At 34.4% G+C, this 72,089-nt stretch overlaps 1 long non-coding RNA gene across 2 annotated transcripts; it reads right to left on the bottom strand.

Moving 5' to 3' along the window:
* Window positions 1-36,942: 36,942 nt before the first annotated feature.
* LOC135289141 (uncharacterized) lies at window positions 36,943-56,079 on the bottom strand. 2 transcript variants are annotated; one of them, XR_010351940.1, is made up of 3 exons: window positions 55,910-56,079; window positions 38,473-38,582; window positions 36,943-37,814 (listed from the first exon to the last, which is right to left on the bottom strand). It is a non-coding gene; the product is annotated as an uncharacterized LOC135289141 (long non-coding RNA). The 2 variants fall into 2 exon arrangements; XR_010351941.1 differs by lacking the exon at window positions 55,910-56,079 and adding an exon at window positions 53,746-53,911.
* Window positions 56,080-72,089: the final 16,010 nt, after the last annotated feature.

Raw genomic sequence — 72,089 nt, 5'->3', positions numbered from 1 at the left:
GAATCTCTAATGATTTTGTTATTTAGAAGGAAAATATACTGCTTTTCTCCACCAACATTTCAGCATATGTCAAGGCAGATGCATTACTGTGGCACAAAGAGGCATAAGGATCTTAATAACAATATTCTTCAAGACTGGTCTTCCAAAACAATTAAATACATCAACTTTCAGAAAGGAGAATATAACTTCTTAGTGCCCTAAAATCTACAGCTTGAGTAAGATACTTTACTGCCTAAGGAAAGTTTTAGATTATGAAAAAAATTGAGGAAATCTTCTTGCATTCATTCTATAAAATGCCATGCCATTCTATTTAACAGTTAAACTTACAGACCTTAACTCAACTTCTGATTTTTTTTTTTTTTAACTTGCCTTCAGCATGCAAATCACAGTTCTGTGCTTGAAGTTCTCAGAAGACATCAGTTTTTCATAATATCTCCCACAGACTGCATATTGGGTGCTTCAAACTCTGCTTAAATAATTGCAAAAGTCTCTGGATTGAGATTTGGAGAACAGTAGCTTCCCCTACTGTGGTTGTCATGAGGATTTCCATCCATTAGCAAACATACAGGAGGGATAAGAAGAGAACTAACAAAATGCCAACTTGCTTCCTGTGATATTTAATGTCATATTCAAAGGGCAGCAGATTTCTTGTCTGCACACGAACTGCAGTAAAGCTGCTAAAAAAGCAGATATTAAGATTCAAATTTCATAGTGATCTAGACACCTGTCAGTCACTCTGTAATTCTGATTTTTTTGCTGTGATTTTGCTAGGTCTGCTCATGTTAACCCTTAAGACTAATAATAAATTTTAAAAATCCATGACTAATAATAAATTTAAAAAAAAACATTTTCCACTAGACTATGTGTATTAATATGTTCTTCCCAAAAAATAATATTTTAATAATTTGAAAATTTTCTGAAAGACCTGAAGATGTAATCACTGTAAAATATTAATTCCTACCTAAAGATTTCATGCAGTAATTTTTGTCCCTAATCTCTGTTTTGGGGGATTTTTGTCTAATGTAAGTTTATTTTTTATTAGATTATCTTGTTTCTTATCAATTCAAATGAAGGAATCAGTGATAAACCATTGCAGCTCTATGCAATATGTGTTAGACTGCTTTGGAATTTCACTGCTTCCTACGTTTAACCTTCCTGTCTTTGTAACACAAATTTGACAGCAGACACATCATTTCAGGAAGTGATACAGGGCTGCCATGATGAGAATTCCACAAGAACCTGTCTTGCTACAAGCTGAAAAAAAATTAAATGCTGATGTACAGTAAACTTTTGCAGAGTTCCCTAGTGAAGCTGAAATCAGCATGATTCTGAGGCTGTAAACCCTTTGCACGGAAAATGTAAAACTCAGAATGTTCAGAGAGAGAAACTACAATGTATTGTGCTGTGTTCTGATTTTCCCACAGAACACATTTTATTTCATTTTGTTTTGTTATAAGCATTTCCCCTTCCTTTTGTCATTTGTCTTGTTTAATGTCAGTGCATTTGCAACTTCACTAACCCTAGTTATCAGTCACCACTCAGAGCAGTAGAAGACAGAGACGTATCAAGCAAGCTAGCTTGGTCCCCAGTTATTGCTGTTGTCTATAAATAATGCTGTCAGACTGCCTAGACACCCCAGTCATTTTTATGGATTCCACAGAACTGCCTAAAAGTACTCCAAAAAAAGATCATAAACCAAAAGTGTAGTGCAATAAATTTTCTTCACTTTTTTTCCCTGATTTTATTATAAGTTATAGAAAATAAGGCTATGCACATCATTAAAGATATGTGCACTGTTTGAAAATAAGGTTTCTGACCTCAATGCTCAAATTCTTAATGTATAGTTTATCTTGCAAAAATAGTGTTCCATTTACTCTAATTTTATTTTCTTGAAGTTCACAAGTGTTATCACTTTGTTTATCTACACCCCCCCACACCAGTTACATGTGTCAGAAGTCACTAAAGTGTAATAGTCTCACAGTTGGTTTTCTATCTTCTAGTGTTAATATTTTTCCGTATTTCCAGAAATATTTCCACACAACTTTATTTTTTTCCTCCACTTATCACATATTCCATTGTTTCTTCCTTTCTCTCAGTTTCTTGAACTTCAGGTCTTTGCTTATTAAATGACAAATGCCTCATTTTTCTGGCATTGTTCACACATTGGTTCAAAACTTAAGGGTCAACAACTAAGCAGAGAAGAAAATAAATTTGTTTTCAGTTCTGGATTACCTTATTTTCTGGTCATTCTGACAGCAAATGAGGCTGACATCACTTACAGTAAAAGAACTTATGATTCTGATTTTCTGTACAAGTAATTTTGGTTACATAGGCAGATAGAATCTGAGTCTGGAAATTAAAGGCTTCAAAGAAAGAATTTGTTATGATTTTTAGAATCATTTGTCTAATTGTATATTTTCCATTTATGTTACTAAAAAATTCTAAAACCTTCTCAAGTAGAAAAAATGCTTTAAAATATATATTTTTTTAAACATAGGTCTTGCTGACTCTCTTTGTGAAAGATGAACAGGTTAATTTCTTCAATTGCTTTATTTTTCTGTTATTAGGAGAAAGAAGTGGAGTATATGTGTATTTTCTGTGCTGCAAAGCAGTTTTTGTGGCCTCCTGTTGATTTCCCTGCATGGAAAAATAGGCTGGATTTTGATTTTTGTTATTATTATTCCTGAGTCCATTCTTCTTTTCTAGTGTTGCTATTTTTCATCTGCAGTTCTGAAGCAGTGGCAGATTGCTTTTCTGTATTAGATAATATAATCAAATAGATGAGTGTCTTAAAGAATACTATCATCTCAAAAATCACTTCAGTTTGAAAACATTGTGCTTGTTCTTGTTATAATTTACAAGAAACATACCATATTTCTATAAAAAAAGGTGATGGAGGATAATCTAATTTCTTTCAGTATGTTTACTGTGTGCATTTCACAGCACTTTACAGTCAGTTTCAGTTTCTTGCCTGCTAGACAGACTCCTGTTTCTATGGTATAGGCAGGAATATTATTTTAGGTGGAAATCATCACTCTAAAATCACAAGAGGTGAAGGGGAGATTAACTACCATATACAATACTTGAAAATATATTCATATACATTTTTTAGAAATAGCTATATTTCAGATTGATGATACCATGCCAAGCAAGCTAATATTTTCAGACTATTGTAAGCTAATATTTTCAGGCTATCTAGTGAGAATATGTTCTTCCCTGTTTTCTCTGTGTTAGCATATCTTGTATTTTGCTTTAATTGTTTAAATTACCTAAGATTTCTTCTTCCATTGAACAACTTCAGTATAAATACTTTTTCCTCACAATCTTGAGATCAAAGTCCTGTAGAGATATACATTTTAATATGCAATGTTCATATTTTCATTTGCTTAATGTGTAGTTCAAAATCAGGGGATACTTAAACACATAAAATTCTATTACTAAATCCTCTCTGTTACTCCTTCACAGTCAATCTAAATCCAAATAATTTTAATTACAAATTCTAAATTATTGTGTCACAATCCTTCCTTCCCTTCATCTTTTTGGATCAAAAATATTTCCAGTTCTCTATTTTTCTAATTACCTGCTGTTGAAATGCAAATTTTTTTTTTTTTGTATATAGAGATGAAACAGACTTTTCCGTAAATTCTACCATAACAAATTCATCTTTAACTTCATATAGCCTTCTAGTGGGTGGTTTACAACATATCAGAGAATTGTAAACTTATCAAGAGTTCAGTATGGTGTACAGAGTCCTTGTTGAGTGAGTTAGAACAATGAAATGAAATGGAGGGAAAAATAGCAGAAATAGGGAAGTGGTCTTACAAAGGCCTCACTGATAGATAGAAAACAGTATATCACAAACTAAAGGAAAGAGATAAAGAGCTGATTTGACTAGAAAAGAGAAGGAATGTAACACTTACTGTGGATTAGAAGCCAGTAGCTCTGCAGAAAGGCAGGGAACAGAGCTGAAAAGGATTTATCCAGAATTAGACCAAGTCTAGTTCTTTTGGGTCAACTGATAAAATCTGAACTAGGATGGCCCATGATTATGTATGAGTTATTTTTAAAATTAGTTTCTGGGTTTATGTAAGAATTGAAGACATCATGGTTAAGACATACTTCAGCTGGGATGGTACTTTAGAACACAAGAGTGCTGGAAAATATATGCTGAAAATTGAGTGCAACAAACCCACCTAATATTGCTTCTATCAGGACATCCATAGTTTTTGATTCAAACTCTCACTGTTGTCTATATGGAATTGAAAATTTTATATGAAGGAGTTTGACAGTATTAAACAAAATCTTTGGATTTAGATATCCAAGTTCAAAAAAAAAGTGTGTTTAGTTCATAATTCTTGTACAATCAGTGAAAAACTAAAACACTAGAGAAACTGTGAGAACTATGAGAACTATGAAACATTATTCACTTTAAATTAATTGTTCATAAAACATAGGGTACACTTTAATTCTCAAGCCTGATACAATTTAGCATAACAGATGTCATTGACGCCCATGAGAATACACAGCACAAAAGCCAACATCTAGCTTTGCTTGCCTTATATATTTATAAGGAAAACCAATAAGTTCTGACATGAAGGCCATGACAAAAAGATTGTTCAATGAGCAGTACAAGCACAAGGCACTATTGACATTTTGGGAAACCGTGATTTGCCAGCTCATATTTCTAATTATATACAAAGAGAAATAAACTTGGAGGGATACCAGTGCTTTATGCATTTGATCTTCAATTAATAAAAGATATTTTAAAGGAGATATTTTGGTATTTCATCTGAAAAAAAAAAAGGAATCAGTGAAAATGAAAATATTCTTGTTTCTCTTCCCTCTGCTGCATTGTCTCAGATGTGGCAAATTTTCCTTAGATTTCACACATCCTGATTTTCTAGTAACTCTACAGAAAAAAAAAACCAAACAAACAAAACAAAGTCAAATAAAAAAAAAAGAAAACACACCCTATTCTCAAAAAAACCCCAACAAACAAACAAAAAACCCTCATTTATAAATACATATATAAATCATAAATTAATGGAAGATTTTTTTTTTGCATTGATGGAAAGGGTAACTTCTTGCAGTCTATGAATACAAGTATTTTAGTATGTGCAAGTACAAGTATGGAAACACTAGACCTTCAATACCTGGTTATATATAAGCTACCTCCTTACCTGCTCTGTGTTAGAAATATGGGTTATATTTAAGTGGTATTTTGAGAAACTGAGAATTTTGAGACATATTTAAGCAAGTTCAGACAGAAATAATGACCCTGTTTAAAGTTATCTCCTCCTGTATTGTACTTAAACACAAACAAACTTTCATTTCTGGGCAGCATTCAAAAAAAAATCCTTCTGTCTTCCTTTGTTACAAACATTTTACACATGATTTTATTCAGACTAATCATTTTTTCATTCATGACAGGAATTTATAAAAGCAATGAAATACATTTGTACTCATCAATTTCCAAACTCAAAACTTATATAGAATGAATGGTGCTTTGTTTTATCAGTTTTATCTTTAATCTTGTTGATTAAAAATTACAGTTCACTGCTGTAATTACAACAGAATAAATTTCCTGGGGCCTTCCATTGTTTTTAATTTAGTATAAAACACAACTGATTTTCCACTCAACCTCTATGAAACTTGAGAAGTTCAGTAAGGGTAGGAGAATCTGCAGAGCCGCAAAGATGGGATGATTTCTGTATGCTTTACAGCAGAATTAGAAACCTTGTTGAAGAGAGTTACCTAACTACAGATAAAACTGCAACACCTGATCAATGAATTCTGCATATTTTGAAGGATAAAAACTACCAACAATCACAGAGCAAGGTGAACCACGTATGAACCCCACATGCTCTAAATTGGTAGTTTTCTGATGTTTGAGGTTTTCAGCTATTTAAAAGTACTAGCACTACCTATGATTTTTTCCTTTAAATACAGAAAACAAAAAGGTCAAATTTAATGCAAAAGTATTTATTTTGAATGAAGTTCAGAATGTGTGAACTTATGCTTACAAATACAGCCCCAGGCCTTTCTTATTTTTGTGAATTTTACTCCTGACTCTCATAGTATACAGCTAATGGGAGTGGAGCTCTCAAAACATTTTTAGCAATCGGAACTTTTGTTTGTAGATTTTCCTGAAAAATCCATTCACTTACTGCTGCTAGAAAACAGCCTTACATCTAATCAACATTTCTGCTTGTCTGAACAACTCAACTATCTAAACATTCAGAATGATCACACCCAGCTGTCTCTCAGAAGTCAAAGCATTTTCCCCCTGGATCTTTAATTCAACCATACAGAATCTTGTAATGCTTTTGTGTCAAAGGGAAGCCAGAATGCAACCAGAAACTTATATTTCAGTTCTTACTAAGATATAATAAGAAGACAAAGGTATTTCAAAATAAGATTATTTATTTCATAACAATGATATCATAAAATGATAAAAAAGTATAGAAACAATCAAACAAGGAAATACAGAGCACTGGAAAAAGTAGCATTGGAACCAAACTTTTATCTCTCTCACTTTTTTTTCTTTTTTTTCTCATTTTTTTCCTTTCCAAATTGCAGCAACAAAATATAGATTTTATAAATGACCTTAATGTTTTAAAATAATTGTCTAGGTACTTAGATTTGTATTAGTTTTGTTTATAATCTAGCCTAAAGGAAAGCAGATCTGTGATTTATGTATGCCTGAACTGTAGTGCTATTCTTTGAAGTTTGAAAGGAATGGTATGTCTTATTAAACTAATTTATAATGGTGAGGAAAAAAGTCAGTCAAGTGTTCAGACCCTTAGGATTTCTTTTTCAGACATAAGGATTACAGAATAGAGTGTCCTGGTAAGTGCCCAGCACTTCCACCAACGCTGTGACAGGACATTTGTGGGTCATAGTATGGAACAACAAACAAAGGACCCAGCATTGCCAGGGACATGCTTTTTAAAAGAATAAGACCTCTCAGTGTAGTAGAGACACCAATTCCTCTGTGTTGTTTTATGAGGAAACAATTTTCTTCCCTTCATCACACGGGCCTATTTATACCTTGGTCTTATAGTTTATCTATTCTGGAACAAAATTACAGTCTCATAAAATAGAGCAGAGGTATTCTAACTACACAATTACACTTCAGTGTGCAATATAGTAGACTGTTATTAAGAAGTGATTGTTTTGTTTAATTGCTGATTATAAATAATATTAAACGCATGCATTGGTGTAACATTTATAGGCAAAATATTGTAAAGATATGTGCAAATAATATACATTTAATAGTTATACAGCATCTTTACAGGTTTTTTTTTAATTTCATAAGTCCTGATAAAAGTTTGGTAATCTTTTTCTGAGTATATCATAGCCTCTATTAGCTCCACTAAGATAACTTGTTTCTCTAAATACTGGAGGTAACTGTACTCTTTGTATCCCCCCTTAAAAAATACCCTGCTGCAATTTTTATGCAAGATCATCCTCATGCATAATGTAAAGAATTATTTGATTAAGGCTGGATGAATCTCACAATATGGAGACTGAGTTAATAGAGATTGAGTAACTTCCCAAAATATTAACAGTTACCTGCACTTAACAGAGAATACTATAGCAGTGAACATAGTGACTAAAGACCATACTTCATGATATTTTTTAGCCCTAGTTAGGAACCTGATTACAAATCTTTATTTCTTTGTTCATCCAGAAAATACAAATATTGAGAGAAAATCAAAATAAAAACTACATCAGAAACTTGCTTTCAATTTTCACAGAGATTGGGTCTGCATCCTAATCACGCTATATTGCTCTCCTCCCATTTCATAAATGCTATAATTTAGAATTTAAAATAATATGTTCGCCTTTCATATCAAAACATGAAAATTTTAGGATGCCTAAACTAACAGTTAAACAGAAAGTCTGATAATAGATGATTTTCTTTTCAATACACTGTGAGTTGCTATTAAATTAAATTTGGTTATACAGGATCCTATCAATAATCTTGTTGAATTTTAGCTTGTGTCCCATATTCATGAACCATATTAAATGCAGATATGGCAGCTGCTCATTTGGCTAACATAATAGGAATTGAGTCATTGATAACTCAACTAAAAGCAAAAGCTATTACATTTCTAGCAAAATCATCAACATGTTGTTACCAGGGGCTATAAGAAGTTATATCCTTTGCAAAATGGCTCTGAAGGGTGCTTACAGTGTAGTCTCACTAATAAAATCCCTATTTCCATTGTACAAACCAAGTCCAAAATATTGGAAAATAGATCTACAACAACTTTAATAGGAGCTTAGATGCCCAGTATGCATGTGGGAACTTATGCATAGACACATAAACTTATGAATTTAAATTTGATGTTGAATTTCAAGCAGATTTTGTAACTCTTAATTCTCTAGGGCAGAAAAGAACTGTTGGCTTGACTGAGTCTTCAGTGGCCCCTGTAAAGCTCTCTGAAACCATGAGATATTCCCTTCCCCAGCTGATAACATAAGAAGAGATCTCTGTTAGTCAAACTGATGTTTTCTGTTATATCTCCAAGGGGCTTTCAGAGCCAGCTCAATGAAATTCTGCTGTCAGTAGGTAATCTGCTGCAACAGAAACTAGATAGCAGTTGTACAAGGAAGGTGAGGTCTTAATTTAAGGGAAAAGAAAAATATCCTTGTCTAGAAATCCAAACAAGGATCTAAGAAGACAGGAATGTCTGATTTAATGAAACATGGGATATGGAAACAAAGTTTATGATACCGTGCTATATATCCTTGAGTTAGAAAAGACTGTCTCAAACCATTTCCTCTATTTTCAAAAAGTACCTCAACCTTTCCAAAGAGCCCCATCACTACAGATTTTTTAAAAGAGTGGTAGGAAATTTACTTTCTTTCTACAGAGCAGTAGACTTCTAAGAGATATTCAGGTGATAAAATGCGATTTTGGTAGACTGAGAATAAGCTGTATATCTCAAGCAAACATGAAAATTGTTTCCTTCTCTTTGCTGTCTTTGTGCAATGGGGTACTGCTATTTTCTTCAATTCAAGTGAATTCATCTTTTCGAGAGGGTCCTCTGGGGTTTTTTTCACTGTGTTTTTACTATTTCAATAACCTGATTTTAGATAAAAATAGGACCTATGCAGTAAGATAGTACACATAGGCTGCCTGCCCCCTCCCATACTGACACCTCAGTAATATTTGAACTCATTGATTAATGATGCCTAGTTTAAGGACAAGTAGAGATCTTAATGTTCTTTTGCTTGTTGTTGGCTAAGTATCGGTGGCTGCATTCCTGCTTATTTGCTGAAAGGCACCACCAGCTGTGAGCCCTTGAACATCCAAGCTAGTGCATCTATTTTCTTTCTCTGCAGTTAGGAATTTCCATAAATGCTTCTGGGATATTTTACTAACCTTTTCTTATTCTTTTTTTCATTTTCTTTGTTATCTCATAGTGTCAGGTTTAGGAAGTAAGAAAAAAATCTATTAAAGATGGGTACATAAGTATACAAGTACCTTTAATTAAAAATAGTTCTCTTTGAACTAGTATAAATTAGAAATTTTAATTTTAAATCCATAAATATGAGCAGAACAACTAAATTTTGAAAATAGGTGTAAAACTGTTAACATTTTATTACTAGTGAGTACTACTGAGTAGAGAGGAACTGTAGCTCAACCCAAAGAGCTGAAGTGGAGCAGGTAGGAAGCAAACAGTTTAAGCAGATTTTTGTCTGTAGTTTGATAATGTTTGATATTAAAGTTGCTGTGAAAGGCAGTAAAAATAGGATCCCTTTAAGTCATTTGTGAGTCCTAAAAAACAGCAGTAGGATACATGTCCTATGGGCAATACCATTTATAAACGACTTCTGTGGGAACTATTCATAAATAAAATGAGTAGAGTTCAGAATAAAATGATGAAACTGATGCTTTTCTCACTGAACTTGCCAGCTGGAAGGAGGGATCAGCTAGTGGGCCATGTCTAATACAGAGGTAACTGTTAATGAGAATAAATGTATTGGGAGCTTTTTGGAGGTTTTAAGTGCTAATAGATAATCTGCAGTTCTCCTTAACTGCAAGGAAAAAAGGATTCAAGTCGATGGGGAAAATGGACTCTAAATTGTTGTACTCTGTTCGTTGATTTAAATTCTCAGATGACCATGCTAGAAAAGGAGACTTGGCACAATAGAAAATAAAAACTGCAACCTTAAGAGGGCAAGCATTTATCCTTAACAATAACCACAAAGAATGGACAAGAAATTTTCAACAATAAAATTAAATATAGAGCTATTGAAAAATCAAATAAGGCCTAAGGGTTTACAACAGTGACCCTATTTCTTTTATAATAACGTTTGAAAGCTACTCTGGGCCTAAGTATGATAAATGATTCTTTGTAAGTTACAAGATTTCGGAGTCCACATGCAAAAGCCCAGAGGGACAATAGTAGAGAAAGAGCTACAGCTTTTATACTATGTGCAGATCTCATGCAAAATGTAAAGTAAGGATTTAAATCCTTCTAATATAAAGCTTTCAAAAGACAAGGGTTTCTTTCTACTCTATCACACATTATGGAAAGGCAGAACTTTGAAGAATTAAATCAGCATAGAGCAAAAACTGAGCAATATAATCAACTGATTTCAAAATCAACTTTGAGATTTTTCCTATTATATAAAAATAAAAACAATCTGTGTGAAAATATATGGAAGCTTAAAGGAAAGTAATAAATACAGCTGTAGGTTTGAAGACCCTTATTGTCATAGAGGGAGGAAATAATTGTCAAAAGTTATTTTACAATGTAATTTTCAAAATATGTTTATTTCCAGAGTTATTGGTCCATCTCTGTTGACTTGTTTTCAGAAATGTTTTCCCCTTGAAGAAAGGGAAGAGAAATTGCATTAATTATATATATATATATATATATATATATTTATATATATACATGTATATATATATGGATGGATGTGTGCTATACATGTGTGCACACTCATATCTGAACAAATGTGTTAAAAATGTTGCATTATATTGCAATAATTTAGAATTTACACATACGACATTTGACTATTGGCCACTATCTCTATGCTTCTATTGAATTTGTCATGTTAATACGTTCTTAAAAGACTGAGTTTTGTTCTATCCTCCAATATACAGTATGAGATTTTCATGGTACATCAGCATGGGGGGGAGTTTATATTTCATTGTAAATTCCATGCAACCAGTAAAAGGTCATCTTTACTGTTACCAAAATAAAACTATACTCCCTATGTCACATTCAATAGGATGTAATGTACACCAAATGCCATTTTAAGTTTAATACCACCATTTCCCACTCCCTACCCCGAATTAAAAAAAAAAAAAGGAAAAGGAAAACAACAAAAAAAGTCAAGAGAATAAAAGAGGAAACAAGACAAAAGAAAAAAGGAAATTACATTAAATAACAAAAAGAAAGAAAAAATCCACAGTCCTGAGCCTCAACCAGGAATAACTTGTTTTCAACTGGCTTAAATTTCAACTGTCTCAAAAAAACTGGCAGAGGTTTTCTGGGGAGAAGGGAGCTGTCTTATTTTTTTTTTCTTTTTTTTTTTTTTTTTTTAGGTACATTTGTTTAACTAATAAAGCAGTTCTGAAAATTTTTCCTTGCTTTCAAAACTCAGCATCTCTACATTTGGTTTGTAAATACATGTAAGTATTTTCAAGTGGCTAGATATTACTACTAATCCTCCTGTGGCTATGGAAAAGAATACTTTTTTACTTATTAACAAAATCTATATACAATGCTATTAGTTGGTCTTTAATTGTCCTATGGTGGGTAATACAGTAATGATCTTTTCACTTATATTATTGAGGATATTGATCAGTTGTAATGGCTTTGCTGTATTACAGAATATGTTCAAATACAAGTCATTACAGTTGTATATTCTTTGGACATTAACTGCTGTGCTAACTAATTCACATTTTGTATTGTGGTCAGGCCACGTACAAGGCAACGAGCAAAGAATTCACCTTGAAATAAGTAAAGCTTAGTGGATTTCTACCTTTCTGTTCCTGGTCACCCATTAATATCTTGGACCACTGAAACAAACATCATTCACAAAAATGATTCCAGAATCGAGAGAATCTGAAAATAAAGACACATTTACAAAATCTGGAACAAATAATGACCACATGTATTTTGTGAAAACTTATGACATAGGTTAAAATTATAAGCCAAGACACTGTCACTTATAAAATTAGGTCTTCCCACTTTGCAGACACAGGAGAACAAAAATTATGATGACTTCAGACCAATTTAACCAGAGGTTATTCCAGCCAAAGTCATCTCTGCAAAGCCCTACAACTTCATGCCAGAGTCAGAAATCTGACCACAGTACAGACCTGAGGGTATATGAGCAGAGACTTGTGCTCTTTGAAATCAAATGCAGTCCTCCAGCTACAGATGTCTTCTCTCACTCTTGGCAGGCTGCATCACCTGGAAACTGGGAGGAAACAACCATGGCAGCCAAATAAAGCTCCAGGGCATGGCACAAGTCAGGGTGAGTGGTCCAGCTGCCATCAGGTGTCAGTGGTGCAATATTTCTGTGAGTCACAGACAGTTCACGCAACACAATCAGACATGCTGAAACACTGACAGTCAGATTCTTAAAAGATTAAAATAATTACTGTTTTAATACTGTGGCTGTTATTGCTATTATTTCTTCTGAAGAAGGGAGCTAGAGAAAAGTGCCATTAAGAAGTTCTTGTCAGAATCTTGAAATTTACTGCTATGCTACCCATATGCATCCCTGATATTATGCAGTTGTCTGCTGGATTTGGTTTGGATCCAGTGCTGTTCATTGGAATTCCATTTTTGCTTTTAGTCCGTGGCACCACTTGGAAACCACTTTAATGGGTAACAGATTTCAGAAACCAGAAAGCTGGCATTAAGACTGTGGGGCTTTTTTAACCAAAAATCAAACTTTTTAGTTTTTTCATCACGTCAAAAACTGCTAGTAGCTCTTCTTCCTTTTCTGTATTCTCTCTTTCCATATTTACTTCCCTATGTGGTCTGCTGAACAAGAGAACATACTGCAACAAATCTCAACTGTAAAAATGTCTTTTCTCGGAGTTTGTTGGGATATTTTTGCTACTGACACAACAATTGTATCTTTCTTTCCCTGTTCTCTTCCTCTTTAATTTAAATAATATGAAAAATGAATATAAATAAAAACGTAAGTTTCCTATTATACCTTTTTATGTGGTTAGCAGTGACAAATATCTATTTCATCAGAGCAGATATCAGGCTTCCTTTTTAGCATCTTGCCTGGATTTTCTGAAATAGGATGGTTTCCTTTACTCTCATGGGAACTTTAGAATTTTGTATCCTGTTACACCTGTTTAATTGACTTCTTTTCTATTTTGTTGCTTAAATAGTGCATATATATACACACACATACATATATATACCTATAGATATTTCTAGAAATGCTACATTAATAGCATTTACAGAGATATCAGGTATTATACCTTATTTGCAAGTAGCTTACTGTAATGCCTTGTGTCAAATCAAGTTTTAGTACCTTTTCTGCTGAGCAGGAACTGAATGAGGCTAAGATTGGTCAGATTCCTGAGCTCTGAGTTATTCCCATATAAGCCACCATACAGCGTATGTTCTCCTGCTATGTGCTCACTGCATGGGAAAAGCAACCAAGCATCCATCCTCAGTGAATAAAAGAGGTACTAGTTACACAGCAAGAAATTTTCAGGCATGAAAAGCTCTGGCAAAGAAAAAATACTGTTTATGGTGGAACAAAATAGCCAAGCACATAAAAAAGAAAAAGGCTCATTTGTCACATGTCTCCATTATTGACATCTTGTGTCAAGTCAAAAACCAGGAGAACTTCTTGCATTGACAAGTGAGTAATGACAGTGTACAGCAATCCTGATGCCAGGGGGGAGGAAAAAAAAAAAAAACAATCAAAAAACCAAACCCATGAAAAAACCCCCAATACAACAGCTAAAGGCATGCAAGGACCTGAAACCTTTAAAATTTCTCTTGGAAGTTTTAGGCTTTTTATTATGCTATCTGAGCTACAAATTAGACTGTAGCTAGACTACTTATCCTCCTCTGAGCCTTAAATGTCACCTGTAGGTAGAATTTGTTTGCAAATTAAACAGGAAAAAAACCTGAAAAATCTAAGAATCTGTATCCCTCTTTCTTTTCTAACTATCAAGCATAAAACTAATTCTGTAGGTTAAGTGCAAACAGTAGGTAATTTTGAAATCAGCATGCTTTTATCTCCGCATCCCATGCTGAGCTCAAAGTCATCAATTTTATGTCTGCATCTTTATTTGAAGAAATTTCAAACTTTCTCCCTATTTTATATAGACAGCGTTGATGACAACAATTTTGAATCATGTTGAGAAATCAAAAACTGAATGCATAAGGTATATGCCAAACTCTAGACAAAATTCTTCTCTTATCTGGAACATATGTGAGTAAACCTTGAAAACTGGCCAGTTTTCACCTCCATGTTTTGATTTTGCTTATTATGTGATAAACAAATTTAAACTGTAAAGCTTTAAATTAGTGTTTTCATATATATATAGGAAAATGAAAACTAAACAATTTCAAAATTAAAATAGTCTACCTGTCTTGGTCATAACTCTTCTCATTTTCAGTCAATTTCAGCTGAATAACTAAATGTAAAAGACATGAACTCTTTTCTCACAATGTTGGTCCCCCTGTTTTTGCAACACTATCAACAGAAATCTTGTTATGTCTATAAAACAAACTAGTAGAGAAACATTTATATACTGCTTGAGTCCTTAACAAAAAAATTCTGCTTTTAAATTGTATCCTTCTTCTACAATGTCTATGCTATATGGAGATATTGGTATGATTTATATTTATTCTGAGCATGTGTATCCACTTGAAAGAGTGCCTGTGAGGGATGCTTAAACTGTGTGGAAGGCCCAGATTAAATCACATCAGTACTGCTGAGTTCAAAAGCAAGGTTCTTCATGTGTTTTTTTCTGCTGTCTAGTCTCAGGCTGGTTGAGAAATATTTTCATAATTTTACAATCTCTTCTGCTCTCATGTTACTCTCATGGATTTTTCAGGACAGATTACTGATTAAGAAAAGTCAGTCTTAGAATATAGGATACTGACATATAAATTGTTTCATTCAAATTATTTTTTGTAGGGATTAAAAAAATCTCTTGCAAATTACATAATATGCAAAGCATTATAATGAAGTACTTTAAGTGGTAGATGGATCTGCAACTTTCCCCCCTTTATTAAAAAAATTAATGAAACTTAGAGTAGATTATTATTCAAAATTCTGAGAATACCAATTATGCTAAATTATTCTATTTACTTCTACCATGTAATTGTCATTCTTTTAATTATGGAATGAAAAAAAAAATCTATGAAAAGTCAACCTTGACACTTTTCATAGTTATCTTCTTATTGACACTTCTTTATATTTCAATTTCTTCACATATTCATTGATTGTTATCCTATTTATAATGATTATAAATAGACTTCTATCTGTACCTTCAAATGAAAGTGCATTATTTTGTCACCTTCAAAGAAAAATCTTTTCTTTTCTTTTCTTTTCTTTTCTTTTCTTTTCTTTTCTTTTCTTTTCTTTTCTTTTCTTTTCTTTTCTTTTCTTTTCTTTTCTTTTCTTTTCTTTTCTTTTCTTGGTGTTTTTGTTTTGTTTTTTCACTTTTTAAAATTTGGTTTTAATATTTCTGAATCTTGTGTGTTATTCAATCATGCTGGACCATCTAAGGGCTGTCATACTCCTTACAACTCTCTGAATAAGGTTACTGTAGTTTTACAAAACACTCTGCAAAACAGCTCTGCAATTTCAATATGTGCTATATTTCTCATCTTAAGAATTTTATTACAAAGGTCAGTACTGACTAAATAGCTTGTGGAAATAGGTGTTAATAGAAATGCACATGACTGCAGTAGCTCAGCCAAATCTAAGACTATGGAAAATCTGAAGGACAGCAATGATAGTTTGAAGGACAGACAAGGGAGTTATTTTCAGTGTTATATTTGTAAGTCTGAAATAATAATTTTTTTTCACATCTCACTGTCTAACCTATGCTCATAAGTTAGATATTTTATAATGAAAAATCTAAATATTAAGAGAAAATTAGATTTGAAAAATAGATGGATACTGTCATATGCAAACACTGCAAATTGCTAAATACATGGTCTCAGAGAGCAAAGATAAGTACCTTCTGAATTTTGGATTTAGAAAAGGTGAAGGTTTCTGTTTCCCAGCTAAAAACTTGGGAGTTCACAGCCAGTTTTGATGATTTGTGGATGGTCCAGACACTGAGTAGTGAAGCAAAATATTTGCCACTTTCTAAACTTCATTCTTTGTTATCATTACTTTGTGGTATTTTTGCTTATTATGACTTATTATGCTTATTATTATGATATATGAAAGATAAATAAGCAATTAATAGTTTTAACTGTCATGAGAAAAAATTATTTCTATGGCTAAAAATCCCAAGTGAAGAATCGGGGATCTTTGGTGACCTCAACGTAAAATAGAATGCAAAAGCATGTGTTCCCCACTGAAATAAAGTTTATATTTATATTAAAAAAATAAAAAATAAGCACACTGATTGTGTGAAATTAAAATTTAAATTTCAGGTATATAATCTGTATTTCCACACATCTATATATAAGTAAATAATAAATGGACAGAAATTTTCTGGTTTTGGATGATGTATTAGATTTAAAAAAAAAGTTGTCTTTCATACAAGATACTAGATAGGTTTAAAAGCTAGATTGGAAATAGACAATATTTTTCACACAAAATACATTCTAAAAACAATAAAGCTGAATGAGCACTGTAAACAGCAGACACCATGGCCTGAACTGCAATTGAATACTTAGTCAGTATTATATAAATTTTACCCTTAGTCAGTTATTATATCAGCTTCCATCTATAAATACCTGTTCTTAACTCTATATAAATACCATTTAGCTCAAAGAATTCCCAAATACAGACAAGCACAAGCTGTATGCCTGGCCCCATTTTAGCTGCTGTGAAATAGGGACTTCTGTAGAGTAATTGCATCAGCTGCCTTGTGTCATACAACACTTTTAGGAGGAGAAGTAAAGTACAGTAGCGAACATAACTGCAGTGGCTAAGTGACATTTTTCAGAGTTGATGGAAAAGCTCACCAGCTTGATGCCAGGACCTCTCCACACAAACAATGCTCATTCAGTAATTACAGATTTCTGATCCATTTTTATAACAGTGACTGCAAGATGACTCATGTTTTTGAATAGCCACTTGGCAAGGTGTTTTGCAAAGAAAGCCAGTCCTCATAATGAAGAAATCTGAATGGCAGGTCACTTGTTCAATGACTAGAAAGACCTCTTTTATGACTGGAAACAACATTCTAGCAGCTGAAGAGTGCTGGAGAGGGATTTTTACAAGGGCATGTAATGATAGGACAAAGGGAAATGGCTTCAAACTGGAAGAGAGCAGGTTTAGGTTGGATATTATGTTGACTGCAAGGGTGATGAGTCACCGGAACTGGTTTTCCAGAGAAGCTGTGGAAGCCCCATCCATAGAAGAGTTCGAGGTCAGGCTGGATGGGGGTCAGAGTGACCTGGTCTGGTGGAAGGTGTCCTTGACCCTGGTAGGGGAGTTGGAACAAGATCATCTTTAAGGTCCCTTCCAACCCAAACCATTCTGGGATTCTCAAAATACTCCATATTGAAATGTTGCGGTACATTAAAATGAAGGAGTTTAAATATATGATTAAGAGAAAGTGAGGGAAGAAAACCTCACTGTAACTGAATAATAACCAGATACACTTTGTTCTGTCTGAGGAGTTACTCTGAAATATTAGCAGGAACCACTTAAACATGGAAATTTTGTAAGTATATATTTTACAGGAAAATTATGAAAAAAAACCTTTCAAATCAAAACCTTTCAGAATATCTACTAATTTATTCTGTTTACATAGTAAAGTTCTAGAAAATGTGTATGCAAATGCATATCTCAGAGGTACCTTGTATACTTGTGGAGAAAATATATTGTACATAATATTTACAAGAGAACGCCTTAAATCACAGCCACTCCATCCAGTTCACAGATAGATCATTGTATTACCTAGAATACTGATGTAGTATCAAGACATCATTCTTGTGTGTTATTTGAGTGGGATATCATGCTGTTCACACTCTACTTGTAATTGATGATGACAGTCATGAGACAGTGCTATATTTGATTTATACTATTTATTGAACTCAAAGATTTAGCTTGAATCTCCTGTCCAGTTTTTTATAATTTTCTTTTAAGTGTAAAGCTCCTGAACCCCTTATAATTATGACAACCGTGTGACTCTAAAAACCTTGAAGATTAATATGTTAGATGAGTAAAAGAAGGAATGTCACGGACTCAAATTTCAAAGAGGAGGAATACAAAAATTAGTATGTTAGTTTAGCTTTGGGCAGGGGTCAAAACAGAGTTTTTTCAGCCTTTGGTGTAATTAATGAATTTTTGTTCTCATTTTTTTAGAAATAAGTAAATGATTCATAGGGGATTTATATTAGTCTTTGAATAATGTCATTACAGAAGTCCTCTCTTTCAGAGGATCAGGTAGAGCACCTGACAGAACAGCAAATCTCTAAATGACAGCCATATATTTCAATCACCTATTTTAGAAACAGTTTCTTATAATGCAGTCAGTAATTGTCATAGTTTGAAAAAAAAGATGCAAGTCCTTTGAAAATATGAGTCATTGGTAACTTGTTGGTTCATGTTAAAATATATCAAACACATATAGGACACATAGCTTGGTATCAGTCTCACACAAATATCTCTTTATTGTTGAAGTAGTTATGCAGATGAGAAAGACTGGAATTATTCAAAATCTAACAAGTTAGTCATAAAAACATTGGTTTTCAAAGTCTTTCAAAGGTTCCTTCTGAAAAGTCTTCAAGAATTTATTATATCAATTAACAGGAAAGATACTTATGAATTAATAAATGTCTGCAAGCAAGAAACAAAGACCAGAAAAAAACTTCAGAGTATTTAGTCAGTGCTTATGTATAAAATGCGTCACCAAAAGAGTATCAAAATTCTGTACAAAAACTGAGATTTATAATAAATGTCTGTGTGATCCAGAAAAAGTTGTGAATGCTGATGTCTAAATATTTTCTAATAATGAAAAAATATTTTTAATAATGCAATTTTTAATATTTTTTTAAACCCTGCATACACAAGAATGTTATTAAAGCTACCTCATGATACTACTGATACTTAAAAATCAACACCAGCTAATGAAAAGAAAAACACATGAAAAATCTTTAAAAATTTTGGCTGTGGGCACAGAGACATAACATAGGACAAATTCAATTACTGAGGTCCAAAAAACATGTTTTGGAGTTATTCTCCATAGATTTTTTTTATTTATTTAAGGTACTGCTGAGAGCACAACAATATGAAGAATGCTAGGAATGTTTTTGAAGGAACTTGTAATGCCACAGTATCACTTACAAATTTATATCGTGGTCATATCTGAAAGCCATTTTTATGCAGGCTGATCACCTACAAAAGACAATGCAGTAGAACCAACAGGGAACAGAGAAAGGCAAGACAGATTATTAATAGTGTAGTAAAGCTTTCACAAGAGAAGTTTTTTTAGCCTGGAACATGATGAGGATTTCTGAAAGATATGTAAAACTGTGCTAATCAGGAGAAGGTGAATAAAGAATTATTATTTTCTGTTTCTCATAACAGAGAAGCTAGGGGGGAAAAAAGATCATTTTATCAGTGGTTTAGAAACAAACAAAAGGCTTTTTTCTTTTTTTTTACATAAAAAATATAGTAATTAATGGGGAATACTTCCAGGAAAAGAAATATTATTGTCCAGACAGAATGACAAGGTTCCTAAATGATCAGTCAAGAAAAGTCAGATGAGTGATGTCTCTAGAGTTCCTCTCAGCTTTGTTTTTTTCCTCTGAGTTTCTTATTATGAGTCATTATGGGAGATAAGGTCTTAGACTAAATGGTTTGTCTCTGTGTGTCTCTGTGTATTCTTAGAGACATAACCTTGAATACTATTTTTCTGGATTGATAGTGATTATATTGGGGGTAATCATGAATCTTCTTCCAACACTTTTTAAACTCTTTCTCCTATCTCAATCTGACTGGTAACATTTTTTACTTAGGAATACTAATGTTGCACATGGTTACAGAGAATTCTGCTTTGTTAAAAACTGGAAATCAGATAAAAAAGGAAATACTAAGCGTCCACCATTCCTAAGTGTGCACCCTTCAGCTCATTTCTAGATCTGGACAACAGCAAAGTCAGGTCTCACTGAAAGTTATTAGTCCTGGGGTATAACACAGATCCATACAAACTGTATAGAGTTGGAAGGGGGCACTGAGACCATCTAGTTCATCTCCCTGCTGAAGCAGGGATTGTATTTAAGAGCTTTATGCCTACAATAAGAAATTTGCATCTACAAGGTTTGCACAATCAGAGAATCTAAACTTCCTATTCCCCAGGATTCATAATGCTTTTATGATAACTGTGTATGAAGTACAATACAACCTTGCACGTTCATGTCGTATTAAATTGTCACAAGCACATTTGTTTCCAAAATGTTATATCATTTTCTACTAGCTAATGAATAAATTTCATAGGCTTTTATGTAACAAATTAAATTTAAATTAATGAACTGAGTCAAGAAGAGCTGGCATTCAGAGTGGTACCTTGTTCTATCTGTATAAGTTGCATCATACAAAGGATTTCTGTGAAAGCTAAACCAAATAAAAAGGTAAGGAAATTGCTCTGTTACCACAATAGTGAGTATATAAAATTGGAGTTTTTTTAAAACTCATCTCCCATTACAAAGGTAAGGTGGTCTTTTCATGATAAAAGCAGAGCTCAATAAGCTTTGTATCACAGCTTTGCAAAATTTGTGGCAAATTACATTAAATTATCTAAATTTTGATCGGATGGCATTACCACATACAGAAGACAATAATATTAATGTCTTTTTCATAGTCCATCTCTAGACACAATAAAAGGTGGGATAATAGCGAGAATTAGCTGTGGACATATTGAAAAATCATCATTATTATCTCACATTTTTCATGCACAGGAAGCATTTTTCTGTGCTCTGCCTTACCCCCTTTATTTCTTCTAGCAGACATATATCCTCAAAGCCACCAGCTGCACATTAATTCATTACCATTTTCACCAGTGGCATTTTTTTGCTCATCAATTCTTAAATTTCAACAAATCCTGACCAAATATAAAGTGATAACATTTGGCACCAAAAAGTACAAAGATCCATTAAAAAATGAGCATCCTCTCCTCATAAACATTGGAAGATCACAGTGACCTGAAGACTAATAAAGCTCAAAACACTTGGACTTAAAAAAGGAAACAAAAAATATGAAAATTTGCATCAAATATTTCTTTAATGTAGAATAATCTTTTGCTATTCCACCACTTAACCTGGGCACTACATTACTTTTATAATAAATGGAGAGAGTCAGAGGCAGTGGACACATCATAGGACAGTATATGTTGCAAAATTACTTTCTGCATAGAGAAAACAGTTACATTTGATGTAATACACCTTCTTTTATAAAACAGAACTGTTCCCATGACTATGAAGGAGATTAAAATTATTATGAAACTGAATCAGGTTATTTCTGTTTTAACGACATTAAAGCTTTAAAGTTTGTAAACTACTGGAAATAGTATTTGTATTTAATTTTACATTTCCCCACAAATATGGGAATAACAATATTGGGAATAATATTTCCCTAAATCTTAACTTTTCTTAAAATATTAGCACAAAGTAGTGGTAAAGTAAAAATAACTCTCTTCAATAGAACAAAACCTGGACATGGAATATGAAACAGATGAGCTTTTGGAAAATAAAATCCCTGCACAACACTGAGACCAAAATCAGAAGGCTTTTGGTGTATTTAAAAATAATATTAAGGTGAAACTTGCATGTTAAGGTGAAATCAGTATGTTAGAATAACACAGTTGATGAAGTGAAGAGAAAATAGACAAGCAAAAATGGGCCATTCTGCTCTTTTCCTCCTTTAGGAGATGCATGGAGCTGCTGAACTGCTGATGACTGCTCATAAATATCTGCAATACAGTTGGTCCCAGGACCGAGTATGACAGCTTTCAATAAAACATTCATTGTGATGCTTTGAAATCTTCAGAGGTACATAAAATAGTTCCCAAACTGCACATTACATGCAGTTTTCCATTATACGCTGCACAAAATGTCCTTGACATTCAAGGGTTTGCCATACATATTTTAACATGCATCACTCCAGGGTGTATTTGAAAATACCCTCCACTTGCCTTTAATAATAATGACTTGTCAAGTAGAATCCAGATCTTGGTTAATCTAACATAATACGGACTTGATGGTTTTTATTAACTGTCAAATGGAGCCCAATAGCCGTCAGAAACATTTTCCCCTTCTGTCATGCATTTGTTCCCAGTGTGCTTCATTTTTGACCACTAATGTAAAAGGTTAATAAAGTGCAGCATTAAATGTCATTAATATTCAATATGCATGGCAAGTGAATAGTTTTGCAGATCTTTTATTTTACAGATGTTGGGATGTTAATGTGGCTATTCTGCAGCCTTGGAGAAGTGTGCGTACCATGCTGCATACATTTGCAATTTGTCTGTGAAGACGTTCTACTACATTAGAGTCTGAACTTCTGTTAAAATTCACGTGACTGCTTCATAAATCTGAAGGGTTTATCTTGCTTCCAGGTCTATCACTTTCCCTCATTTTTTCTCCTTGCTCTCACAAATTATGATTAATCTAATATTCTTTCATAAATGTTTTATCCTATGTCAATCATAAAATAACTAGAGAAAGCAAAGAGAAGGTCAGATTTTCAAATATCTACCTACTGTCACTATTAAGCTGGCTATCAATGCTTGTTTTTGTCCCCAGTGTTATGATTCTCAAATAAAGAAATTAAGCCCAGCCACCTTATTACTATAAACAAATTGCCTGAGCAGCAGCCAAACTTATTAAAATTTTTAAAAGTTAGAAGACCAGAGATACAGATGATGTAACTACCATAGATTGGCTGTGCAATGGACCTAAAATATTCTACTGGAAACTGTTCTGCCTTTATGTTAGTGACACTGTCAAATGAATTTGATAAAAAAAATCTTAGAATGAGCTATGAAGTAGTATAGTAGGCTGATCTAGAGGTTGTTAACCTGTTCTTCAAACATACTTATAATAAATTATTTTTTCATAGTTTTTTCCTATAACTTTTAACTTTCTAGAGCCTCTAATTCTTCCACTAACCAAGATAAAGGCAATGTTACTATGTTTAACACATTTAGATATTACTTATGTGTCTGCTTATATACCTTCTTTAAGAAACACATATAGATTTTAGCTCAAACCAAAATATTTTTGCTTACCCTTTAAAATAAACCACTTTATTTGCAATTGTAAATTAACACAGAATGTTTTATCAGTCCAATCAGTAATAAAATTAATTCCTTGTAAACCTAAAACATGTCAGACATGAGCCTTAGTGTATGGTAATATTGCTACAAACCATCTTTCAGTTATCTCTTCCAATATTGACCCCTTATAGGAAATAATTTTCCAGTTACTCAGTGTCTACCCTAGACTTTTAGTCAGTGTTATTGCTTCTTCTATAGGTAGAATAAAAGTCTACCAACTTGTAACTTTCTACCTGCAAAAATGTGAAAATCAAAGTTTGATCAGTAATTTTACGGTTGACCTAGAAAGGTAGCTGGTATTCTGCTTAAGACTAGAAGCAAATATGAACATGAGTGTGTGGTCTGTTTGAGAATCAGACAGGTGAGATGTACTGAATCCTTTCACTGTACCATGTGTTTGAACAGAAAAAGAAAACCTAGCACTTTTTTGGGGGGGAGGATTTTTAAGTATCAATTCAGGATGAGGAGAAATTGATGACAACTTATGTTCTTAAGGACTGTGTGAAGCCAGTTAAACTTTAGACCGTTTCTGAGCTATTTAGTAATTTTGTTGATTCTTGTCAAAGTTTCTTAGGAGACAGAACAAAAGCATTAATATCTTCCCTCTTCCCTGACAGGATGTTTAATCACTTAAAAGTCCAATGTATTTGCGGCTAAGTTACAATCCAGTGTTTAGTTGAAACTAGGTCAACAGATCAAACCTGCAGTTTGAAGGCAAGCTTTATTGATGAGTGTCATTTCCAGCCCAGGTGATCATGAGCAAGCTCTTACCTTAATGAAGCTCCAACTCATATTTGCTGCTATCTTCTCTGAAGATAAAATGAATTACTTAACGCTTGAGACTGCACAAAACAATGTGCTGTTTTCTGGCCATACAAAACCTTGGTATTTCCAGTAGACATTACTGCACTTCTATACAATGTTCTACATTTTGATGCTATTCATATTAAAAAAAATACAAAAAAACCCCTATTTCTCTTAAGTATCTCAAAAATAGTTCTTTAGAGAAAATTATTACCAGCAATATATTTGCAGATATTAATTATTCATGAATAACAAAATTTACTTATTTCACATGGTCATTCCCTCAGCCAGTTATATATGAAAACTTATTTGCTTGTTGAATAATTGCTTGCCAAAGAGCACTTTTGGCAAACACAGCACCTTAACACTGCCAATTACTTTCTTTCATATACCATATGGAAAAGAAAATCTTGAATTAATGTTTGGAAAAGATGCAATAATTACTTTGCTATGACATGGGGCGGATGTATTGTATCATATCCTATTGTGTTGTTAATTGGTTTTCACCAGCATAAAGAAATCTAATCTAATGTGTTCCAAATGCAGGATATTCCATACATTTGGTCTCATATTATGACAGAAATTCATTTTTGATGATAATAGGCACAGAATGTGTTGCCAGCTTGTATTATTAGGACCTGTCTCAATGCTAACATGCTCTCCTCAAAAAGAAAAATAAAGCAGGAATTCTTTCATTGGGTACTAACCATCTTAAAAGTGACACAAGGAAAAAAAGAACAGTAATGAAAGGAATGATAATTAGTACAAAACTTGTAAGAATGGATGACAGATATTTAATGCTTTACTAAAAATGTACTAAATATTAGTATTGATACTAAATTCCTAGTTTTAATAAAGCATGTGTATATTTTAAAGAATAACAAGAATGGTATGTCTTTTACTACAGTATTAAACATGAAATTTCATTTTTCTCCCATGGTGATGGGACTTCAGTACTGTTGGGCCAAAGCTGGGCAAGATGTAACTCAGAGTGTGTATGGTGGGAGATTGTTTTGGATCTTCTTTGTGGTTCCAATCTGCAACACACATGAAATCTCCAACAGCTGAAGAGACACAAAGCGGGTAAATGCTCTGCAAAATTCATCATGTTCTAGTGGCAATCATTAGAACAGAATATTCTGTTACTTGAATACAAAGCAGCCTCTTGAAGTAAGTGAACTTATTCTGCTGAACTCCAAGGAACGTACTCAATATTTTGAGCAGCAAAATAGGAGAAAGGATCTGACCTCCTGTTCAGCACTAGGAATTTTCAGTCTCTGAGTTTAATACAAACTCTTTTTTAATCACTGAATTTATATTTTGTATGTATTTTTGATAAATCTGTAGACCAGCCCCTCAGAAAAGAGATGAAGTTTCAGGCATAGCCAAACAGAAAAACACCCTAACTATTCCCTTCCCCCATTGTCACTTATTTCATTGCAAATGGGCAGTGTGCAGGGTTAGGCGAAATCCATATAGACTTTAAAAAACTGACAAAGAATGGGAATTGTTTAAAACAAAACTCTATTTGTACACAATTCTAATTAAAAATAAAAATATTTTTCAATAGTAACATTTTTAGAGTGGCCATAAGACACTGCATAAAGAACTCTCAGGGCAGGTAATTCATGCCTTTGTTGCATTGAGGGTGACATCCTTCAGCCTCATGGTTAACAGTGGTACACCAACTATGAATTAATGCTGGACAGTTTATGCCTTACCATACCTTATTGCTTAATTAAAATGAGCCAGTTTATTAAACTGGAGAGATGAAGCTTCACCCCCTACATGCCTGAATGAGTCTTTGAGCAGCACAAAAGTCGCTTTCAACTTTCTTCATGTCAAGCCTCTCACAGTAACTATTCACTGTAGAGATTTGTTGGCTGTTCTTGAATACAGTCACTGCTTTCGTGCTGTGGCAATCCATGTATTTGCAAGATAATGAGTTGTGGGAATGCCTAGATTCTGCACCCCTACCCTTGCTTTTAGCTGTCCTCCTGCCATAATAAAACAACTTTTTGGAAAAACATGCTAAATAACTATTTCTGAAACAGCAATATACTTTACTTTTGGTACTCTGAATGCAGCAACACTGTCAAAAACAGTGCTTACTGAGCCACAAGTTTCAAAAAGAAACATTTCCTCACAGAATTGCTTAACTAATATTCATTTGAAGAAGGAAGAAAAAAATCTAGATGTGGCAATAATGTTACTGCATTTGCTACAGAATTATTCCAAATCTCACAGAAGGTGAGTTAATAACAGAAAATGGTTGAAGTACTAAAGGGGTTCAAAGATAAATTAATGTCATTAATAAAGACCTATTTACTGCTAGTGACAGGGCCTTGTCATGTTTCAATAATTTTAGAAGCACATATGCCCCATAATTACATTATACCAAACTGATTCATGGATCATGTAGATATTTTTCCACTTATATTTAAAAAATCATTTTTCCTAAATTACTGGATTTTTCCCCCATTTCTTTTTCGAGATACTACTTTATACAAGTTATGTTCCCTATCCTATAATTTTCTTTAGTGATCTTTCCATCAGCCTCCTAGAAATAAGAAAGAAAAGTTTGCTATAGTGCTGTCTATATCTGGGGAAACTGGTCAGAGTATTTGATAATACCTGTATCCTTCCATTCCTCACAAAATGCTCAATTACTTTTCTTATTTTGCAGCTAGTTTGCTGCAGGTAGATAGCTAGAAACTGAACTGCAGACAGAAGGAGTGGGGGAAAAATATGTTGACTCCAGCGAGGTTATTACCAAAGTGGTAATAAAAATTACCACAGTTTTAATTTTAATCTTTTAAACTTACAGTTTCTTCAGTATAAAAATAATTTTCATCATCCTTCAATGAAAGGGTTATCCACTTCAATGAGATTTCAAGATGGCATATTTATTTCCATTATTATTGCTTCAGTAGGAAACTTACCACTACTTTTATAAAATTATGACCTCTGCTTTTTCTTCTATTTTTATCCTCCTAAATGCCCATTTTTGTCACTAAATAATGCTTTGACTACATTATCAAACCTTTTTGTAATGATTCATGATGAGTAAAGATATGTTTTTTCATTTACCTAATCAGTATCACACTTTTCAATTTTCCTAGATCATTACCCCTGTCATGCGTAAGAATACTTCTGGGGCCAATGTATTCAGCTAACAATTAAAAAAAATGCAAAATGCTAGTTGCAGGCAAATGATTTTTTTCTGTCCAAATTATTCTCTGCAATGTGTCGACAGATATTTGATATTATAAATGGCTTTTCTTAATACACATTTTGGCCCTGGCTAATGTAGGAGTGCTCAAAATAGAATACTTGGTCATATTTTTGGGTATGCGAAGGGCAGAGTATGGAAATAATTATATTTGAAAAAAGGTCTCTAGGAGATCATAGCTCCTGATGGTGCTTCATATAAAATTTACATGCTAAAAATTGTAATTATAGTTTGGGCAGATACTAATTCACAGAGTGCAGGCTAATGCTGGCTAAGGCTTTCTGTTCTAAAGCTGTTTTCAGTTTTTTATAATTTTGCTAAACTTAAGACATTTGGAGTGAATTGTGCATGCTGTACCACTTCAGTTACAAGTTGTGACATAAAAGGATCCACAGGCTATAAAAATACACACAGAGGGGGAAATTGAAAAAAAAAAATAGGAAAGAAAATGAAAACAAAAAAAGTTTGTGCAAAAAAGAGAGGTTAAGAATGCTTCTTGTTTAGAGACAGTCATATGCCTATAATTTTGGACAAGGGTGTCAGTAAAAAGTTTTTCAGCTTTCTGCCATTTCTATTTATCATGAAAAAAATATGACAGACCACACTTCCATAATGAATTCCCAATCTAATGATGTTACTGACATACATTCAGGAGAGACCTGTTAAAGATTTTCTGCTGAACTCTGAAGCTGAGTTGCATTTCATCCAGAGAGGACACACTGTTTGTATTTTCTGAAGAACTCTGAGCCTCCAAAGAAGTAATCAGCCACAGTCAGAGCTGGCCTGAACTTGTACTGCTTCACATGATGGACCCACGAGCACAGACCTGAAAAATTAGACATTTGTTTCTTTGTGATTTATTCCCTTTCCTTTAAGCTTCAGGAGAGTGAGGAGTGAATGAAATCACAGATGATAGTGAAGTCGTGGGACAAATGAGAGTGTGGTAAATATGAAGTGGGTATAAGGAGAACTGTGTTATATGAGAGAGAAGCAGAATGCCTGAATCAGTAGGGAGGAAAGCTATTTGCTGATGGGGAATTCAGAGATGCATTAGTATTGTACAAGAGAAGAATTATTATCACAGGGTTCAAGAGCATGACAGAAGAAGGGGTTGAGGAGGAATAGGATTAAATGAGGATAAAAAAAAGAAGAGTAGAGGCAGAAATATGTTTTGGGTTTTTTTCTCATTTGGCATAGTCTCATCTACAGCTGCAACTGATTGCAAAGTTGTGAGATCCTGCATTAATTTTCTGACAGAGAAGGCTCTCTAACAAAATTAATTCCTCTCTGAGTACCATTTCCAAATAACAAAATCATGCTCTAGTATGATTTCTTCATTTATTTTAAAGGTTTTTTTTTTACTTTTTAAGGGAAATTGCATCCAAGAACCATGTAAATAATTTTAAAGTCGACCTTGAATTGCGCAGTACCATCAGTAACATTTTCAGTCTGCGTTACTACTGGAAACTTTCTCCAATCATGTATTATTAGCATATTTTGAAAGACAGAGCAGTTCTCTTTTCAAAGGTCACGGTTTCTCAATTCAAAAGGAACTGGGGGGGAAGAAAAAAGCAAAACAAAAGAATGGTGATAAAAAAAAGAGAAGATGAAAAGGGAGAATTAAGCAGCAGAAGCTAATCTTTGGATAAGAAGAAGAGAATTAAATTCACACTGAAATCTTGAGCTATTTTTGGAGAGGTTTAGGTGGCATTTGGTCTACTGAAAAAGTTATAGGACAAGAAAAATTTCATTTCCACTCAGTGTAAGCAAGGAATTTCAAAAAAATGTCTGGGCAGGCTTTTGAATTTTAACAATTATATTGATTCAGAGACATCTTTGTTAAAATAAAAACAAAAAAACCAAAAAACACTCCTGCACTTAAATAAGTAATATTTTACAGAGGGAAGCGGTTTATATTTGAAATATATGGGATATGATAATTACAGAATGTGGTGCACTTTGTCTCATAGTTCATTCTTTTTCAGGTGACTGAAACTGTGGCAACTTTTGAAATACTTCTGTTTCCTTTTCAGCAGTTCATTAAAATAAGGAATGGTTAAACTCCAGATACCTAACTGTTTTTTAATCTTGTTTATAGCATAAGTTTGCAGAAATGTAGCAAATGTGGTGTTCCTCTGGAATCAAAGTTAAAAACACTGCCTTTTGGCAACATTTAAGCATTCCTCCAGCAGAGGAAAGGAGTGTGTTGCAGGCAACAGACCTAGAAAATATTTGAAGTTTGGCATCACCATAGAGGGACTCAGCCAATCACTTTCTAACCTGAAGGTATAAACAGACAGACTGCAGTGGGGTTTATAGAAGTACTTGAACCTCAATACAGTAGGTGACAGCAGATCTAGTAGAGAACAGATATATAGGACAAAGGGAAAGCTGCTGCTTATTTATCTGTCTCAAGGAAAGACTATTATAGATCAGTGGTTCCTTCTGCTTTCCTATTTTTCTGTAATCATTGGGAAAAAAGAGGCATAGTGCATTCTTAGGTAGTTCTTTACTTCATAGTTCATAGTAGCATTTTGAAGAACTTGTAGCATTTGGTAGAACATTTCCTTCATACAATGTAAAAGATGAATGATAAACCGTGATTAGAATGAAAAAAATGTTCTCTAATGATTTTGAAGTCAAGCAGCAAATAAGAAAAGTGACTGGTAATTCATAATGATTTTCATGTCTATCAATAAAATACCTGAAGCAAGAGAAATTCATAACATTGTGTAGCCACCTTTGTTTCACTAACTGAATTTGCTTTGTGGTTAATTATGTAAAAGACAATGAGTCTTTTAGCACACTGATTTTCCTAGTGGATTATAGAAAAATAGTTGTGTGTTTTTAGATGAAAAGCGTTTCCTTGGGGCTCTTTCCTCCTTGAATGTTGTTAACTATGCTGTGAGTCGCAAGCATGCAGAAGGGGAAATTCAGTTATTGTGCTGAAAACATTCTAAATGTTGTCATTTAGAAATTTTTCTTCCATTCCTAAGATGTTTCTAGCAATGCATTAGATTAGTCCATGGGAAGAAATCTTATTTAGGGTATCCTACACCCTGAATATTCTTATTACTGACAGTGTTCACACAGATGTCTTATTTTAGAGGGAAGACATATTTCATTAATCTGAAACTTCATCATCTTTGTTTATACTACAACATTGTGGTGGGCTGAGCTTGTCTGTCTGTCAGAGATGTCCATTCAGCCATCCTTTCTCTTTCCCTCCTCAGCTCATGAGCTGAGATGAAGAGAGGGAAATCACTTACTGATTAATGTTAGGGGCTTTTTTACTCTAAAACAGATGCACTTTCTAATAAGTTACTTCCCGTGGCTATGGGGCTCAACTGTGCCCTGTGGTTTGTTGGACCAAGCTGCAATGGCTAAGTAAGGCTCAGGGAAGCCCCAGCCTGTCCTCACAAATTGTGTGCTGCAGACCCCCTTCTGCCAGAGCATGGGCACTTGCAAACCCACATAGACATTTTCTGTACCACTTTGAAAATAATAAATAAAACCCTGTCTTTACTCACTACACAAATAAATAGTCCGCGTAATAAACTACAAATAATGAATAGTATATGTGAGAAAGGACATCTTGCTATAGCTTTATATAGAATAGTGAAGAAAGATCAAACAAAAGTCTATTATATTCAAAGTTTGCAAGGGTTTTAAATATTTAAATCAGGTAGTTCAAGAATATAATATATCCTTATCAGGAAATAGCTTGATATATTAATTTAAAACCAAGAAAGAGGATACAGAATAACAGAGCAGAATTTTCTTTGGAAAATCTCTTTTGCTTGTTTTGCATCTTAACACAGTCAAGGAAATTATACTTGCCATGAAAGTTTTGGTAAAATCAAATCCACTACATCCTGGTGTACAGAAAAAGCAAAGAAATTATGAGCAAGGAATGAGAAACTATAGGAAGTCCTGTGAGATGAGCAAGTGCAATTAGAGTGTCAGTAACATCTAAATGAAAATTAATATCACCTCTCTTATTATGAACTAAACCTGTGAGACCCTACCTAATCTTCAAACAGAGATCTGCAAAACTAGGGCACACAGAGCTCAGAAGTAACACTAACAGTATTAAAACACAAGCAAAAAAGTTTCATGACAGGATAAGGAACAACGCCTAGAAACCACAAATTTCATCTCAATATGAGGAAGAACTGCTTTACGTTCAGAGTGGAAGAGCACTGGAACAGGCTGCCCAGGGAAATAATGGAGTCTCCCTCTCTGGATACATTCAAAACCCACATGGAGAAGCCCTCATGTCACCTGCTCTAGGTGACCCTGCCTTGGAAAGTGGGTTGGACTGGATCATGTCCAGAGGTTGCTTCCAACCTTAATTATTTTGAAATTCTGGGATTCTTAGAAAGAAAGGGCTGCAAGTTTAAATGAAGCTGGCATTCAGATGAGATTTTGTTTTGTCATAAATAGGTATTTTGCCATTGAAGTCTAACTGACTTTCAAAGAAATCCAAATGAATATCACATATTTGAACAACTGCAGAATTACCTTATCATATGGAAATCAGGGAACAGTATGGTACCTGCATGATTTTTCTATAGTATAGGTCCAAAATTACTATCTTCAAATATTCTGTGATGGAACTAGAGATTTTTAGGCTGGGGCAATTCAGCAGGTACTATGACACATCTTTGTGCCAAGACATTTTTTGGAGTGAATCTGTCCCTTCTAGCTACCAATCCTCATATTTCTACAAATTCCTATTCTAACAACTTTCTTTTCTAAATCCTGTCTCGTTGTTCCCTTGCTGTCTTTTCTATTGTGTTGGAGTCCTCAAATGTAGCATGGAAACTTTAAATTTTCTTTATTATAGAAATAGTGCATAGCCTGCCCATGAAAAATTCAATGACCATTTTACACAGAGAAACAGCTAAAAGAGCATTCTGAAATTAACTATATAGAGTTGCCTTCAAAGGGAGAGAATACTTTATACTGTTAAATTTACTATATTTTAGGCTCCTAATGTGTGTCCTAAGTAGTGACTTAGACTCTGTCTTGTATCAGCCTAACTCTCACTCCATTTTAGGTTAATCTGCATTATTGACCTTACTTATTTAAAAGTACTAATATGTCATTCTATTCCCAGCAATTTTACAATTTAAGCTTTAAAAATCTACTATTTAAAAGAATTTTTTATTGGTTTTGAATGTTCAGCATATCAATAGCAAATTTCAAATCTAAAACGAAAAATATTCTGCTTATGGGATCCATATAATTCATAGCAATTCAGTATTTTTACACTGAAAACTATTGGTTTCATTTTTGCTACTGAGCAGATTTAATTCTGTTTTCTGATAGTTCTCAGTAATCATATCTAAAGCAGGTAAAGCTAGATTCTGAGTTCAGAATTTCAGGCTTTACCCTTATGTCAATGCTACTATCTTAAGTGTTACTGGTTGAGAGCCAACCAGTATGTTTTAAACGTAAAAAAATTTATAGGGGGGAAATTTGTTAGTTGTGGAACTTATAAAGCCCCTTGATTATGTGTTAGTCCCTTTTTTCTCTTCCACATGAATAAAAGCAAAATTTTCCCATAGAACTGTAAATCCTGTGAAAGCACTGCCATGAAAATGTGGGGTCACAGTCTATTATACAGCACTGGTGGTAATAAATGGCAAGTGCTTACCCATAGGACAACATTTCACAGCAATTTCTTTTTACTGCAACTGGTACTTGTGACCGCAAGGTGAGAGACTGAATGTGCAGAGCATTTAAAGCCTTGAGTATCTTGTTTATTAACCCAGAATTTTAACTATTCACATTACAGACAGGGTTCTATATTTGTAGCGTGATATTTTAACGTAAAAGAAGTGTCAAGTTTCATATAGAAAAAAAGGGGTTTTTTCAAATGTATTTGGTTTGTGTATTTTTTTTAACTTTTCCTTTAAATTGCTTGGGTTTGACAAGTATAGTAATTTTTTTTTTTTGTCAAAGAAGAATAATTTCCTGTCCAGATAACTATGAACATAAATTGTTATTAGACTCAATAAGCCAAGGCTGAGGAATATAATTTTATACATACAGTTAATTTTATCAGCACAAAAATGATACAATTGTGCTTTATGAGTCCTGTGTCTAAAACAAAGTAGATATTGCTCTTAAACACTACTTCTCCCCCAGGTAAAATGTATTTAACAAAAAAAAAATCTTGCAAAAACAGGGTTAGAATTTGGCACCTATCACAAGTCCTAGGGTAAATTAATATAATAGAAGTATATTTAAAGATAGTTATCATGATCTAATAATTACATAAAACATTCAGGAGTATTATGGTAGTAATGGAATAATCACTAAATATTGGCATTCTTATTTTAAAGTATGGAGAGTAAGGCAATTTTTTTTTTTTTCCAGAAATTCCATTATTTATTCTTTAAGTGAATATATCAAGCCAACACTGTTAAGTCTCTTCCTGAGTTTTTTTTGAAAGTGTGTTCCCTTTTAGCCCATTACTGTATCAAATGCAACAGGAGTGATCAGCTGATATATCAGGAAGACAAAACACTTGTGTATAAAGTTGTTTCAACTAACACAGCTGAAAGAGCTTATAATACTACAAACTTTGATGAGTTAATGAACCTGTGCATTATTAATAAAGGAGCAGTTTGGTGAGGAAATATTGCTATAAATGAAATATGAACGCATTGCTTGTGCATCAGAGCAGCACTTAGTTTTACTTGCACTTTTACAGATAATGAAGCTATAATAAGTTGAGATCAAATTAAAAACATGAGATTAAAACATTCAGTACTACTCTGCATTTTGCAGATCACTTTTGCTGCTGTCTTGTACTCAGAATTCTCAAGATATTAAACACTGGCTATGATAAATGTAATAGCATTATTTTTTTTCAGCCTATTCTAATATATTTTAATTGTCCTAATTATTTTTTGAGATGCTGAAAAACAGAACAACCAAAGAAAATCAGAATAAAAACACACCAGATATCTAGGGCCATGGAAAAAAAAAAACAAACATATAATTACATGGGCAACCATAAATTACAATATTTCCATTTGACAGTAATCATCAATGAATAAAATATATCCTTTGACCAGAGATTGCTATGACTTCTCTATATGGACTTTATTATCAATCAATAAAATAACTTTACTGCAACAAATATTTTATTTTTCTCTGATGATGATTTATTTATGGCCCGGATTTTCAAGCATATATATGTCATGAAATGTCCACTCTACTGTTACTGCATATGGGGAGTTTTTGTATTAACTCTATGGTTAATAAATCTATTATTGTACAGTCGAATGCACAAGGTGAAATAAAAACCAATGTGTAAGTACAAAATTTCTGCTATTATGTAATTATTATTTTTCCAGCCATGATTTTTTGTGTTTAATCTCAAACGAATATTTTAAATTGTTCATGCGTTTATCAAAATTTTGTGGTGGGTTGATCTTGTTTTGTTGCCAGGTGCTCACCAAGCCTCTTTATCACTGCCATTCTTGACGGCGGTAGGGGAGAAAATAAGATGGAGGAAACCCCCTAACTTTTAGGTCAAGACGAAGGCATTTTACTACAACAAAGGAAGAACAAAAAAAAATTTTCTTCTATACTTCTGCTTAGCAAATAATACCTGCCCATCTCCCAGGAAGTCAGGCTTAAGCACATATAGCACTTGTTCTTGAAGGAAAACACTATAAATAACAAACAACCCCCTCTTCCTCCTCTTTTCTTAGCTTGTATATCTGAGCAAATGCCATATGGTATGGAATATCCTCTTGGTGAGTTTAAATCAGCTGTCCTGGCTGTGTCTATTCCCAAGATCTTGCCCACCCCTAGCCTAGTGGTGTGTGGGGAAGGTGAACAGACAGAACTGATGCTGTGCCAGCATTGCTCAGCAGTAGCCAAAAATCTGACATATCTGACACCTTTCTAGCTACCAATGGAAAGCACAGCACTATGAGGGCTGCTGTGAGGAACAGCATCTCAGCTAGACCCAACACAAATGCATACTTGTATGTAAAAACACTTTTTTTTTCTTATGTGTGTATGTATTTATGATACCTGAAAAGACAAAATAAATTGAAGTAATTGTTCTTTTGGATTATTAAAAGCAACATTCAGAATTAAAGGGATTCTAAAATGGATTTTCACATAAGTAATATTATGTCTTTTACATGAGCCTTCTGAAAAGCTGTTTTCAGAAGACTGACAAGAAAAGTAGTTTTTGTAGTAAAACAGAATAGAAGAATATCTTTAGATGAATAAATATTAAAAGCAATCAGTTTGAACTTAGGAAACCTGGAGATGGCTAGGTAAGTTTGTGCCACTTTAGTACATGAAATAGAAAAACTCAGTTAAACAACATATTAAGAAAGAAAATATCAATGTTTTCATCTATAATATTTCATCCTTAATCCCTTGAATTTGCCAAAAGTAGCAAATGAATTTTGCAACAGCTAGGAATAGGATGGTTGGTGTAAGATAAGAAGAACATTTTCTTCAGAGGGTGTCTTTCAAAATGTTTCTCAGTTTAATAACCTGGAGCAGTTTCAGCCAGTGTGCACAGGACATGGCTAAAGAGAGACAGAAGTTTTTTATAATTTAGAACACTGCCTAAATACTTTGTGTTGCTGGGTTGACTAATAACACTGATAAAACAATAATAAGATGCAAATCACCTTGAAAAATATTACTGGACTACCTATATGAAAGACTCAAGCTAAAAATTATTTTTAACATATTTTCCTCTTAACATTGTTTTTGAATCCAAGGATCTTTAGAAGTTTAAAATTAAACTTGCATTTATAATGAACTGTAGTGTATAGTAATTGAATTCTGTGAACTGCACCCTTGAAAAATACTCTATGGTCAAGTTATGCTTCAGTAAGGATTGTATCCATTTACTGAAAAGCTTTTCCATATTCTTTATTCAATACTGTACCACAGAATGTGATTATAATTATGCAGTTTTGGCTTATATAAAATCACCATTTTAGGATGTATTTGGTTTTTTCCTTTTTTTTATGTTCACCATTTACATTCTCAGTGAATCTGTTTTTTTAACACAAGTATATTTTTTCTCAATCATATGAGAAATTAGGACATAGGAAAAATTTATTAGTTATGCATTTTGAACATTAAAATTCTACAATAAGATACGTATTGATTCACAGCTAATGAATTATCCAGTAATAATTCAAATTTGCTATGACACTTTTGTTTAAGGTGAAGGCACTAAAAGCCTGTAACACTTTTTTGCAAAGACTTATAAAGTATCCAGGAATCACCTTTCTTAGCTTTCAGAAGTTCCGTTTTTCCTTGAATGTATGATGAAAGTATTTTTCTACAAAAATAAATGATCAATCTGTTTCTGATCATTATTTAAGAATTGTGAAATAAAAAAAATAAAAGACCAGTATATAAAAGATTGTATGATACAGAAAATAAATGCTTTTGAATAGCTGATGTAGTGTCACTCCTGTAATGGAAAAAAAGTACCAAAAACTTAACTACTCTGTATATAAAATAGCATTCAGCTGTAAGATTTACTTAAAAATAAACTTCTTCAAACAGGAGTTTTTGAAACCAATCATAACTCTTAAACACTTCTTGCATATTTGCTGACAGAGCACACTGTGAACCATACAAAATCAACATACACTCCTAACACTGGATATATTAGAGAAGAAACAGGATTATTTACTATGGGCTAATAAGCACAGTGAGCATTCTAGCATAACTTTTTTTTAATGAGAATTTACATGCATCTGCCAACCTGGAATTCATGTGTAGAGATAAACAGAACCCTTTGCAATATTCTAGTAAAATCAAATGCCTGGGTTACTGGCTATGCTCTGGATCTGACTTTTATATAGGTATCATCTGAGCACCGGCTTAAAGAGTACTTGACCCTCCCTGTTAAAGCATTCAGGTGCAGGAAGGCTCCAGTCGCCCTGGAATGAGGTCAGATTGAATTTGTTAGGTGGTGCTGGAGCTCCCTCTGGCTCACAGTTGTGTGTGAGCTGCCACATCATCACTTATCAGCAAGAGGCACCCTGAGGTTTCTCAGTTTTCCAGGTATACTCCAATGATCCTGGACCTTGCACCCAGAGTTTCCAGAAACTTCCAGAGAAGAACCCAAAGCCTGTTGCACAAAAACTGTGGTATCTGGTGGCTCCTCTGCAAGCTACTCTCCAGGACTGTTCAATTATTCTCCATCAGTGTTACCCATTTAAGTTGACAATTCTTCTCACAGTACTTCGACATGGCAATTTTTTTCCTCTCCTGCTTTTCCTGTGAAGGATTGGCAGTTCTCAGCTTTACCAGCACTCATAGGATAATCCAAAAGCTATTAAACTACTCAAGAACATAGAAATCAATAACTTAGTAGACTTTTAATTTAAAAGAAGTTTAAATTAAGTGCTGGAATGGTAGGAAAATACTAACATTAATGTTATTGCTTTGTTTTCTAAAAGCAGTAATAATTGAACTCAAAGATTTACTAAAACTTGTAGAGAACAAAATTCTAACCCACACCAATAATACATTAAGGACCTTCGAAAAAGAATTGTGTGAAAGTGAATAATGAGACCATAGTAACAACGCCTGTACCACTCCACTGAATAATATTAAAAAAATATAAAATCTTGACGCTCTAGAGAAATAAGGTCATAGTGGATGCCATTTGTTTATGCAAATGACCAGATACTGATGCAGAACTGTGAAAGGGTTAACAAAGCTGCTCACATCTGCCAGCCTAACGGAAATGGCTTTAAAAATACAAAAAGACCTGCATTGAAAAGAGCTGGTTGTGCTGACTTTGTTGTCCAGAACTGATCACCCAGCACTTGTTACTCTACTATTACATGTACAAGCATATCTCCTTGTGAGGAAACTGCACCTTAATATATGGAACAAGGCTTCGTTGCTTGAGTTTGCTCTGATTACTCACCATTCAGAAGTGTCTGTTAAAGATAATGAAGAGATAATCTAAAAGTGTTCCTTCCACCTCTTCCTTCGTTCCTTCCTTCCTCTTCTGTGTTGTCTTTTGCACAGCAATCCCTAAAGAGAAATTACAACAGCTGTTGGTTACAACTTATTCAGTACACATAAATACTGATAAATACTGTCATTATCAGCTCACTTATCATTTACACTTCTCAATATCTAGCAATATCCAGTCTATCTGGGTTTTGGTTTAGTTTTTATGGGTTTCAATGCAGACAGATAATATACAAAAGCAGCTCTTCTGCAGACAGAAGTTAAGGGTACTGGTGTCCATGGTAATAGCAGAAGGGAACAGGAAGAAACTAGATGTTGATTCAAACTCCATGCTTTTGGAAACTAAAACCTTAACTACTCAGTTATCTGGTGAAATTAAATCAACACTGCTTTTCTTCTTTCTTTTCATACATATGTTATCCTGCAGTTGCCAGACCATATCATTAGCTGAAAATACTTTCTGAATTGCTACCTTAAATTATTATCAAAGTGGCAATAATATAACATATCTTGTCAGAAATACAGTTGTTGATGAAACCTTGACTCAATCTCTTTTTCTTCTGCACAGAGAGGCCTTTGGTAGGTTCTTACAGGAAGAGGTTTTCAGTAATTCCAGATTGCTGTTCTTGAGATCTGTCCATAAATTAGGGTAAATTAACTACACTTCATTAAGATTTAACTGTGTAAGTAGAGTGGGATATTATCCATTCATCTCATGTGGTTGCAGAACACTCAATTTGTCTTTACAGAATTGATATACCCATTTGAGAGTGCACATAATAAACATCCTCATATGGCTGGCAATGAAAAAACAATGAGGATTGTATCTTTCAAATATTTTTTCACTTAAATTTCAGATTCGGTCTTGTTGCATGATATCAGTGCTTAAAAGTAGATATTTTCAGTCAAATCTATGTCTTGGTAGAAGTCTATCAGTTTGAAACAATTGCAGGAAACTATACCTGAAGCAGGACATTTTTTTGTAGAAATTATGTATGTTTCAGTGAAGTGATTTTAAAAATCTATGGTATGTTTCGCATGTATACAATTTTCTTTATATTCAGAACTCACTAAACACACACACTCCTACATGCATATACACATTATTTACAATGCTTATAAGTATTTTCAATTAAAACATAATTTGATTTTTCAAGCCAAATTATTAGTAGGACAATAGGACTTTTAAAGGTTACACAAGATAATCTCATTGCAGGAGTCATTGAGCTGCCATTGCATTAATACAATTCAATAACACAGTCAGGGACAGCCAACAAGTCTTACCCTCTTCTCCTCTCTCCTTTTCTCTAATAATGTTTTTAGTGGTTTTATTTCATAAATTAATTTTTTTGGTATAAAGTTGCTTATAGTTTCCCAAATATATTTCAAGGATTATAATGTGTTGGTCTGATGCACTATTTTAATACGGTTGATTATGAGAAAAACATTCACTGAAATAATAGCAATTTTGTGTGAAGAAATATTCTAAATGTGCTCCTAGAGCCTAGATTAGAATTTACATTGAGTACTTAAGTGCAAATGCTCTATATCTCATTAGCACTCTGTGAGCTATTCAATTCTTTTGCTATAAATATCTTTAGGGAAAAAAATGAATGTCTATGTAACTGTTGGCTCTGCAGCTGATCAGCTTTGCTTTTAATATGTACTGATGTCAACCAGTTGTAAGAAAGAAAAGGACAATAGAAAGACCAGTTGCCAAACAATTTGCACTCCCTGTAGTGAGGCAATTATTCCCTTGGAGGCTCTTATCATCTTTATAACATGAATTCTGCACAAGCTTCAAATGTACTAAGCACTTTCTACTGCATTACTGGCACTGTGGCTCACACTAGGGATACAAATTATAGAGGAAGAGGGCTGAAACAAATCTGTGTCACTGACATAAAAATTAATAGACCACCCTTCTAATCTCAAATTCTTGGTTCTGAGAGAAGCTGCAATTCTATGAATGCAAACATGTCCAACAGGAAGGGGGTGAGTGGAGAGATGTATAAAAACCAGCAGATTTTTCACATTAAAATAATGAACATTTGCAAGAAATCCCCACCTTTATCAAGAAGTACAAATTGAAGTTGAATATCATAATATTAAAGGAGGAAACACAACCTCCTTGAAGGAAATATTGCCATTCTGAAGTTGTGAAACATATTTCAGAAGGCAGAAGATCACTTTATTGTCATTGTTTTTACTTGTTCAAGTGTAAACAGCATGGCAACTTACAAGGGCAGTTACCTTTACCAATGGCAGCTGGTAATACCTTTATGTTTAATATACAAAGTAAAAATACAAAAAGTTTTTCATATCTCTGATCTAAACATGATATTGACTTAGTCACAAAGACATATTCCTAGGAAATGACAATGAATAAGTGACATTAAACATAGCAAAACATGATGAACTGTTGCTGAGCTTTCTTCTTATCAGGAGAGTAAAGCAAAAGCATGCTTGGTTTCTGAAATTCATGTATTTTTAATAATTTTCTTTTTTCTTTATATTTTTAAGACTGAAAGGTACATGATTTCATATAGTTTATTAAGTTGTATACTAATTTGTACTTTTGGAAAGTTGGGGTTTATATGAGCTTTTTCTTTTTGCACATTTGAATTCAGTATAAATTATATTGTTTATTGGTTCAGAAGATGCGTAATTTGTACATGACATCTAATCACAGCAATTGTACAGGTGCGCTCAGACAAATACATGCGCCCATGAATTTCAGTCAAATGCACTCATATGATTTCACTGCAGTGGCTTCAGTGACAGAAATGCAACAGAAACAAGATTTCAATTATTACATTCTAAAGATTAATTTCTATTAGTAAATATTTGCAGTCTTGGAAGGCACAGTTTTGAACAATTGTGCTTACTATTAGGCTACATGTGCTAATTTTTCCCATTTACCTTTAGTGCACTCTAACTTAAGCATGGCCTCACATTAGCGCTTGAAACTAAAGATATGTCACGGCTGTCGAATTTTGTCAGACTTGGGTTTTAACTCAGGGCAATGAATGTTGCTAAACCCTTCTAGAGTAAGAAACCTGTCTGAACAATGACTGAAAGACAACTATTACAGGTTCCCAATATTTAGTCCTGCATTTTTTTGTGGTATCAGTTTGTGTGGCCACATTTTGGTATTGGGGGTGCTACATGCGACACTTCTGTGAGAAGTTGCCAGAAGCTTCCTCCCTGTCCAGCAGAGCCAGTGACAACCAGCTCCAAGATGGATGTGCTGCTGGCCAAGTCTGGGCCAATCAGAAATTGTAACACCTCTGTGATAGCATATTTAGGAAGGCAAAAAAGTAATTGCACAGATGCAGTTACAGCCAGAGAAGAGTGGGCTGAGAATATGCGAGGAACAACCCTGCAGACACCAAGGTGACTGGAGAAGGAGGGGGAGGAGGTGCTCCAGGCACAGGAGATGAGACAACCTGGCCCATGGTGCAGCTCATGGTGAGGCAGATGTGCCCCTGCAGCCCGTGGAGGACCACTGGAATGCAGGGATCCTCCTGCAGCCCATGCAGGAGACCCATGCCAAATCAGGAGGAGGCCAGGGACAGGGCTGTGAAGCCATGGGAAATCCATGCTAGAGCAGGGTCCTGGAAGGGACCTGCAGACCCACGAAGAGGGGATCCCAACTGGAGCAGGTTTCCTGATAGCACTTGTGAGCCTGTGGGGGACCTTGAAGGACTGTACCCAGTGACCCATGTTACAGCAGTTTGTGAAGAATTCCTTGTAGGATGGACTCAAATTGGAGAAGTTTGTGCAAAACTGTCTCCTGTGGGAGGAACCCTATGCTGGAGCAGGGGAAGGACTCTTCTCCCTGAGCAGTGGAGGAAAAGAACAGTGATGAACTGACTGTAACCCCTATTCCCCATGTCCCTGCACAGCTGGAGGAGGGAAGGTAGAGCTGGAAAGGTGTGGAAAAGCTGGTTTTAGGATTTATTTTGCTTCTCATTACCAGTCTCTGTTGGTAATAAATTACGTTAATATCTCTAATCTGAGTCTGTTTTGTCTGGGACAGTATTTGGTGAGTGATCTTGCCCAGTCTTTATCTCAAATAATGAACATTGTGTTATATTTTTCTCTCACCTGCCCAGTTGCAACGGGGAGTGGTAGACTAGGTTTGGTGAGTGCCTGGTGTCCTGCCAGCATCAACCCACTACAAGGGCCCTGAAAATTGAAACATTTTTACCATGAACTAAAATGTGTGGCTCCTGTAATTTGTGGGTACAGGCCTTTTTTTTTTGCTAGAACTGAGAGCAAAAGAACTAGAAAGTGCTACAGAATCAGTGTAGGAGCATAAACAGGAATACATAAGCTTGAAATAAAAAATTCTGTGCCACTCAGCCTCTACAGCTTTGGGATCTTTGTTGCTACTTCTGAGCTGGATCCAATAATTCTGTGAGGGAACCAGGTCTGCCTCTGATCAGAGAGCACAGCTGTTTACAGTGATATGATTACTCAAAGCAATATTCAATTCAAAGAAGCAATTCAAATATGCAATTTATAAAAACAAACTAAAAATAACAAAACAACACCCAACCACATAACAAAACAAACACACAAGCCTGTTAATGTTTTCCACTGAATGCTATAGTCATATATGGTCAAAGCCTGTGTTTTACAATACAATTTGGAGACCTTGGTCAAGTTTCAGTTTACTTTAAATCAATGTTTATATTCCCAAGACTTGAGCTTTCTCATCAATATATGCTGAAATGTATGCCAGAGCACATGCTTTTTCTTTTAAAGCATTCAGATTAATATTTTCCAGTTCCGCATTACAAGCCTAAAATCACCTAAAAAAATTATCTTTCTCTGAATCCTCACACCTTTCACCATAGAATTGCATGGCTTCTTGATCAGGCTAAAACAGAGTAATTTCATAAACTAAGAACATCCTAAAATACAAAATATTTTAGTTCCTAATGACACGTGACTATTTCAAGAGGATTAAGGCAGAAAGTGATCTCTATTAAATTCTCAATAGTCACATCAAGTCACACTACAGGTATAGCAGTATGGGGAAAGCACATCAAGGCAGATACATCAGCCACCTTCATGCATTCAAACAGAGAAAGGTAAGTTCCCAGGATCCTGCAGTACCACTATGAAAAATCTCAGAAAATTTTTTTATCCAGCACATTCTTTTCATCAGTGATTCTTTTAAATGTTGAATAATGCTTTTAGATTTTTATATATTTTTTCTTAATTACAAGTGTGTTTGAATCCTTTACTACTAACCCATTTTAAGACAGAAAATGCTAAAATAAAATATAAATCCATGTTTGAAAAATCAGAAATAACTAAGCTAAACATAACCTAACAATTTATCTCTGTAAAAAGAATATGTAGGTGAAGGATGTTCTTCCTTGCACCATCCAGTACTCTTCCATATATAGAGTTCAGATTATAGAAACTAGAGACTGCTGATACAGAGGTGGGGAGTTACACCTCATTTCAAATGGAATAGCATTTTTATTAATATTCTCTGTAGAACATATCATATGCTAGCAATACTTCACTTCCTCATTCTTTGTTTCCTCTTCTATCTCTACATTTTCTGTCTCCAAAAATCAAGAAATAAATGAAAAAATCATTATGTAATTATAGTTATTTATCAGCAATTAATCATCAAATTGAAGATGAAAAATTAAAGCTTTTTGGTGCAGTGCAAAATAAATTTTGTTCTTTATTGTGTAAAAGTCTGCAAAAGCCTCTACATGCTCAATTTTTCCTACATTATGTCTGCTAAAGTTCTCCAGGTCTTTTTGCTTCTGTAGAAAATAATGTACTTATGTACATTTGATGGGTCGTTAAGGTTTGGCTGCTGTGGGATACATATAATTTTTGCTTGGGGTCTGGAAAAAATAGGATACAGAGAAAAAAATATCACGAATTGGACCTGTAATGGACTCCTGGTCATAGGCAGCTCTAAATAGCTGTGTGTCTGTTATCATAGCTCATCCAGTGGTTGCACTGGAGTTTACTCTATCTTGGGACTATTGCATCATCCACCTTCTATCTCATGATCTTCTGATGCCTTATCTCTACATGCTGAATTCATCAGCCTGGAGACATCTTTTCCAAATTAAACATGCAAAATACCAAGCGGGTTTGGCTTCCACCACTGTCCATCATCTTCCAGATTTTTGTACAATACTAAGGAGAAAGTTTGAACAGCATGGACATGTGTCAGTATATGTCACTTAACCTTTGTGATTGGGTCATATCTCTGGTTCATTTTTACTTGACATTAGAGATGTTGCTATCACATTTGATGTTACAATGTTTTCAGTGTCTCTTGGCAGGCATTAAATCTTTATTTTCCTTGTGACATCCATGGCAGCTCAGATTATTCTGCAGGTATTGATGTTATGGTGTCTTTATAGTGTAGCAGATTTTTGTCTTGGTGATAATATCTTTGCTAATAATTAATTCATTATTATTCTTTCCCAATTAAAATTACATAAATTAGCAAATATATTATAATATAGTATAGCTAGTACTCATCTGAAATTTCAGATGTCAACTTTTTGTCTGGCTTCCAAGATTACTGGTAAGAAGCATTTGCAAGAAACATGTTCACACTTCCAATTAGTGTTTATACCACAAAGAGCTTGATATACTATTGATCTCTCTTAGCATGGTTGCCAAAAATCTCTCCACTAGTGCAATATTCTGTAATTGCAGATATACGGATGCGAAAAGCAAAAAAGGTTCCCATTTTAGGAGAATTTCATTTATATGATATTTTAAAGCAATAACATATTGATGTGGAAATAAATTCACGCTGAATTCTCTATGACAGGTCTGCTTATAGACAATATTCTTATCACCTGCATACTCAAAGTCTAGACATCATCTGCTTTTCTCCCTTCAGTAGTGAAATAAATCTTCCCCAGGCTTCCCTGAGCCATACCCAAAAATATTAGGACTGTGATCTTTCTCTTCAGTGTGGCTGAAGTACTCTCATTTTCAGGAGTGCAAAATACAAGGTCTCTGATGTGGTCAGAAAACCCATTGTAATGAGTAAAAGTGAATACATATCTCCATTTCTGGCTGGTCTGCCTTGACCAAGGTGCACGTGCACATACCATAGCATTACCCCTGGAGCAAAAAATGCATAATTGCGAAAAAATGACCTCAAATGTCTAGTATACTGGCTACAAAAATTATCTTAATTTGAGTACAGAATGGGCTGAAAGTTCCTGAGGTTGTAGGTGATTTTTGAAGATGTAGAGAAAATATTTTTTGCCTAGTGATTAGGCAAAACTATAATTTCGTTTTCAATTATAGATATCAAGTTGAAGTCACCACTTGCTTTGGGAAAAGAAACAAAGCATTCAAATAAAATCTTTAAAATTTACAGTGTTGAGGAAAGACAACAAAATAAACAAAATCTACATTTTCCTTCCCCATAATGAAAATAAATATGTAATTTGGCAAAAATCATAAAATGTTTTATTAAATTTGAAAATTGTATGACCAAACTGCCAAAAGGTCTTTTTTATATCAGTATTGCGATGTTTCAATATAGTTATAATCCACATATCCCATGTTCTCCTGCTGGATTTAGCTTCTCATTTATATTGTTATTTCTAGCACTCATCTCATCATTCCACTCATAGTGAAAACTGAGGTGAAGGTAGAAATTTGCATCAATGTTTACCATGAGGGATAGCAAGCAAGGACTAAATGGAAGAAAAAACGAACATGAACAGAAAGCATTTGTCAAAAATTTACTTCAGAAAAAAAAAAAATTTCCATCAAAAAATTTGGTGGAATGAAATTGACTGGAATGAAAACTTGAGCCTTGTTTTTTATGTGCTCCCAAATCTACAGCTGGTTGCAAAACGCAACTGCAAAATCTCACTTTTAGTGTCCTTTACAACACTGTCTTTTTTTTTTTTTCTGTAAACCTATTCACAGTGTAAATTGCTACTCATTTTCTCTGTTGATCAGCACCTGCATTGATGCATTTTTAATATTTATCACGGATCATATCTTGTAACATTTTTCAATTTGACTGAAACAAAAATCTATGAACTGAATGACCTGAAAGCTAGTCGCAGACAGACAAGAGTTTTAGGGAATAAGTTATAAAAATCCCACCACTGGTTGGTAAGAAGGGGTTTCAGAAATTAGATCAAACTTCAACAATCTTCCATGAAAAGGCGGTAAATTCCTCAGCATCATCTGAATTCTTTTTGTCTAAATCCTTAGACATTAAATTCCATCCTGAATATACAATCTATATCAGTGGAGCCTATTTTCTTATTCAGCTTCAGTCATATTCATTGTCTTGACATATGCGTTCATAAGTTGATTTATTTAGCTATTCTTTCCATACAGTCTTTTCTATCTTCCTCTATTTCATCTGTGCTTTATATCTCTTGCTATAAATAAAATGCTGTTTTTGTAGCTTATCCTTCAAGTGTAACACCTCTGGTCTTCCTCTGATGAAGTGTCTGCTGTCAAGAGGAGTCGAGGGCATACAGCTCTTCACAGCATCAGTCTGTATCTTAGCTCTCAAAGGCATTCCATTTCCTAGAAGTCTCTGTACCCTATTTTTGTAAAAGACTTTGTACTGACCAGGCATCATTAGCAGTAGTAGACATTGACACTGACATCTTCAAGCTAGTTTTCCTGACATTTCAGAGGCATTTTTTTCCTTAAGGATGATATTTGCTTTTTTTCTATATTGGCTTAGCGGCCACCCCCTCCCACTAAGTCCTATAGATCATGATCAAGACAATGCCTTAGTTGTCCCCACATCTGTCCTGTACTCTTTCATTCCTGTGTATGGTGCATTTGTTGTCAATTTTGATTAAAGCTTTGAAATTGGCAGAGCATTCTGACCTTTATTTCTATCAGTCTGGCAGAAACCTATTTTAATTAAGAGCTTTCTACCAATTAGTCACACACACTTTTCATCTCTTACAGTATAGCAGGATCTGGGGGTACTCTAAGGAAATTCCTAAACTTTAAAATTAGATTCAGAATGGGTTAGGGACAAGAAAAAGTCAGTAACAATAAAACAATTTTTCTCTATTTCTATGTCCCTTAAAGAGCTAAATAACCTTTAATTCACTGGCTCTCAATGCTTGCAAATGCTTGGCATTCAGCTCCAGTAGCTGCAACTTCATGGTGCAGTGTTAGTATACACAAGCCTTTCCCTACATTTATATCTGGAGAGCTTCAGTGAATTGAAGGAGGTCATGCAAAGGAATAAAGCAATACAGAACTTGGTGTAATGCCATTATGAGGGACAATCTATACCTGTTTCCATTTAGTCATTGGCAATACTTCACAATAGCTTTACTTTACATTTAAAAAAATGCCTACTGTTTTTCAGTGCATTATGTGTAACAGTAGGAAGCATTAAAAGAAAGACTCTCTTGGACCAAGGTCATGAATTTGAACAGTAGGAAATGATTCCTCCTACTAGTTTTATACCAGCACTGAAATTTCTGTTGCATGTTTCAATAGGTCCTAAATCATAAAAAGGATTTCAAGACCTGGCTGTGCATTTCAAATAAAAATGTCAGCATTAAAAGAAACATGGATTACTAAGTCTCTCATTCAAGGAGTGATTTAAGTGATTTAATCATTGAGATATGGGATTACTCTTAAGCTCTCTCTTTGACATAAAAAAAACCCCTTAAGACAGAAATGTTTTTGTTGGATAGATTAGAAGAGCTCCATTACAATAAGACTCTGTGTCTCAATAGATAGGAGATATTCAAATCCTTCATAGATAGGCAGGGTTTGAATTCTCAGGGACTGAATGCCATGCTAATATTCAAGCTGCTTCATAAAAGCCAGAGCATTACACATTAGTTTTGGATGTATCTTCTAGTCACAATCTCTTCCTTTAACATTTCTATAAAAAGGACTAGTCTTTCTATATCTTTCCAAGTAATCTTTTGCAACTGCCATATATTAGTGTGATCAGAGAATTTTCAGTGGACTGAGATCCTTAGAGGTCCACGTGGAAGATGTGTAAGCTCTTGACTAAGCTTAAAATTTGTTAAGTGCAACATTTGTAATGTAGGGGAGTGCTCTGAGACATGCAGAAAGGAAAGATTAGGCAAAGGTAAGACTTTTATCATGCAATGATGTGGTTCAAGGCACCTTAAGAATCAGGGAGACAATGTTGTATGAAGAGGTTTTGGATTACAGTACTGAAAGTAGGTAATATAAATTCTGATTTGTGTTGAGTAAACTCTAGTTGCAGATAATCTTAATTCGAGCCAAAATATGGATTTATTTACTCAACTTCTTAATTTTTTTTTTGTTGTTGTGTTGTTGTTTTGGTTTTTTAATGTAGAACATTAAAAAAGTCATCGATTTAATCCATTTTTAATTGTAAGTATTTTTATGTGGCTATTTTTCTGTTTTTGTTTTGGGTGGGGTTTTATATATTTGGTTTTGGTTTTATGATTTTTGTTAGTTTAGTTCAGCTTGTTAGTTAAGAGACAGAAGGTGCATGGAGCAAAGTCAAAGACAAACTTCATTATTGTTTGTTGTGTACTGGCAGTACACCAAGGAAGAGTAATTAAATAAACAGTCCTGGAGTCCAGCAGCAGTGAGCACCTTAGGCAACAACTTCCAAGGGTGAACTACAGCTCCTAGGGAGGCCAAGTCTAGAATACAGTGTTATATTATATGACTAAATACAAACATGAAAATGGATGCCCTTTTGAAGGGAAAGGAGAAAGGAAAAGCAGAATAAAATTATTGAGTTAACCTTCAGCATGTTTATTTCTAGTGATGGATGCCAGAGGTAAAAATTACAGTAATATAAATTGAGATAAAGAACTAGAGACAGGGCTAAAAATATCATTCAGGTTACCTTTCTCCCTTCTCTTTTTCTGCCTTTGTCCCCTTTGTCCTCCATATGGTTTCAGAAAAATAGCTTAATTTCTTTATTAATCAGAGAATCCAGCCCATGCAAAAAAGATGTTTGAGTTAGGGTAATAAATATAAGCTTATAAGTAAGGGCAATACAGTCCCATGATGAATTAAAGTGCATTTGTACACCTGAGATGATGGTTACCTCCCACTTCGGTCATATGTTAGCACCTCTAAGGTTACTGTGAGGTTACTCAACAGGGCCAAGGCTACAGGTATAGAGCAACATTTGTTAATATTCTTTGATTTCTGTACCATAATTTTCAAACAATTGTGAAAGAAAATATATGAAAGTTGCCTCACTGCAACAGAAATAAACCGCAAAAGTCGCATGCTTCTTTCTGCATTTTCAGGCTTCTGTGCCTCATTCTGTGTCTGTTGCTGTACGTGCATCAGTTTTGTCCCCCCTCTCTTTCTAGTATTTAGCACATAAGCATCATTTTACCACATAAAGCAAATAAACAGTGTTAGTCAGGATTTAATTTTCAGTACATAAATTTCCACTTCTTAGTTCCCTCCAAAATTCTTCAGCCGTTATTTTGCTTTCTCGTGAGCATGTGAGAATTTAAGCTTGGATTCAGAATACCTCGCATTGCCACAAATTTATCAGTAGTTTAATTTCAATCAGCTTGTCATCAGACTTGGGGAACAGAGATAAAAAAAAAAAAAGTGAAAGAGAGGGAATGAAACTGTTCTAGTGTCAGATGGGCTGAGGCAGTAAGCTACAGTCAGCAGCTTGAAATTGGTAAAGTCATGAAATTGGTAATGTCATGAAATTGTAAAAGGAATTTTGACAGCAAATTGGAGGCAGGAATCTTTTCCAGCACAAGATTTTGGGAATTTGGGAAAATTTTTTGGCTTGCACTTTGGTTTTGGTTGGCTTTTTTGCTTGCAATGGAAACACTTTTAAATACTAGACTGCTGGGTGAAAGGGACGTGAAGCAGAGTCTTGGTATATAATAATCTATATGAATAAGGGTCTAAGACATGCATAATCAAAATTCTATTTACCTTTCCCTTTAGGTAAGGTGGGTTTCCCATTTCTCTGCCTTCATTTGAAGGAAAGGAGCTTTCAATGAATAGAGCAAATTTTAAAAAATCTTAGAATAAATTCTTAGGTACTTCTCATTTCCCATGAACAAAGCTGCCAAGTATGTTTTTCTTTCTAATAGTTTGCAGGGTTTTTTTCTTTTTTTTTTTCCCCTCCCCATTATTGTAACCTCAATTGAAATAGCAAAATAGTGCACAAAAATAGACTTCAGGCAAAAAGCCACACAATTAATGGAAACGAGACTCAAGGATATGCGGCAATAACATCAACCAGAAGAAACCACAAGCATTGAAGAACTTCACCTCCCAGGTACTTGACTTTAACCCTGTGTAAAGCTACACTTTGAGAATGAATACAAATATGTTATTTGCAATGTTTTCTTTCTCATGAGAAACAACAACAGGTATAGGCTGTATTAATCTGATGCAGAACAAAATGCAATGGTAATTGGAAAATTTAATAACAAGGTTAAGAGTTAACATATTTGGATTTGAGCTGGTTCTTGGTGTCTAAAGTGAAAACAAAACATAGTCTGAACTACTGTAATTAACACACAATAGCAGGGAAATTAAAGACTCATATTTAAAAATCCGAAAGAAATAAACATATGCTATGAAATTTGGGTAGCAGGAATCTAGATGTAAATTTTTATGACTCCATTTTGTTGAAAATACAGAGTGAGATGTAAGTCTGTGTTCCCTCCTCCTCTAGTGCAGCAGAAAGCAAGACTTAGAGAGAGACACAGGAAAAGGTGCTATGCACTTAAAACAAGTATATTTTGATTACTTGGAAAGAGTGCTGCAGTCCAGGCAAAAAGATAAATTGACACTTCAGTACAGAAGTGCAGCCTGGAGAATGAGTGGATTCAAACAGCAAGTCCTGTGTAGCAATTATGAGAATTTCACTAGAGAAAACTCATGTGTGTCTGTGAGTCAGAAATGCCCAATTGGGCTCTTTGTGTATCAAATGCTATCAACTTCTGTTAAGAAGAGGAATAAGCAGGAAAAAAAAAAAAAAAAAAAAAGAAAATTTTAGTCTCCTTTCTTGGACTATTAGAATATTTATCTTTATAGATTTGACTTTGTATTTACTCATGAGTATTCTGCTAAGTGCTACCAATAGGTTTCCTTTGGATATTCACTTACACACACTGAATAGGTACATTTGGAATTAAGTTATTAGAAAAATTAATAAGGAGAAGCACATTTTGCTTAAGAAATTAGTTATAGTTTTGTACTTTTCTGTCAACTTGAAGAAAGCAAGGACACAAATAACAGTTATTGGAAAGGTTCTTCATTAGAAAAGAAGTTGTCCAAGGGGAAGAAAAAAGATCTGGATATGTAGCTATTTTTGTACAGTACTGAAGTAGCATTAAATTAATTAGGAATTTCAAGGAGAATGAAGTAATGTGAGTGCTTTGTTTAAAATTCTTCATCCTTTAAATGAGTACTTTGAAGCTATTAGTTTACATCTTTATGATTAATCAAAAGTGAAGGCTACTCCTTAATCTCCAAAAGTCAAAATAACAATGATAAACAGTAATGAAAAGAATTTAATAACACCATACCATTGAGGTGTTGTTTTTGTTGTTTTTTTTTTTTTTTAATAATCTCTCATTCCCATATTCCTTTTTCACTCACAGACAGCTAAGATTCATCTTCACCATAATTTATTTCAGAATTAGTTTGTGAAAAGGTTGACCACTCTGTGCTTCCACTACCTAAAGCTTTATGAACTCTGTTCAAGTTCTTAACTGAAATTTGGAGAGAAAATTTCTGTGTGTCCTTTTAAAGGAATATATTTATATTTTTTTAATATAAAGTGTAAGGTTTATCAAGCCTGGTTTCACATTCCAAGTGTACTATCAGCACTGATCAATGTCAGCTGGAAGAAAGAAACTCAAAGGACTTTAATAGTTTATTTGAAACAAACAAACTCCCTCGTTACAGGTTTGATTGGAATAGATAGCAGCAATTGCTTTTCCACATGGTTCAGAAACTGTTCTCTTGGTAAATTTTTGTCAGAACATCTTTAGATCTTAATTAGAACACCTGTCCTTCAAAGGATAGAAGGTTTTGCTAGCACTCTTTCTTCATTTAGGATGTGAATTCATACAAATAGTGCAGAGTTTTCTGTTGAAAACAATTGAAGATTGCAATGATTTAAGGAGGAGGATTCTTGCTTGCTTTTAAAAAGCTGTGTTATTTCACATAATTAGCACTCTGATATGGCTGAGTAATTACAGTCCAAATATTGATCTATGCATCCATTCTCATGCTTTCAGTATATGTTTTAAGCCATTAATCTGGCTTCCTCTCTTACTTATTCTAATTTTTTCAACTGCATGTTTTTAGACACAAAGTGCTAAGCCCCCAGTAATTATGTGGAATTTAATTCAAAGCAGTATGGTACAATTAGGTGGCCTTTTTTTCTACTAAATAGCAAACTCACAAGAACAGTAGTATTCTTTTTTTTTTTTTTGGTTGCTGCCCTTAAATATTCTGACTACCTGGCATTGCCTGAAACTCTCCAAGCTCTGCAGCTAAAGAGCAGTCATACTAAGTTCGCTGCAGTAATCTCCCACCTTTCTGCAATCATATCATTGTCTTCTGAATGCTTTCCAAGCAGTGTTCAAAACTGACTATTGATTCTTGCTAAGGGTTAACAGCACACATACTGTTAAACTTTTATTTTCTGAATATCGGAACCAGTATTCAGTATTAACCCCCACTTTGAAGTAGAGCAGGCCCCACCATGCCTCCAATAAAATCTACTGAGTTTTCATGCATGGCGCGATTCTCAGGTCAACTCAAGCTGTTTAAAATTATGCAATTCTTAATAACCTTAACAATCAAACTTTCCTCTGTGTACTCCACATCAGCACATGCTTCAAAATTGTTTCTGCAGCTGAAATTCTCCAAGGCACTTCAGGGGAATACAAAATCAGATTTCTGTTGAATAGCAATAAGTTCTCAGTACTTAACTATCTTCTATTCCTTGAAAAATCCCATCTTAAATACCTTCATTTTTAAAAAATACAGTGTATCAATTACAGTTTCAAGACCTGCTTGATATCTGTGGGAAAAAAAGGACATTTATTTTAGGTGGATTCTGTAGGGATTGATACTCTTGTTGTAAGAGTGAATATTAGAGATGAGATTCTTCACAGGAAGATTCACTAGCCCCTGGGGAAAGTAGTTATGGAATAAACTACCCTCAGAAGAAATACCTTACCTTTTCTCCACAGCTAGAAGTTATCTTGTGCTTTCAGACATGTAAATTTTTTGCAAAATTTGAAAGAAAAGTAATTTTTTTAAAATTAAATTCTTGGGTTGCCAGTTGTCCAGTTGTCCTTTTTTAATTTTTTTTTAATCTATGTATGTTCCCACCTTTTGAGTAATTTTCAGTTCTTGGTCTCAGTGGTATTGTGTGGCAATCAGTGAATTAAATCACTTCATCTTAGGCAGAACCATCATCACCAGAGTTACTAAGTACATTAATGAACACATTTTGACTAGATACCCAGAAGGCCTCTGTGACGTACAGAAGCAGAATCTCTGTTTTACAAGGAGGACAGGGGCACACAGCTCCTCTGGTCTGACAGAAATTAATGGAAATTATACACCTAAGCACCTTTGAGGATCTGCAACAAAGAGATTAAATTACTTGCTCAAGGTCATTGCTCAAGGAGTTTTTCACTGAAAAAGCAGTTCCCTAAATCCACAAGTATTTTAACTTCATCTCAAGGCTATGTTCGCCTTTAGTTTTTGGACTAAGGAGGTGCAATTAACAGAATACTTTAGTTAATATCTTGCTAAAAGCTGCTGAAACAATATTATCATTTTTCCTTACACCACTCCTTTATATGAGAACTAAAAAGGACAAAGCTCAAAAGCATATGCAGTTGTTACACCAAACTCATTATTCTATGGATATATCCTGTATATTTGAGGAAGATAACACTGCCTTTTTTGTCTGCATGTCAGCCAGGAACCTCAGGGGACAAATAAAGAAAAAAACATGTCAAATCAAGATGGATACTCAGGGTGGAGAAATGATTCAGAATTAAAACTGAGTGAGTTTTAGTCCCTAAAACTCCATCTCATAAAACTGAAAAAATACAAACATGCATCAGCTATAATATATACTATCTTGTCATGGTTTGACTCTGGCACAGTGCCAGTGCCTCCATGAAAATACACTTTCTCTAGTGGCTTCTGTGAGATGTGACCAGGAACAGAGCAAAGCAGGCTCCAACTTAGGATTAAAGGAAACAAATTTTATTAATTACATCATCTAAAAAGGAACAAACACAAACTAAGAATGAAAATCCTCCAAATACATTCCTCCTCCTCCCCTCCATTTTCTCCACAGAATGAAATAACACCATAGATTCCCACCCCGTCACCATCTCTCAGATAATCAACTTTCAGTCCATCACCACCCCTCAAATAACCAACCCTCAAATCCATCAGGGAGAGAGGAGTCTCCTCTTGCACCATAGGCTTCCCCGGAAACACAATTGAAACCTCTTGTGTTTCCATGTCACTCGTGGCACTGCCCAGAGAACATCAGCCCTCGTGACTTCTTCCCTCCATGTCCAGTGCTCTCACCACTGCACATGGGCCAGGACTGCTTTTAGGGTTCCCCGTTTAAAGATGCTCCACTCGGTTCCAAAAGCAGCAGTCTCTCAACTTCGGGACACCAGTCCCCCCCAGATTTACCCCCTGGGGCCGAGGGGCCTCGTGAACAGAGATCTTCCTCTCCGTGGAGACAGAGGGCATCCCACACCCTCCTCAGCCATCTCTGTTCACGCCACTGCTTCACTCTTGACTCCAAGGCATTGCCTCCCCCTAAATGCAGTCTCCGGGTCACAGGACAAACATGGGTCTGTCCATGGCCATACAAAAAGAGTCCAGCTCAAGGCCACTCCATCATCTCTTCCTACCTAGGATTCTTCTCACCTCTTCGGACATCTCTCATACGCACCAACTTTCCTCACGCTTGCCCATTGCATCATGCTTCATCTCTCTCTCCTCATTCCGGTTCAGGAGGATCAGTATTGGTAAGGTTTCCATTATTCAACAAAGGGGTTAAAATCTTGGCCTCTGTCTGCCCAGAACTCCCACAGCGGCCGGGCACCTTCTCTCTCCGCAACCTCCACTTCTGGCTGGCCATGCTGCCAGTCCATGATACCGAATTCCAAAGCAGCACAGGCACTGGCTCTCTCTATCTCCCAAGGGGTAGGGGCGGGGGGGCCCCTATGCTTCTCAGGGCTCCTCCACCCTTCCATCTTGCAAGGCCTTCACCCCCCTCTGCCCGAGGCTCCAGCCTACCTCACCCGGCCGCATGGCTTCACCTCCCCCAGCCAGCCCCAGCTGGGCAGGGGAGCTCTGACCTCCTTCACTGACCAGAGCCAAGAGAGAGTTCTCCTAGGAGTTCTTGTGTTCTCAGAGGCGGTCCGTACCTTCAGTGGCCAAACCAGGTGCCAATATTCAAATCCAAGCACTGATTGGTTTGACCACAACCTCCCAAAAAACTCACTTCCTTCTTAACCTACGACATATCTGCATGGAATTTGCATGGAATTTGCTAACAGTAAGAATCAGCTTTTCTTTCAAGCAGCCAGGGGAGACCCACAATGACAAACCACTCACTCTTTAGTTAAGCATTTGAAATGACATTTTTCAAGAAGTCTAAAATTAGGCACTGATAGTGTACTGACCTTCAGTGAGAAATGGATTTCTCCCATATTAAGAAGTTGTCTTTCTAAAAGCTCTGTTGTAAAATTCCATTTTGAAGGCTTGATTAAGGCCTGAAAGACAGGCTAGGAATATGGAACTGGAGCCTTTACAGAAGTGTTCTCTGTGGCAAATAAATTGTTCCTCCATTTTTATTCACCTATCCCTATTTCCCTATTTCCTTTGTCACTCTACCCCAGAGCTGCTATCAACATTCATGGATTTGATCTTCCTAAGCCTTGATAATATCTTCTGTAACTTTTATCCTTGTGATGCTTGGATGAAAACTGAGTTCCTGAGGGACTGTGTGACACATTACTCGTGGATTGTGAGCTGAACTATAAATAGCACCTGTAGCCACATCCTGACTCCCTATTTTTGTGGGTAATATCTTTGCTTTCTAGAGCAACTTCTAAATTATTTGATTTTTTTGTACTCAAAGGGAATCTTGATTTATGTATGTGCTTTCCAGTGCTCTGTAGCAAAAAGGAAAATCATTCAAATAATGGAGGACTGTTGACAGACTGGGTGTCTGAACTGGCAAATTGAAGCAGAAGAATCAGAGATTGAACAGAGTAAGAGCCAACATATCCCCCATGAATCTCCAGACACAAGGTGAGGGCTGAAGGATCTTGCTTTTAGTAAAGCTTTTAAGGAATGTTATATTTGTACTGGGCCATAACATCTTTTATATAGTTTGTTCCTTGCAGCCAACCTGAAATTATTCCAATAATTTCTTTTCTTTTCTTTTCTTTTTTCTTTTCTTTTCTTTTCTTTTCTTTTCTTTTCTTTTCTTTTCTTTTCTTTTCTTTTCTTTTCTTTTCTTTTCTTTTCTTTTCTTTTCTCTTCTCTTCTCTTCTCTTCTCTTCTCTTCTCTTCTCTTCTCTTCTCTTCTCTTCTCTTCTCTTCTCTTCTCTTCTCTTCTTTTCTTTTCTTTTCTTTTCTTTTCTTTTCTTTTCTTTTCTTTTCTTTTCTTTTCTTTTCTTTTCTTTTCTTTTCTTTTCTTTTCTTTTCTTTTCTTTTCTTTTCTTTTCTTTTCTTTTCTTTTCTTTTCTTTTCTTTTCTTTTCTTTTCTTTTCTTTTCTCCTGCATGTTTTGCCCTGTTATGAAGTCTTAACCATTTTGACGGCCTGGATTAAAAAACAAAATAAAACAAAGAAAAACACCGCCTTGTACCAAAGACCTAAATATATTGCATCATAGTACTTTTATTAGGCTTTAAACTCTGAATCAAATATTGAAGGTTTTTTAAGTGCCTTCATCAATTCTTACAGAAAACCTGACTTTGTCATGAAAGGATTTTTTAACCATTGAGGTAAAAAAGAAATAAATAAAAGAAAAACAACATTATAATATTACACTCTTATAGAACAATTGTAGAAGATTGCAGAACATTTTACAAAGGCGTTTGGTACACATTTTAGAGCAAGGAATCTAAGGTGCTGTGCAGCAAAAAAACATCTGAGACAGGTTTATGAAAAACAGATAATCAGGGAATCTTTGCAGGGGGTTAATTATTACAATTTAGTTCATTTTCTGTATTATCGTGATAGGTATGGTTATGTAGGTAACTTGTAAAGTAATTTTACAGAGTCTCAACATATGCATAAGGACTCTGACAACTGAAGCACATATTACTTTGTACTTAGTTGAGCAGGATTATACTATAATTGCAGCTCAGATAATGGTTCTCAGACTCATTGTTTTGGTTGGGCAGATGTTGACAAATAAAGATTCAACTTTGAGTAAAAAAGCCTGACAATATAATTTTACATGGTATAAGCTTTTGCATACTTTCTTATTTAAGAAAAAAGGGGTTTTTTAATTTGCTATAATTGTGCTTCAAATTATATTCAAACACGTAGAGGTAAAGCAACTGAAGGAATAACCAAAATATTTCTCTTGTAGAAAATCACAGCATTTAAAGAGTTCATGTTTCTCTTTATCTGCTTACATGTCTTCTAATCTATTAAATAAGCAGAGCTACAGCAATTTTTAGAAGCTGTTCCATCAGTTACATTAAACAGTAAAAATACCCTACTGAAAAGACACTGATCTTCTTCAGCTGCATCGCTCATCTTCATATTCATCATCATTCCTCACACAGCTCATCCATGACACCCCTGAGAGCATTCTTTTTTAGAAACAGAGCTTCTGGAATCCCTTGCTGTGAGAGTATTTCTTTCTCCATGGTGGTGCTGTGACAATCTACCGCAGAGCTGTTCATGATTAAGAAATATTCCTCTTCATTAGAAAACAAGCAGAACAATAATTGTGCAGCATTTGTTTTGTAGCAGCAAACTATCTACCTTAGCAGACAACACATAAATGCCAGTATTCCTATAGATCACCTGAATCCCATGCTTTGTTGTCATCTACGCTGGTGAAGTCTATGGGATATTCCCAGCTGGCATTTCTGAGCATTCATTTCCTAAATTTTTTTTTTTTTTCATTTTCTATGGCAAAGCCTTGTTGTCATAAACTAGCAAAATTCAGACTCGAACAAATGTATAATTAAGAGATATCAATGTCTTATTAGAATATTTTTTCTTGTAACACAGAGTCTTTAGAGTGTTCTGCATGAGATATATCTTACACAAAAAAAACCCTTAAAAAGCAGCAAAAAAACCAAACAACCCCAAACAAAAAAAAAAAAAAACCAAAACAAAAAAAACCAACAACAAAACCCTGAACAAATTAAAAACCCCAACCAATAAATAGAAAGGGTATTTACAGAAACCTCATGCTCGAGGGATCTGTATGTAATTGTGCAACATGATGAGATTTCAGAAATGTATTTTATAATGGGAGGAATTAAATAGCAGGATTTTTTTTCAAAAATAGTTTTTAATAAATCTGCATTTATCCTTGTATTATTTATATGTATACTTGTTATATCAAAAATTTGAAAGCGGAAAAATAATTCCTATAATCCCAGGAAAAATCTACACTGGCAATAATTGTTCAGCACCTTTTCTTTGATTTTAATGGTTTGCAACATACGCTTCCAGAGCTTTCCTATATTTTGTGGAAGGTTTCAGTGGGAGAGTGCAATTATGAACACTGATCTTGGCCACTCTTTTGTTACAGTACTTCAAAGACTATGTATGAAGTGTCATAAATATTCTGAGTATAGACAGAAAAACAGTAGATACTCTTTTTCTAATCCAAAGAATGGTAGTAAAAGGTAATCAGGAATCACTACTTTTCATGAAATTTACAAAAAAATGCAAAAAAGTATAATTTTCAATCCACCCAAAGAACATGGATAAACCCAAACTTAACAAAGTATTTCAAAACTTTTTGATCATTATTCCTGCTCAGAGAACAGCATAAATACTATTTCATAATGTGACTGGTTTAATATAAAATTGAAAACACATTTAAGTGATATGAACAAAATATTCTGACATATCCAAATTATTTACTCCTCTTTAAATAATTGAAAACTAGTCATCATACTAAATCAATCTCTAAATCTCTTTCTGATCATAATGATTTCATTAAAATCTCAAGTGTAATAGCTTTCAAATTTCCATTACAGAATGAACTTTGCAGATCAAGATAACCATGAGAGTAAGATTGGACAGGAGAATATCATCTGGTTCAATGGGTGGAACTGATACACCATAAAAGGAAATTTGTGAAAAGGAAAATCTGAGGCAGTCATAAACAAGTTTACAGGAAGCATCATAGGCCTGGAGAAAATAGAGCCACTGTGTCCTTTGAATAGCATGAAAACTATGTGAGATGGTATTTGCAACCAACATAGAAGCTTTCTAAGTTGTCAGTGCACTGAAAAAATGCTCCAGTGACTCTCCCTTGAGGACTCTGTTCCCAGCAGTCCCCAGAGTCACAGATTTCTCCCTCACATCCTTGATGCATGCTAAGGAGCTATGGCTGACATTTGCTCTCACCATTATCTGGCTAACCTCTTCTTCTGACTAATGATATGCATTCTCAAGTTCTAAAACATGCCTTCTAGCAGAGCAAAGAAGAACTTAGGTGAATTTCGGGAGTACCTTACTTAGGGTAGGAATATCAGGGACTGCCAATCATGCATCTGACATATTTTAAGAAAAATATAATGTGCATATGTGCATATTTTTATATTAGAAGGCACATTGTAAGAAAGAGGATACTGAATAAAGATGGAGAAATATTGCAAAAAAGACCATCTGAGTTGGTCTTTCTCCAGTATAACTTCGACTTAGAAGCTTGACGTGAAAGTTCAAAACTACTCCCAAAGAAAGTCCAAACGGTTGCTTAAAGTTCAGTCCTTCAAAGTACAAAGTTTTGCCCAAATGGATGATGGCTTTCATCATCACTGTTCTGTGGAGCATTAGTATGCAAGATTTTGTGTTCCTGTCAGTTTAATGACTCAGGTATATGACTCCTGTATCCTCTGTAAATTTCTCATGTGAGAGAGTTTCAGATGCTGTTGAGTAGAACTCTACATATGTGCAATGGTGCTCCTACAGATATTGGAAAGGAACAAAAGTTTCAGCGACATACTTAGCTTAAAAGCATTCAGCAACATATTTAGCTTGTTGTAAGCATACTTATTTACACAGTGCAAATACATAATTTTGTGACAAATACATGGACAAGAGTGATACCACCTCCTCTTATGTGGAAATGGACATAAACATCAAACTCTTTTTTTGATATAGCACTTCATTACACGTGTTTTCCCACACAAGAATAAAACAGTGAGGCTCAATGACAGCCCTTAATAGAGAATAAATAGGATGACACACTTGCTAACTGAAGGCATAAGTGTATTTGAATCATAAACATAATTTCTTGCAACAGGGAAAGACAACCTTTATAAAGATTTAAAAGGACATATAGTAGTTTTTATTTTTATATTTATCCAGTTTGACATCTGAAAACATGGTTTCAACAAATGATGACTGGTTTGCAGCTAAATAAAAACAAAAAGAGAAAAAAAACCCCTTCAAACTATATAAAATTTCAAAATCTGTAGAAATTGGCTTTTGAAGCCATTAGAAAATTGCATGTTGATTTTAAGATCCATGAAAATGCAAAGGAAAGTCTCACAGTCATGGATATATTAAATCAGCCAAGTTTTGGGCCATCCCCACAATAGTCACAGAAGAAAATTAATTGCTTCTGAAGGATGGCCTGTGTTCCATGAGTGCTGAACTTGGATCTGATAGATGTGTCTGTCATTAAAGTTTGATGGAGTTGAATGCATGGCTGGTAATTCCTTCTAGTCACTTGGGAGTTTCCACTAGACAAATAGTTAAAGTGGAGGAAGATGTGTCACTGGGTAGCTATGATTTTTGATTTCTTTACTATTGATTGACCTTGTATTAAGTAATGGGACTTTGCTGAAAGTCAATTAATCTTTATGCTTTAGTTAGGCAAAGTTTTATTTATTTGTGTGAAAGTAAAAATAGGTGTAGAACCTGAGTTCCTACTTCAAAGCAAGTAAAATTCAGTACCTATCCTCAAGGGCATAATCAAATTCTCAAAATTTATGGGAGTGTTGCTTGGTGACTTGATCCTTCCTATAATCTGGTTATGCAATATCTGTGAGTTTCCCAATATCTGACTTAATTTGTATGCTACATCAAGAGGGTGAGACATACCACATTTGTTTAAACAAACATATGAATCTTATTTCCGTTGTCCTGTAGGGATTTATCAACACAGATGTTCATACATGGACAATTGTATGCTGATCTGAAAATAAATATCAAATAATACTTTCATAATTCTGTAATTATTCATTGAATGCTACAGAAATTGGCTAATGCTTTATTTCCTTGTTCCCTACAGCAGGCATCCTCATTTGTATCTAGGTGCTGCTACTTAATTAGTTTACAGATTAGTGATCCGGGTATCTGTGATGTGCAGGTAATATTTATAATTAGAAACTAATTTGAAATTAATATTTATTTTGCTGTCCACATATCACTGGAGAGAATCAATTGACCTATTTGTAATTTACTCTAGGGATTTTCATTGTCATTTTTTGCCTTTTAAAATAAATGTCTTAGATTATTGGAATATTCTGTTGTGTACTCCAATGGCTCAACAGCTATTACAGATACTCCTGTGAGAAAGATGGTGTGAAAGACTGAATATCTTCAACTCAGAACACTATTCAGGAGCTGAATGCTATCTTTTAGTATGATTTCATATAAATAGAGACATTTATAATATATGTGGGGATATTTCTACATTTCAGACTTGGGCAGGGGGGAATTAATGAGTAGTATCTATCTATCTATCTATCTATCTATCTATCTATCTATCTATCTATCTATCTATCTATTCCTGTCTACCTATTGCTTGTAATGTTTCTAGATATTTTTGTTTGAGTGTCAGTTATAAATTAAAATGAAAGCATTTTTTTCTTTGTGAATGTTAGAAAATGAAAGTTCTTTCACAAGTGTGGAATTCAAACAAGACATATTAAAAAAGAAATAGATTAATACCTATAGATAGGCTTTGTTATTTGGGACTGGATCTTGATTTATTTTCTAATTAAAACATCTTAATTTACTCTTAATGTTATTTCCAAGAATGAATAATATTTATCCATACATTTTACAGGAATAGCTGATTGATAACTCTTATTAGATTAATATTTTATGGTTTTATTCCAATCAATTACAGCACTATTAAAGAACAATAACACTGCTGTGCATGACTAAGTTGCTTCATTCTGCACCAAGAACTGGCTCAATTCTGTGCATAGGACAGGTTTTTTGAATAAGTGCATTAACTCTCTAAAGGAATTGACAGTGCTCAACAGTTATGATTTTTTCCTTCAGTTTTGGTTTTTATAAGAGGCAGTTATCAAACCCTTAAATTCCCATTTCTTTCCTGAAATAGTAACCAACAGAAAACACAAACTTAGTTAACCTACAGCTAACTTCTAGCAGCAGCAGAATTTCTTCATTCAGTAAGTTGGACCTCAATTGAATTTTGGAATCTTTTCATCATATGAATAATGAAATTTTCTGTGAAATTTAGCTTACAACTGAAAAGGAATGATATATGTGCAGATAGATCCTTCCCTCTCACCTAGACTGACATTTTAGAAATGTATTTTAAAAGAAGAAATACCAATTACAAATGTTGCAAATATTCTGTGATTTGTCGCAACATCAGTGAAATGAAAGTATAAATAATTTAGACATTTCCAAACACACTATACTGACAACCACTTAAAAATATTCTTAGTGTTTATGCCATCTCACATATTGATATGGTCAATTTGTTTAATTTTATGCCATATATAGCTTTATTAAAGATATTGACATCAAATTTCTAGAAGTTTCCATGATATTTATCTTCTCGAAACTAGCAACCAACTAAAACACACCAATCAGGCTGATAATTACTGCAGAGCAAAAATGAGGCCCTGAGTTCAAAATCTTTGGATGTTGTTCAGCTGATGTCAAAAGACAATCACACCTGGAAATAAATATTTCAGCTAACCTGTAGTATTTCATAATGTCACATTTTTATGTCAGATTTTGAATGCTGAGAGTTTGTTTGTGTTTTTTGTTTGTTTGGTTTGGGGTTTTTTTGTTTTGTTTTTTTGGGTTTTTTTCCCCATGGGTCAGCACACAACAAATGGAGTTTGCACTTGTAAATCAGCAAATATAAATTTCTTGGACTGATTTTCATGAGTACCTCTGCAAGGTATCTCCACAAGCGAATCATCAAAATCTATGGATTTTATACATGTGTATACCAAGATATATCATATAACCCTATGGAAAATTAATGAAAATCCCAAAAGATGTGATACCCCAGAGTAGTCTCACACAAGTGAACAGTTAAAAATAAAAGTGCCTATTTGCCCATGTTTGAGCACAATTTTTATGAAACAACCTTTCATCTCCCTTCCACTTCTAGCCTCTGTGAAAAACTGCACAGTATGCTCAAAAGCTTGAGAACCAGCATTCAATCAGTGGGCAATAAAGGTGTCTGTAATTAGCCCTTTCTCCTCCTCTTAGGTCCCAAGTGATTTTTGGTTAAGCTGTATTGCAGGGTAAGCAACATATTTAAATAATCTCAGCACATTGCAATACAGAATATATACCTAAAGGTAAGAAAGTCTTAGGTGGACAACCTACTATGTATTTTCATTTAATTTATTTCAAGACGCAAAATACATACTGAGAAAAACAATATTGTTATTTTTTATTGAGTAAAACCATACTGAAAGCAGAAAAAAGTGTAATAAATGATTACAACCTTTGCTTGGCATCACTATTGGTATTGGGATACCCAACACCTTCTCATGGGACTAGTGGCTTTGCTCTAATTACAGTTTCCTATATGGTGTGTTAAATATCTAAAGACTAATGAGACAAATCTTGCCTGACAATGTAACATTTTAGTAGTTACATAATCCATTGGCATCTTAGGTTTTATAGATGCTGAATTCACAGAAGTTTTTAAGACAATCCATCTCTGTCTCTTTTCCTCTATAGAGAAGATTGCAGTAAATAATGGAGCAATGTGTAGGGTCCTGTACACTCCTGTTTGGTTTCTGCTTGACTGGGGTCATTCACCAAGGGCACATCCCCAGCTCAGGATCGTGCTGAAGTCTGAGGACTGGCTGACACGGCACTATTGAAACAGTTTGATCTTTGCATTCATTCTCTAAGCCTTCAATCCTGACACAAATGGACACTGAGATGAGGCATTCAGGCAAGCATGGAAAATGGCACCTTTTCCCTGTCAGAACTGCTGAGGGTGGATAACTTTTGGTGGGTCTGAAGACATATGTCATTCCACTGGGCACAGCCAAACTGCCCTGGAAGTGGGAGTAGAGATGGGTTGGAAAAGTTCATCGATCATGGAGGACTCTACCTCCAAACATTATTTTGCTTGGAAGCAATATGCCCACCTGGGTCTCTTCCAACTTTTTGAGCTAGAGGCTGCAAACTGCCACTTTACAGACATAATTAGACAAAGCTTAGTGCTGCAGTCTGACATCCTCTCAAAAAGTATAAAACTTATCTAAGGAAAGCAGTAGACACGGTACTCTAGGGAGCATTCCTGCCCAGCTGGGAAATCCAGCAGCAACTCTTATTTCCATAGCTCTCTGAAATCCTTCTGGTAGTGGTTCACCACAGCTATTAAATACACATATAGCTCCATATAATCCCCCGCTCCCTCCCCTCCCCATTTGTTCATATGATATTTTCAGAGGAAGAGATTTCAAAGTAGGCTCTCATCCAAAGAATGCTTGGTTTTTGTTCTGTCATGATTTTTGTGCTATTTTTCATGAGAAACTATATGTTTTTCTAATACTATTTTTATATTAAAGTGATTTGGAACTTGATCTACTTGAGGTCATACTGAATACCTTTTTGGAAGGTGGGGCATGTGACTGAGCATGGAAAAAAGAGCTTGCAAACAATCATGGCTACAAGGAAACCCTCTGTTTACAGCTAAGCAAACATAATTTCTGTTAAAGGAACTGCTAAGGGTGCAGTGTCTGGGAGTTTATATCTGAGTTTAAAGATGGACACTTATGTAGCTATCTGAAACAGAGACAATACAATACTCAACATGACTTGCCAAGTGACTTCAAATATCTGAAAAAATAAAACAATAAAGAAACAGTGTCAGCGTGCTAGAGTGCAAGATGAACACTGAGAAGCAGAGAAAGGAGTGAGTATCTGGAGTATCAACATCAGGTTGAGAGCTAACTGCAATTGATGTGATGATTCTCTCAGACTATAAATCAAAACTTCACCATTATCAAAGCACCTGGGAAAAACAAAAACAAAGGGGAAAACACTAAACTGTTGGTTTTGTTTTGTTGTTGTTTTTTTTTTAATTAAAAAAAGCACAAAACCAAACAAAACTCATACCAGCTAAAGGTGTAACTTAGCAAAAACAGGTGTAACTTAGCAAAAACAGCTCCTTGCATTTATGAACACTTGATGATATATCAAGTAATTCCTGAAAACAGCAATAGAAAAGAAAAATCTTTTTTTGTGCCTAATTTTTTTCTAATTTAAAATATAAATTTGTGGTAGCATTTTTAGTTTCATTATCTTTTGAAAAGCCCCATCAAATTTGATACATTTATCTTTACAGCTTCACTGGCTTTCTATCTCAGAAGCACTAGAGAAAGCAGAGAAATAAGGCAGTAGATTTGAACAGCTGCTCTGTTAGAAGCACCTAGATCTTTTCTCTGCCTACAACCTCAACAACTTATAAGAAGCCTAATTGCTGGGAAACACAAATTGTCTATAATATGAGAGACATTATTTGCATTTGCAGTAGAAACCTTTAACTGAGTTGAACTAAAAATATATTTTTTTTTCCTTTGGTGTGGGTAATTTCATGGACTGAAAAAAGTTTAGGATTATTGTACCATTTTCTGCAATAATTTTTAGAACTTTATTAAAATGAAGAAAGATGTACAGAAATTCATGGAAAATTGTGGTACTTTACCTAGATCAAAGCATTGACTTTTACCTCAGAATTGTAGTTAGATCAAATGTTTTTCCATGTTTCTATACAGCTGATGATTGTACCACACTGCAGTTCTTTAACATTTCTACTTTCAATTTGCCTGAGGCTAGTGATGAAATTCCTACCTCCTTGTGGTATGCATGATTACAAATGTGGCAAATTAAGAAATCTGTAGAAACAAGAACTAAAAAATTATTCTAAAAATAAAGATTAATAAGAAAAAAGAAAAAGCGCATTAATCACATAAGGGGGAAAATGTGTTAATAGTTCTGTTCACTCTTTTTCTCCTTATTTCCTATCGAGATTCTGACAGGAAGTGGTTCGTTGAAGAAACATAGAAAAGATTGACAGGAAATATTGCTAGGGGGAAAGCTGAGGAGAGAGTACAGGATTTTAGAAAGTACCAGGCTACACAGGCAGAAAAAGCTTGTGCAGAGGAGTTTTTATCACACTGGCAGTCAGCAAGTAGGAGGAAATAAATACTCAAGTGACAGCTCCACTGTCAGACCGCGTGTCCATCAAAAAACCCCTGACCTCCTTGCCTACCTGCCTTCCCGTGCTGGCCCCAGAAACTCTTCACCTTGGAAACGGAGGAAGAGACCTTCCTGGATTAGATGTCCTGAAAATAGACTAGAGAGCAGTGGATATTCTGTCTGCTGCTTCTCATGCTTACAGATGCGTCAAGGGAAAACACTTTTACACACCTTTGCCCCAAGGACAAGACAGGAAATAAGGGTGGAAGCCATGCCTTTGCCTCTTCTGTATCTTACATGTCAGTCTGAGATAATTCTTCTTAGATTTCTCATTTCACTGCCAGTCACATTTTCATGAAAAAATTGTCACATTTCTTCAATCCAATGCTATTTGACTGTATAAATATTTATGTTCATATTTGCATATGAATATGTCATATATGTAAGGATCACAAAGACATTTTCACAAAAAGAATGCCTCAAGTTATCAAAAAAGTAAGGTGAGAGTGATTATATACTTACAGACTAAGAGGATTAATAAGTACATTGAGAAATGAAAAAAAAATCATTGAAGAAGTATGTCAAAGCATGGATTAGAAGCTAACCTTCTCTAACTTGCAAACAGTTTGCTAAAAGCATGGTAAATCTTGAATATCATCTGACTCTTAGATTTTTCGTAAATTATATGAAGTATCTCTTGTGTCTATGCCTTAAAATTTATATTTGAGATTATTTTGATGCTTGTTATAGTAGGAAAATTTTAAACTGCTATTTAATTTCCTACTGTCATTAGCCAGTTTTTCTGTGGGTATTTCTCATTTGAAAAATATCTTTCAAGCAGCTGACAGTTTTCAGCCAACCATCATGTTGTGAACAAAATCCATAAAATGTGAAAATTAAATTAGACATAAAGAAAATTCTTTGAAGACCAAGGCCAGTTAGAGAGTGATATAAGGGATATTGTTAATGCAGAGTCACTGAAGATATTTAAGGCTATTGTAGTAATACATAGGATTAATTATATATCACTGGCTGCTTTCAAAGTGTTGTACAGACATGAACTAATTAATTTGCTCCACGAGAGACAGGAGTGAAAGTATTGCAAATTATAGCACCACCTGCCACAGCTTCTGGTAAAAGGTAGAAAAAATCCTTATGTTCAACAATCACACCATGTTGGGCTTTCTATATTTGGTAAATAAATGCACATGTATGTGTATATATGCAAACTGAAATAACTGAAGACATGTAAATGTAAATGGGGAAAAAATGAATATAAAAGTCTGGTTTTGAAGGACACTAAACATGCATTTGGATTACTGAACAATGCTACTACTCCTGGATTTATGATGCATTGAGGTCAATAGTGTTCATAACTAAAATATTTAAAATATTAAATACTTGTTAATACTATTTTTAATAGCATGTTTCTTTATGCTACATCTTATCATATACTGAGCAGTGGGCCTCCAAAAGCTGGGAAGTAATTTTTATCCTGTACTGACTTGGGTATCAATTATATTCTTAGTTTGTCTTACTGCAGTCATTAAGATCCCTCTTTGCTACAGTTGTACAAACAAATCAAGGATGTTTTAGTGAAAAAACAACAGTTCAAGAAAAAACAGCAGATGAATATGTTCAGAAACAACATGTTGTTCTTATGTTTGACTGCGACATAAGCATATCCTAAATTTTCAGCATTGAAACAAAAATAAAATTATTTACATATTGCTTTGGTAACTACTGACATGCAGTAGATAGTGTTCAGTAGCAGTGTTTGACAGACAATTGTCTTCCTTGAAATATCAGAAAGCAGGGAACTTAGAGAGTTCAAAAGTGATGTACATGCCATAGAGTCAAAGACATGACGATGTTGTCTAGGAAAAATGCTGAGAAGATAGCAGTGAACTTGAATGAAGAAGTTTTTATTATTTGTATGCATTGTTATTCTTTTCACAACTTATTTAATGGAAAAAAGCTATCATATTGCTAGGTTTTTTCCATTAAATCAGTTGTAAAAAGAAATTCTTCCATCTTTCTTTAAAGGAAACTTGTGAACCTTTTTTGGAACTTGAGCCAGAGAGTGATATAACACACACATTATTCTTGGAAGGTAACTAGTGGATTTTCCAGAAAATAAAGTACAAGCAAATCTTCTTAATTATTATTTAATCTTTCTAGATTTCTATTAGAAAAAGTTAAAGGACCTCTAAAATATTTGGAATTATTAGAGAGAAATTATGGACCTGGACTTGTGTATGAAAACATTTCAAACTGTCAGTGAGTATTAATTTAAAAACACTCTTCCTAAAAGAGCCAGATTTTCTTGGCTTTTTTAGGAAGCATAATGGTTTTAATGTCAGATTTCTGGTCTTTAATTTAACCTTAAAGACAGATAGCCTGCATTAATAAGCCTCCATTAGAGCTGTGGCATGGTCTTAATTATGGAGACACTCACTTGTCCTTTAGTCTTTCAAATTTTGAAACAGGTTTAGTTCTGAGTTTTGAACCGACAGAGAAAAGATGGTATCACACCTCTTTTTATAGTGATGCCACTTTTCCTTTTCTTCAGCATTGAACCACTTTAAATATAATGAAAGAAGATTATAGATAAATAATGTTTCATAATTCATTATAGAGAGCTGTGAAATTTATAAAAATTATATTCTTGCAGAAATAATATTACTATAAAACAAATTAGTGACCAGATTAGTGTAAAACTAGGAACACTCAGAGCAGGAAAAGTGAGGATTCATAAGATTGCTTTCATTTTCTATTTAAAAATATCTTAAGATAAAAAAAGGTGAAAAAAATTTGCCTAGTGCAAAATAAACCCATTGTTCTTACTGCTCCAAGGCATAAGCAAGGCCAAGACTTAAGCAAAAGTCAAGTTACTTTTGTTTGGATTAAAAAGTGAGGGCTATAAATCTTCATGCACTCAGATATGATAGAAACTATCTAATAAGAATTCAGAAGATATTTTTCCTTTAGGCAGATATTTCAAAAGAGATTTTAGTATCTTTTTCTGATGTATTCAATCCTGACTATTGAAGATGAAATAAATAGAGAGAGCCTTGATTCATTGTAGCAGTTTCTACATATTTACATGTTCTTAAAGACCATTTTGGCCTTGACAGCTCAGTGAGACTGGAGGCATTTCAAAATTGGTACTGATAACTACACCTCAGCTTTTCAAACTGTAAAAAAAAATATCCTTACACTCACATTAAAAGTAGGCTAAAGTTTGAAATATCTGGGCACAATGACTGTATCCCATCCTTTTCTTTTTGTGTATTCTGCATGCAGTGTTGTCCGAGTGCTCTAGACATAGCATAGACAGAGGTACATGATGCCCATCATTTGATCTACTGTAGCTGACTAAACATCTTCTACCAGAAAACCTTTGAATAATGGCAGATCTTGCATCTGTCCAAGCAGATCTGCTATACATATGAAAATATGTGTAGTGGAAGATGCTTTATTCAAAATGTTTCCATTGCCATAGTATCATAGCTCAAACTTTACCAGATAAATAATATTTTATTTGTTTTGAATGACATTCCACGTAACTATTACCTTCGAATGTGAAGGTAATAGTTATCTGGAATAATGCAGAGATTCAAATAAATATTATACCAGTTGTTCATTCTGCTCTGTAACATACAAGTGCTATTTTTGAAGTAAGAAAATCCTAATTCTAAAAGCATGTCAGTCAAACTCTTTTCTGACAGAGTATAGCTTGCAAACAGAAAAAATCCCACAACCAACAACAAAATAGCAACTAAAGAAAACTACACGAAAATCAAGAAAATCACTTTCTTTAACCTAAATAATTAATATTCTTATTTATCTACAGGTAGGAGTTCTTTGTTAATACAGGCTTTGAAGCAGCTTGGATGAAGATAGTCAATGAAGAATAAAAGTGAAAAACTGCAGGCGATATTCAGAATTCTGTGGAATGAGAAAGAATAGGACTATGCATCCACTAAAATGAGTAAAAACATTCTCTCTCCATAAAGGACAACAAACTTTTGCAGAGGATCCTAGGCTCAAATGTAAAATCGCTTCCAGGCCAGATTTTCAGGGAGATTCAAGGACTTTTTTTTCTGTTCTTGAAGGCTTATGTTAATCCAGTCAGTAAAGCCAGTAATTTATTGAACACACAAGGCAGTCATTTGGGTCATCTGTGTTTACTTTGCTTTTGTAAACTACAATGAATGGAGAGTGATCTCCTGTGACAAGAATTGTGTTTCACCATAGGAAGTGTGCCATGAAAATCCTCCAGTTTCTTCTGCACAGGATAAGGGTGTCCCTGTCAAATTACAGATTTGTTTTATGATTATGCTCCAGAAAATGCAGTCAAAGATCACAACACTTGGATAATGCAAAGCTCTGAAAGGAGGATATTGCACTTTGGAAAAAATTACAAAATGTCAGCCGTGACTGGAAGATTGAGGAGGGAATCAGGAGAAGAAAGAGAGGACTAATTTGGAGGATGCTTGAAACTTGGATTCAGTAATCAAAAGTTACCAGCAGTACTCTAAAAGTCAAAGCTCAGCTCAGCATTTATATTTGTTATTTCACTTGGTCTTGGAGAAGAAACCAAGGGAAAGGCTGATATCCTTTGCAAAAAATACTCTACTTCAAGGACAAAATTCACAGTTTTCCAAATAAGTTGAATTTTCTTTTAACAATTATTCTAGATGTAGAAGGTAAACTAACAAACCAAGCAGAAGATTTAAATGTTGAGGATTTTTTGATAATGGTGTATATTTTCAGTATGTAGTGGTAATACTTGGATTTAATACACAGGATAAAATCTTACTTAGATTTTGTACACGGAAGAGGAGACACAATAATAGGTAAATACCAATAATGA

The sequence above is a fragment of the Passer domesticus genome, chromosome 1 (genome assembly GCF_036417665.1).
Source record: "Passer domesticus isolate bPasDom1 chromosome 1, bPasDom1.hap1, whole genome shotgun sequence".
NCBI lineage: Eukaryota > Metazoa > Chordata > Aves > Passeriformes > Passeridae > Passer > Passer domesticus.
The sequence above is the reverse complement of the archived record's forward strand: the minus strand, read 5'-3'. Positions and strand labels throughout refer to the sequence as shown.